Source organism: Chiroxiphia lanceolata, chromosome 2 (assembly GCF_009829145.1).
Source record: "Chiroxiphia lanceolata isolate bChiLan1 chromosome 2, bChiLan1.pri, whole genome shotgun sequence".
In the NCBI taxonomy this organism is placed as follows: Eukaryota; Metazoa; Chordata; class Aves; order Passeriformes; family Pipridae; genus Chiroxiphia; species Chiroxiphia lanceolata.
The window spans coordinates 113316901-113388989 of NC_045638.1; the positions used below are offsets into that span (position 1 = coordinate 113316901).

General features: G+C 39.1%; 1 long non-coding RNA gene across 1 annotated transcript; it reads right to left on the reverse strand.

Annotated features, from left to right (window-relative positions):
- Positions 1-8842: 8842 nt before the first annotated feature.
- Positions 8843-29576, reverse strand: LOC116783471. The gene is made up of 3 exons (XR_004355703.1): positions 29560-29576; positions 9380-9556; positions 8843-9226 (listed from the first exon to the last, which is right to left on the reverse strand). It is a non-coding gene; the product is annotated as an uncharacterized LOC116783471 (long non-coding RNA).
- Between the last annotated feature and the right edge of the window lie 42513 nt (positions 29577-72089).

A 72089-nucleotide genomic window follows, 5' to 3' on the forward strand; every position in this document is an offset into this window, starting at 1 on the left:
ATTTTGCTTCCTTGGCCTAGAAAAATGTCAGATCAGTGTCAAGCAAGGCCAAAGCAGTGAGTAATATGATGGGTATTCAATGTCACATGTCTTGACTTAAAAAAATAAGCTTAAAATTAGAAAATTAGCTTATAAAAATGGATAGTGTGAACTTGTTCTGGGAAATATAAAATTTCTCATTGCAAAGAGTTTTACACTGGTCTAATTTGCAAGCTATGAACTTCCTGTGACAATGGCAAGCAGTAGAGTTCTTTAAAAAGGGCAAGCCCAGAGCCAACACAAGCGTTACTGATGCAGGAAAAGTACTGCACAGGCTTTGGCTGAAATATTTGTTTTAAACACCTCCACTTCCAAAATACAGTGTGCCTCAGAAAGGACAGCACCCGCAAGTTTAGGAAGAATCTACTTTGGGATATAAACAAGCATTTGCCTGGACCACCCATGAAGTTACAACCTTCTTGTCTGCGTGCGTTTCCTAAGCCAGGTTGTTTAATCCCACGTGCATTCCGTGAATTCAGCTTCTCTCACACTGAAACAGTGTAGTGAGACTGCACTGGGAAATAAATAAACAGAAATAGTCTGAACAAAGGAAATAAGATTTTTTCTTTTTTCTTTTTTAACCTGAATTCATTTCAGGAGCCCTATGGAGAGCTGTGCCAGCGCTCTCTAACACAAGGGAAGAACAAGAGGCGCCAGAGCTAAACACATTTTATCCTGCAAGCATGGCATAATTCTAATTTAAGGAACACACACATTCTCACAGACCCTCTAGACTGGTTATTCCTGTGTCTGCTCTTCTCTGTGCACGCAGCTATCTATTACAATTCATATATTTCTGACCTAGCTTTAATCTAGACAGATGGGGAAATATGTAATCTTAGTGCAAGTTATACAGATTGCCTGACTAAAAAGAATAAAGCCCTCACTTCTCAGTTTCATCAAAAATTTATATTTCCTGGGTATCACTGTCCTAAACATGCAACACTTACACCAATCAACAAGAGCAGAGACATACTTTGGAGAGACAAATCAGTTCCTGTCAACAAAACATGATTTTCAGTAAGCATAATCAATAATATGCCAACACCAGTTGTTCCTAGATCTTATAGAAATGATGCCAAACATTATCAGTTGCCAGAGTATCACAGTGTTCATCCATTTTGGTAAAACATATAAATAATCTGACTGAGAAAAGCTGGAGATTTTATTTTGGAAAGTCATGTAAACTTAATGAGGGACATATAAAGTGATCTATGACAACGTTTTGCCCTATGGCAAGATACAAAGATTAGCAAGAAAGAAAAAAAACCTACATGGATTACAAAGTGATCAAGTAACAGAAACTGTGCAGCTGAAAATACGCAAGTTTAAGTTGGATACAGAATATCCAGCCCATAGGGAAGACATATCAGTGGTTAGAGGTCAAGATTTAATGCTGGAAAACAGTTCACAGGCAATTGTTTTAACATAAAATTTGCCTTAAATGGAGAGTAACAATCCTAATGTGGATATAGAGACCTTAAGCATGATTGCTCTTTTACAAGCATGGCCTTTTGCAATGAACATTTGGGTGCAGACCATACACTACAAGAATCTTGATACCACATAACTAGATCTACCACAAAAGGACACAGTACTTTTGCTTTATCATTTTGCAACACAATTATAGCAGCTAAAAATACTATTGAAATATTTTGTATATTTAAATTAGGCCAGAGTTTTGTTTATCCAGTACCACAATTTCTCCTCAGTCACAGAATTTGAGATAGCAATTTTCACTTATATTTTATAGCACTTACTTTTCTGTATTTATAGGGGAACTGAACAATATGAAAGTAAATTAATTAATGTTTGGGAAGCACTAGCGTCCTAGATTAATAAACCCCACTGAACATACTGCAGATACAGATTATTCATCTTCTGAGATGCACAACATGAACACTGGAGAAAGAAAAGACATATAAGCTCCTCAAACACCAAAGATACTCAAATACTAAAAAGCTTCTGATGGAGCACTGTCCACAATGAGGAAGGAATTAGTAGGAAAATATGCAGGAGAGCACCCTCCTTCTGTATATTCACATTATGCACAACAGAGCATATTATTAACCTTTACCTTTTCTTTGTGCAAGCAAAAGCCATGGTGGCAGCACAGCAACTGCAAGCACATATTATTGTTCCCTTAGTATGCTTTAAAGAGAGAAATAAAGACATACCGGAAAAGAATCTTGGAAACTTCTGTGGTGTCATACCTTGTAAATACACAAAGCATTTTTCCTCTTACTGAAAACAGAAAAAAACAAATCATCAAAAGAAGTGAGTTGAAGAGGGAAAAATTTAAAACACAACATAAAATCTTAGTAGGTTAATGCAATTACATTTTGCTCCTGAAATACTTTACAGTGTCCTCTGTCATCCATCCATTTTTGAAAAATCAGCAAAACCCAACCAACAATAAACTGAGTAAACAAACAAACAAAACTCCCTCCAAATAAAGCAAGTGAAACATACCCAACTACATCCATGAAACAAAACTGCTCCTCAAGTAGATCCACCTGGTAATATTTTCAAGACCTTAATCACCTTAGAAACTTGCTTCACTCCCTGTGCTATTTGCATAATCTCAGTTAACAACTATTCCAAGAATGAAAGATAAAAATATACTTTGGAAGTAAATCTCAGTTTATTATCCTTCTTTTACAAAAGTTTGCATGTACGTATATACGTACATATAATTAGATGGAAGGAAGAAATGCAAAAGCGCCAGAACAGATGAAGTTATTTCACAGAGATGATTTTTCTTGTCCAAAGAATATTTTTTGACATATCAGAATTTATTTATTTTACACTATTGCACTGAGATGAGTTAAGTACCTTTTGCAGCTTATGAACTTGAGACTTAACATTGCTACCAGAAAAATCCCGGAAGGAAAAAGCTAAGTACACTTCCTAGCTTCAAATCACCTTTCCTCTGGATTATTTGGGGTGCAGATTTTCAGCCATTTCCCTAAAGCTAAGCTAAATACAGCAAACAAGGCTCAGTGAGGGACAGAAACACATGAGAGATCACTTACAGCCCTCGCAGAAGCAACAATGCCACCAATGCAGGGAAAGCCCATACCGTGGAAAAGATTCTACTTGTACAACATTGAACTCAGCAGCTTTTGGTGAATTTACCTTTATTAAAATTTTTTTCTCAGAGAATTTGTGGTGGTGCCTCTGAAACCAGCTTGCTCAGGACCCTAGGTAACTTCTGCTAAGTCCTCCAAGGGCACAGGCTCAGACACTCAGATGACATGCAGAAAACCTGAGTTTTCTAAAGCAGGGCAGGTGTAGCTCTCCCAGCTGTCCTGCACTTAGGTGGGTATTCATAGTCACCTTATGTGTCATCATTGAAAAGCATTCTGGCTTCTCTGATTTTGACCTGGAAAAATATGCCCGAGAAGGGATCTCACATTTCTCTGGAGACTTCTAGTTTTTGAAAGTCATCTTACTCCTCCCAGAAAAAAACCCTCAAACAAATGTTTTGCTGAAATTGCTTCAGCCACTAAGTTGTTTGCCTGGAGATTGCTCTCAAACTAAGAAACCCTGCCACAATACCCTATAAAAGGCATAAGACTGTCATAGCTCTGAAGTCTGTCAAGCAGTCTGGGACTGCTGAATGGGGACACTTGAGGCCTGAGAAATGGTCTTGGGGCAGAGCACATTTCTCAGCTTGAAGGAGGCCACCATGCAAATCTATCTAGAAGTCACTGTCAGTTACACTGCAGCAGTAAATGCAGCACCTCAAGCTGTAATGGTTAATATGAAATGATTGGATGATTCTTAGCAAAGGTTAGAACACAATCTTCTAATTTCCACAGAGACAAACAGTGTATTAGCAGATCAGGCTTCCTGTAACTGAGAGATGCTACAGAGCTTGCTGCTCTTTGTCTGGTAATTAGTAAATTATAAATTCATAGATGGCATCTGATATTATTATCCAAGACAATTAATGTCTATGTGTTTGTTATTTTATAATATACTAACATAAAACTTCCAATGCCACATAAAGAAATTCATTTCACTTCCACTGGTTATTTTTTACTTCTACTGCAGATATAAAGCAGAGACTGTGAGGAAAGCTCTCATTGATGAATTTCTATCCTTAAGGTTATAAATAAACTTGATTACTACTCTCAGTCCATACTGGTAAATTAAATGTAGTTCTACGTCAGTGGAAACAAAGACTTGTCTTCCAGAAGCTCATTTGTACTTTTTGTAGCTCTGCCCCCACCTTGGCCTATCCCTTGGCCTCAGCTGGTATAAATCAATGCTGCTGCCTTTGACATCAGCTTAGCAGTAATGATTTCTGCCAGCTGAAGATCTCTGGGCCCTCAAGGTATTTTTGTAGCCTTATGTCATGGTTTGAGATAGCCCAAATTCCAATTCCCTAGCTCCATCCCCCCTCCCACATCTCAACTCAATGTGAGATGGGTTTTTTTCCAGACAAAACACAACCAGACTCAGAATGGGGAAAGGGAATATATTACAATGACTATACAAATAAATACTACAATACATTATACACACGACTACAACTATCTCTACCATGACATAAGTATTTACAATGGATCAGATCTCTTCTCCCCTCCAAATAAAAGTCCAGGAGGGAAAGAAGGACAGATCCCTTCCAGTCTCTTAGGGCAGCAGCTTCTTCAGAGTAGCAGTCACTAAGCAGCAGCAGCTTCTAAGGCAGCAGGCTCTCTCTGTCTCTTCTGTTTCTTGCAGCAGCTGATAGCTGGATCTCTGCCAGCACACACGAGGGGGGGGGTATCCCCCTCGGCCACTCGTCTCTCCAAACGAGTGGTCTTCCGTGGGCTTCGTCACCCCAGACAAGGTCGTATCACCACGTCATATCACGAAGCACAGGGGGTCTTCGTGACGGTCTGGTATCTTCAGGAGATTCAAGCTCCTTGCAGGGCCTCTGTGCCCTGTCTCAGGCTGCGAGCTTCTTTGTAGCTTGCAGCAAGGGAGGGCCCTCAAGGCCAACCTCCCACACTCCGTCCTGGCTGAGCTCTCAGGACGTCCGAGCTTCTCAGCATGTTGCACTTCAAGGCTCTTTCAAGTAAGAGTCTATCAACTTCCTCCTTCCAGGAGGTCTCAAAGGAGTTTTGGGGGGTCTGGTATCAGTTCTTACCCCCAGAACTCTGTAGAACTCTGCTGCTGACTTTCTCTTCCTCGGCTCTCCTTCCAGGAGTTCTTTCTCTGGTGCTGCATGTCTCTGTTGCTTCTTCGGTTCAGTTCTGGCTGCTGCTTTCTCCGGCCACTGCCCACGGCCACTGCCCACGATGGAGAAAACATCTCCCAGTATAACTATAGGCACCTAGCCCAGCATTATGCTGTTCCAGGTCCCCACAGGCTCCAGCTGGGGCTGGGGGGCCAAAGCCCCCCTGTGGGGCTCAGAGCCCCTTCCTCGTGGCTCACAACATGGCCACCTTCTTCTAACCTCCAACTACAACTCTTCTCTTCCGGTCTGGTTGTGATATGTTTACATTTTTTGCAGGAGCGCTCATTGGACAGAAATTCAAAACTTCCAGGGGTTTCCACCCCTTGGGGTCTACCACTTTTCTTATCCTCTGGGGGGAAAACGAAGTCCAAACCACTACAACACTCCACCCCTCGCTCCTGCGAAAATGTCAACATATCACAACAACTGAAAAAAAAAAACTCTAATCAATATTCAATCTTCAATAAACTAAAATATAACTAAAATCTCTCTACTAAACATCATTAAAGCATTATCACAAACTTTACTCTTAGTACTTAACTTACTATAGTCTTACTCTCACTACAATGGTACAGTCTGTGTTTTGTCTGGAAAACTCTTTCTGTTGCCACAAGCATCATGGCTCTTATCTCAATTTATCTCGATGGTTCGCAACCATCCTCTGCTACCATTTTATGTCATGGTTTGAGATAGCCCAAATTCCAATTCCCTAGCTCCATCCCCCCTCCCACATCTCAACTCAATGTGAGATGGGTTTTTTTCCAGACAAAACACAACCAGACTCAGAATGGGGAAAGGGAATATATTACAATGACTATACAAATAAATACTACAATACATTATACACACGACTACAACTATCTCTACCATGACATAAGTATTTACAATGGATCAGATCTCTTCTCCCCTCCAAATAAAAGTCCAGGAGGGAAAGAAGGACAGATCCCTTCCAGTCTCTTAGGGCAGCAGCTTCTTCAGAGTAGCAGTCACTAAGCAGCAGCAGCTTCTAAGGCAGCAGGCTCTCTCTGTCTCTTCTGTTTCTTGCAGCAGCTGATAGCTGGATCTCTGCCAGCACACACGAGGGGGGGGGTATCCCCCTCGGCCACTCGTCTCTCCAAACGAGTGGTCTTCCGTGGGCTTCGTCACCCCAGACAAGGTCGTATCACCACGTCATATCACGAAGCACAGGGGGTCTTCGTGACGGTCTGGTATCTTCAGGAGATTCAAGCTCCTTGCAGGGCCTCTGTGCCCTGTCTCAGGCTGCGAGCTTCTTTGTAGCTTGCAGCAAGGGAGGGCCCTCAAGGCCAACCTCCCACACTCCGTCCTGGCTGAGCTCTCAGGACGTCCGAGCTTCTCAGCATGTTGCACTTCAAGGCTCTTTCAAGTAAGAGTCTATCAACTTCCTCCTTCCAGGAGGTCTCAAAGGAGTTTTGGGGGGTCTGGTATCAGTTCTTACCCCCAGAACTCTGTAGAACTCTGCTGCTGACTTTCTCTTCCTCGGCTCTCCTTCCAGGAGTTCTTTCTCTGGTGCTGCATGTCTCTGTTGCTTCTTCGGTTCAGTTCTGGCTGCTGCTTTCTCCGGCCACTGCCCACGGCCACTGCCCACGATGGAGAAAACATCTCCCAGTATAACTATAGGCACCTAGCCCAGCATTATGCTGTTCCAGGTCCCCACAGGCTCCAGCTGGGGCTGGGGGGCCAAAGCCCCCCTGTGGGGCTCAGAGCCCCTTCCTCGTGGCTCACAACATGGCCACCTTCTTCTAACCTCCAACTACAACTCTTCTCTTCCGGTCTGGTTGTGATATGTTTACATTTTTTGCAGGAGCGCTCATTGGACAGAAATTCAAAACTTCCAGGGGTTTCCACCCCTTGGGGTCTACCACTTTTCTTATCCTCTGGGGGGAAAACGAAGTCCAAACCACTACACCTTATCTTTCCAGAAACAGAGCAGTGGTTCCTTAGGTTATCTTTCCCCATCAAATGCTGTAACCCCTAAATTGTATAGGGAGCCTCACCACTACCCTCAAAACAAAGCAGATTCTCTGCTTCTCTAGCCTCTCTTCTCTCCCTGCCAAGCAATGACATTATGAGCTACATAATTTCCATGAGGAAGGTTCAGCACCCACGTGGGAGGAGTCCCTGAAGCTTTGAGCTGGAGCTGGTGCACATTGAAGCAAAGCACTGCAGCTAGATCTGCCCTGGGTCGGCCTCACCTTGGGTCCTCTGCCTTTGGGCATCACAATATAAAAAAAGACTAAGCTATTGGAGGGTGTCCAAAGGAGGGCCATGAGGAGGGTCTGGAGGGGAAGCCTTATGAGGATCATCTGAGGGCACTTGGTGTGTTCAGCTGGAGAAGAGGAGACTGAGGGGAGACATTGCAGTTACAACTTCCTCGGGAGGGGAAGAGGAAGGGCAGGCACTGAGCTCTGCTCTGTGAGGACCAGGGACAGGACCCCAGGGAATGGTCTGAAGTTGTGTCAGGTGAGCTTTAGTTTGGATATTGGGAAAAGATTCTTCCCTCAGAGGGTGGTGAACAGGCTCTTGAACAGGCTCCTGAACAGGGCACTGAACAGGCTCCCCAGGGCAGTGGGCACAACTCCAAGGCTGTCTGAGTTGAAGAACATTTGGACAACACTCTCAGGCGCATGGTGTGGCTCTTGGAGTGTCCTGTGCAGGGCCAGGAGTTGGACTCAATGATCCTGATGGGTCCTTTCCAAATCAGCGTATTCTGTGACTCTGGTCTCTCCAGGAACTTCTCTCAGTAAGGATGTTTCCGTGTGCTGGTGGATAGAGGAGCTGCATGTCAAGCTGGGAGGCAGCAGGGATTTGATTCCATAAGGAGCAATTGCTGTTTCTTCTGCGTGCATTTTCAAATGACACAGCAATTGATCACAGAAAGAACAGCACATAAAATTGGCTTTTAAATGACCCGAGTACAACAGCTTCAGGCTCAATTCCTTTTATAACTCTACCCATGATTAACTACTGTTCATGAATCAAAGGATAGTTAACAGGATATAAATTAATATTTTCTAATTAATATTTTGTTTATATATTTTTATATTAAAAACAACTATTCTAAAATAATTTTCATCACATGGTTTCATATAAGGGAACAGAAGAATCAAAAAACAAAACAAAAGGCAGAGAATATAAGTATCTGTCTTCATTTTATACAGGCTGCAGTTTGACCATCACAGAAGCCCAGATTTCATAACTACTGTTTTGCTACATGATACCTGAGTCACCAGAGCGAAATCAAAACCAATCTCTCTCCATGTCCAGCCATTCATCAAAATGTTTTTATTCTATTTAATACCAACTGAAACAGTCCAATATTGTCTAGCAGAATATATTTCTGGGAAAATGCTAATCTGGTTAAAATCACAGCTTCCTGTTAATTTCCAAGAAGAGATTTTTTTGTTTATAGTAATTTGTTTTTTTTCAACTCTGTGTTTGATGTATGTTTCATAATTAAAAATGAGAAGAAAAAATGTTTGCTTTGAGTACAGTAATTCAAGTTACTCAAGATTTTTTCAAACATATTATTTTATAAAAAGAAGAGGTCTATAAAATGCCATGCAGAAATGGTTTATTTCCTGTGAAGTGAAAATTTCTAATTTTGATCTGTCTTCAATAACCAATGGAGGTCTCTAGAAGCAAGATGAAAGAGAAATAAGGTTGTATTAAAAAAAGAAATTAAATCTTCTGTGTTTAAAAAACCATTGATGCTCTAAACACACTTGAAGTGTCTGGTCCTCACCTGGAGGAAAATTAACTATTTGTATGCTGGACTGTTTGCTTCATCTTTGTACTTGAGACAAGTACATTCCAAAATCCAGAATATCATGTCTTTTTCAATGGTTTCATTGTATCAATTGCTATTCCTCCTTTTGGCCCCCCAGTGTGATCTCCAAAGTGCTTAAAGTACTCAGTTTTTCTTCAAGGTTCTTTTAACTGTAAGACAATAATAACAAGCAAACAGTTTCAAAAAATGGCAGAACAATCTCCCTTCCTACAGGAAACAAAAGAACTTCATTTTGATTGACCAGTTAATAGTCAAGGTCAGGCTGAGGATTGTAAGTCAAATCCAAGATGTTCAAGTCTTACCTACTTAGAGGACATTGGGAAAACAATCCTGACTTCACTAATTGGATCCAGCATTCAGTGATGGATGACTCACCACCAGGTTAAGGAACTTTCACAGTCAGTAGATGACTTCTACACGTCTCAGCAGAGCAAGCAAGGGCATTTAGTTTACAAAGTGCAGCTATTTTTTCTGTGTAGCTGTAAAAAATCCATTCACATCCATTATGGCTTTGCCTTTAAATATTATCATTAGGAGCACAAAACTGGAAGTGGCCCCCTGGGTCACTGCAACTAGATCCTGATTATGCAGAGCTGACTTACTGAATCCTTTTCACAAACTACCACAGTATTAAAGACAATAATGATTTTTGCTCTCACTAGCACTATGCAGAATTTTAACTTAGCCCTCAGTCTCCCATGAATAGAATGAAGACAGATGATTTAAGTTGCTTCTCCTTTTCCTGGTACTTTGACTCATGACTTCCTAATCTGTTAGCAACTTAAAACATATATTCTTCTCTGAGTTGTACATATTCGTGCTGTACATATAAATCATGTATATTATTATTGTACACACTAATAATATACATAATTATTCGTGCATTGTGTATTAATCAATTGTAATTATTTCTAAAATCTTAAATTCACTAATGCTTAGTAACAAATTCCATTAACTAAACTAAAACAGGTTTTCTCTCCATTTATTATCATGGAAAGGGAATGAAAAAATACAGATCCACATTGTTGACAGGGGTTTCTGTCAAATACTCTTTTATGGGCAATAGCCAATTGTAATGTTCAAAATGAATTTAACCTGTTTTCAGTCCACCTGCAACCCTTCTACCTGGCAGTGGTTTTACAAAAAAAGATTATTACACATGGATTAATTGTAGATTTGATTTAGCTCCACAGTGGGAACTCAGGCAGGTGGATTACACTTACAAACCCTGTAATCCTTCACCCTGAAATCACTTCAGGGCTGGAAGGCTTATTCCAGCAGGCAGCTGATCCCTCCTCTGCCTCCTCCTGCAACAAGGATTCATCAAGCAGCTTCACAAGCACAGCAATGAAAGTTCATGCTCAGGCAACATAAGACTTCAAAAATCTTCCCATTTTCTCAAGGTGTGTGGAAATGCTCCTGCCAGAGAGTGTTCAGTCAGCTTCCTAAAACGCACCTAAATGCAGTGGATGAAAACTTGGAAAGCATGTCTGCAAAGCAAATTTTTTTTAAAAGCCTGCTAGTTGTCACATGATGGACACCTAAACCAGATCTTCTCGACCTAGGCATTAAAAAACTGACCTGTTCAAAATGAAGAACCACTTTGGGAAGTACAGCAGCAAACAAATGCCAGTTTATTTTCATTCTTCTTTATTGGAGAATGGGGGGAAAATAAAAAACAAAAAACCCCAACCAACAAACCAACCAAAAAACCCCACAAAACTGGTCAGGGATGACATCTTTTCTGGAAGAATAAAAGAGCAAAACTACGTCCTGCATGGCTTACTGTCTTAAAAGTCAGGAAAAAAAAAAAGAGAGAAAGTAAGGTCACCATATTTTAGTGGGTTTGGATATGACGCTTTGCTCTGAATTCAAGATGGATATCAAGAATTTTAAAGTCAGCTCCTAGGTATCATAATACTAATTAGAATAATAATAATAACAATAATAATAATAATAACAATAATCATCATCATCATCAGAATAATGTGTCTGTTTACTAGGACCAGAAGCTCCAAGAAGACCTTCCATGTAATTTTTGTGCAGTTTAGTTTCTAATCCCAGACAGTCTAACATAGGAACTTGAGAATGAAGTATGAGGCAACATTTATGGTATGAGACCACACACTCTTCAGGCAGATGCACCACATTCATCAGGGGCAGAGCAGAGAACCCAGGACATGGATGGAGGATGTCTGTTAACATAAAACAGAAGAGCTGAGCAAGTAATTCACATGATTTTAAGTGTTCAAATAATTACACTTATTATAGTGTAACTTATAATAGTTAATTATATGTAACTTCCTCTGTGTGGCAGTTTGAGCCACATTAGAAATCCAAAATCCAATTTCCAGGCTTCCCCCCACCCCTTCCCACAATTTATCCCAACACCGGAGAGGAACTTTCAGGCCAGAGGCTTCTATAGGGGGGAGGGGAAATATATACATTTATTTACACAAATAAATACTATACAAACTAAAGGCAACTATATATATATATATATATTACATTTCTATCAGTCCTTTTAAGCCCCTCCCTTTAACTTTAGTCCAGGAAGAGCCTTTCAAGGCTGCTGGGTAACGCAGTCTCTCTCTCGTGGGAGTGTTCTGGGCCCCTGAACACTCCCTAACCAACCTTCAGCTGTTTGCTGCAGTCTTTCTCCTCACAAAGTCCAAGAAAGTAGCTCTGAGTCCTTTCTCCTCGATCTGCTGTGTGATCTCTCTCTCTCAGTCTCATACCTCGGTTCGCTGTTGCTGTAGTGTAGCTTATCACAGTAGGCATTTGGAATCTTCATTCCTCCAAGTTTGTTTTTGGCTGCCCCCGGTTAAGCCTTGGCAGGGCAAGTCCCGAGCCCTTGGCCCGTCTCCAATTTTGCCTGGGATTCTTCTCCTGAGCACCGAGCTGTTTTATTATCAGCCCGTCCACTTGGCTCTGCTTCAAATGCTGAGCCTCTCCTCCACTTTACAGCGGAGGGAAAGAAAAAGGCCCCCCTCCACAGCTTAACTGCAGAAAGGGTGGGGAAAGAGGGCTTGACTGCAAGGCCTGCCTCTCTCCTCTTACCTCAGGTGCTGTGAGTCTCATCCCTCACAAACACTCACTCCAAATGCTGCCTCTAACTCTGGCCTAGGCAGAGTTGGGGGCCACAGGGCTCCCCCTCCCCCTTGGAAGGGGAAAGAAGGAGCCCAACCACCCCCTGGCCTCCTACACCCACACACAGCAGACACCAACAGAACAACTGCCAACAGGTTCCGGTGCTGTGTATATATAATTTTTAGCAGAAGCGAACAAGACGAGTGGTGATTGGCTCTCCAGGGAACACTGCCCTGGCATCCAATCACCTCTGAGCCCCCGACTCCCGGGGGGGCAATCTCAAACCATGACACGCTACCATGACCTTGACAATCTTTTCCTCACTTCCTAACTAAAACATTCCAGCAACTATTCCCCTTCAGCTCCTCCAAACCTCCAGGGATTTCTTCTCCCACATTTGACAAGAACGCTCTCTATAAATGCAGTACATCTGATTGCAACTGGAGTTGCAAATACAGATTTTATAGAAGGAATGATTTCCTAATTTCCCAAGTTAGGCCTGGGTCACAGCTGACCCAGTAGATCCTTCTAGAAGACAGACCTTTGCTAAGCTGTTCAGCAGTTTAACACCTGAAGCACCATGTCTGTGGACAGACAAGACTTTTTCAGAAGTGATGATTTATATAAGTAATATACACATCAACCACTGTGGTTAGTTTCATAAATTAGTCAATAAAAACAGCAATTTAAGGAAAAAGTACATGTTCCTGGTAGATAGATTATGAGGTTAGAATCTTGTTTTTGTTCCATACAAATCCAGAATGTACTAAAATTTTCTTGAGGTAGAATTTTGTCAAAATAACTTTTATCAAATTAAAAATATTGTACTTTTTATCAGTTTCTTGCTGCCTATTTATTGTGTGTAAATCTTTCCTGTAAAAATCAGAGAGAATACTTCACTTCAAAAATTACAAAGCTGACAACGGCTTTGATCAAACAACCTGAGAAATATTTTGAATATGATTAAATAACATACTGTGAGAAAAGTTTATCTATTTGATAGTGTTCTAAATCTGCCTAAAATTTCTCAACATCAGTAATTTCAAAATGTCTGAAGATTATTCTGTTGGAGAAATCTTCTCATGTCAATGGTTCCTGAATTCTGTCCCAGTGATTTCAGCCCTCAAACCGAGATATTTAGCTTACCTTGTTTCCAATTTAAAACCACGTTAATGTACCATATATATAAAGCTTTATGAATCAATCTATAGTGTTGCTTTGAATAAGAAAGGATATGTTTTTTCTGTTTTAATACGCAGTTACACCATTGTTTGGTAAACAAGGTGAAAACAATAATCCAAAAACTGATTAAACATCAACTCCTCACCATGGATATGCTCAGGAAAGGAGTGTATGTACCCTATATACACACAGAAGGTGGAGCAGAAACTCTAAATTACATCTAAATTGTATTTCCCTTTTAATTTTAACTCTTAATATTTACATATTGTATTGAAATAATTTCACTGGTAAAGAAAAAATTGGCCCAAGATTCATGAAATAATATTTAATGGAGTTTCTCCAGAATCCTCCTGTCACAGCTTTAACTGAGGGTGGTTTTACTGTCTGGGTTTTCAATTAAATCCCTCTGCAGAAAGCTGGATGCTGAGATTCTGCCCTAACCCTCATGGTTCCCCAGGACTTGGTTTGATAAAGGAGACCATCAGAGGCATCAGCATCCAATGATCAATGTGTTTCCCATCTCTTAAGTGTTGCCTTCTTGAAAATATTCACATTTTTTCCTTACAATTCTTACTGTTTTATGTGGGTAAATATGTCTCTTTTTAGAAATGCAACTAAGCTTCAGGGAAAGTAGAATGGACCAGCCCTATTCAGTGTTAATACAGAAAAGGTTTTTTACTTCCTGCACCTGAAGTCAGGGAGAGATAAAAAGATTTATTTGCTTAGTATTCAAATGGTAAAAGAACTTGTCTTATCTTGTTCTTGCTTAGCTTAAAGCTGGGTTTCTAACATCGCTAAAGAACAGGAAAGAGGAAAATGAAACTAGGATTACAGCCAGCTCATGGGACTAGGGCAATGCTCTGTTAGGGTGAAAAAAGTCCATTTCCATTCTCCCTTTTGTCCTGGTGAATCAAAGGCCCTCTGATTGCTGCTGTCACGTAATACTGATCAGAAAGGAATTAAGTGGCCAGTGATAATGTTCATTCTATGAAAGAGCTGGCAAATTGCATGATTTAAAAGCCCAGAGGTCAGTGTAAATCTCCATATCAGAGGCAGCAGAATGGAGGGGGGGCAGAAACAGGGCTGGGGGGAATCTATTACAATCAGCTCAATCCCTCACATCCAGATTTCTGTGGAAAAAGACATTAATGATCCCCTTTCACTTTTCAATCATGCTGTGTTCACCATCTACTTTTTCTTACAAAGACTTCACTTTTTTTATCCCAATTCAGTATTTTATTTTTAATCTCATAATGATACAGAGCCCAGCCTGAAGATGAACTGAATCCACTATAATAGCTGCCTCAGCTGTGCTATCTCTCACTAAAAGATGATTCACAAAACCCTCCTGAAGAAAGATGTTTGTCATCCCAAGAGTTCACCAGCAATTCACTCTGCTTCAGATCCAAGTCTTCCTGGGTAGGGTAGAGAAAGGATGGGTGAGGGCTAATCGAGGAGACTGCTAGTCCCGTGTTGCTCTTTTGGAGCTACGAAGAGAGAGTCAGAAGAGTTGCAGTGCAGATCACTTATGACAAGCAAAGGTCACACATACATATCTGACCTCCTCCATCCTTTTTTCCACATGCAAACATATAGTAAAAATTATTTTGTTTCACCTGGAATTTTGTCTTTTCAACCAAAGGGTTTTACACGCTGTCTAGAATTCCCTAGTATTTCACATGCTCATAATGACAGGGAAGAACCAGCAAGGTGTAACTCAGGTTCATGAATTTTCTCCAGTGGAACTAAATACTAATATCAGATGAAAAATAAGCACTTCCCTGCTAAATCCCTTCTCAGTTACTGACTGTGTTTAATGGTCTTTAAAGAAACAGCAAAACAATTCCTCTTCCTGCAGAGCATAGAGGGAACCCCTTAAAAGTCAAAGTTTTGGATATTAGTTTGTGTTTTTGGTAGTTTCCCAAAACAGGGCTGTTTGTCTCAATGAACTTCCTTTTTCCAAAGGAAGATTAATTTTCTTATTCTTCTTTAAACTGAATTCAACGGATCCCCTATGCTCAAATTTGCACAGCAGTGCGCTGTTGATGGTAAAAAGGGTTGAGCTTTCAATATGGACAGCTAAAATTACATCCTGTCTGCCCAGGTTGCCATGGGGAAGATGATGGGAAATTTTCTGCCAAAAAGAAAAAGAAAAATTAAGGAAAAAAGAAAGAAAAAAAAGAAAAACAAGTGTTAATTAAAACTTGCTGAACTTGGCAAATGTGTATATCAATGCCCCTTTCACATGGAGTCACTAATTCTGTCCTAGAATGATTATTGCTCCTGGTTTCCTGTCTGGTCAGCGAAGGCAGAAAGGGCACTGCAAACACTTCCAGTTCCTCCCACAAAGCCCAAGTGTCTTTAGAGTCTTCCTCTCAGTATCTATTTTACACGTGTTGCTGACAAATACAGGCAGTCAAGCTGGATCATATCCCTGCATATGGAGCTTCGTTAAATGCAGATGGTGTAGTTTAAGTTGTTCATAATTAAAACTCATGTCACTGTAACTTGCATGCCTTTCATAATGGGATATAAAGCTCTCCATCTGCTTTGAAACACAGCAATGTAAATAATTCACTGGAGCTTCTATTTTATTTGTTCTACTTTTAGTAATAGTAAGAAATTAGCCTGGCTGCTCTGAAAGGGTGTCTTCATCCCCTCCCTTCCCTGCTCTTCCCCGATGACATGGTCATCATCACTGAGCTACAGCTTTGCACTTGTCCCTTGCCTAGCCCTAGCTACAGCCTCTGATTCACTTCAGCTGCTCAGTGAGGACAGAGCTAATCCTCAGGAGGGAAATCTCATTTATAACAGGGACCACACAGTAATTGCAGCCCACTGGGAACAGCGCTGAACTAATGTAGGTTATTGGCTTTTTTCAAAGCGGCAGCAAGCACTAAAAGAAAAAGGTTCCCCTCCTTAAATTAGAGAAGCATCTGATATCCTCTTTGGAGATGACATCATTCCCTCTATGAGGGTAACTGACTGAATTGTGCTCCTGCATTGTGTTTATACTCACATTGTTCCATTAACTTCAGTGAAGGCAATTATTATATTAATTTAATTGCACATAAGATCCTGTTGTAGAACCAACCACTTGTGAAACGACTAAAATGCTCAGATTTCTTTTACACTGTTCAGGAGTTTCATTTCATTGCCCTGTGACTTCCCAAGCTTCTGCCAAACAGCTGACATTTCTGCTATGGCCACAAGGGGAAAATTGAGAGTTCAGACACTTTGCTGTTTTAATTCCTGTGACTACTGCAACGAGGAGTGGTGTGGGGACAATAGTGGAGCACCTTACCCATCAATATAAACCGTGTCTTTACATTTCCAGGATCTGCTGTTTGTGAAGACAGTTTCTTTCTAGCCTTCAGAGCTTCAGCCAGTCAATCAAGAAGGACAAGGAAAGCTCTGCACAACTCCCAACTCAAGCCTTGCCCTCATTTTTTTTTTTAAACAAAAATGGCCTTTCCAGTATTGACAGGTCCTAGGAGAAACCCATATTGTGGTTTTTTCTTTTTTGTTCATAAAAATATCACTGTAGATCGGTTTATGCATTTTGCATGACCTTGAAATTAGCCTCTACCTCAGAGAAACAGTCACCTTGACAATATTCTTCACAACCCCCTAATATGCCTCCAGAGCCAAGACACTATTTTAAACACTGCATGTCAAAAACAGTCTGCATTTTTGCTTACACAAGGCAAAGATGTTTGATTGGTTTCTTCCTCTCCCAGTATCAGTAGCTGAATGATCAATGGTCCCAATATTCTCACCAGAGACCCAGATCTCACAGAAGAATATGATACAGGACCAAGGCTACAAAATATCTGTAATTAAGGTGGGCTCTGTGGCTGCCTAAGCATCATATATATTTTATCTGAAGAATGTTTTAATTTTAAACATCTATAACTATATAAATTCTTTTCAAACTATCACATCACCACAGAGTTGTATTAGGTGTGATAATGTATTAGATAATTCTACAATTTTGCTTTTCTGGGTGTTCTTCAAGCCATATTCTTCATGTTCACCAGTTGTCATTTCTTTCCTCCACTTTAAAGTCTGTGTATGAGAATATAGTTCTGCATCTGAAAGAAAAATGAAGTGCACAGTCCTGTACAGAACTTCTGCATGGAGTAAAAAAGGTAAAGAGGAAGTACCTAAGAAAAAGTGGGAACACTTAAGAGAAAAAGATCTCAAAAATCTAGTTATTGTAATATTAATTCCATATTGTATGAATATGCAAATTTACAATAGATGTCCTTAAAGAAGACACTGTTACTGGAAAGGCTGATATTTCTGTATAGCTGCAGATAAAAACAGAAAATAGGCTATTGCATAATTTTTCAGAACTAGGGATCTGAAAATTTAATATAATGCTAAACTGATTTTCCCTGGTTTTTTAGTAATTTTACTAGATTTTGGTTTCACAAGAAAAGCCTTTTTCCACCATCACAAATGAAGATTTGGCCTTAAGGTAACATTCTCACCTTATATGAAAATATATTCTGCAACTTTTTCCTCAAAATTTGCTCCTTTTTATGTGATGTAAAGCAAGAACATTCATGATGTAAATAGATATTTTGAGAATTAAGATCTGCTTCTTAGACTGTTTTTGGACTTGTCTTTACAGACAAATATTGCTTGGTCATTAAAAAAAGAAATCATGTTTTCTAAGCTAATTTCATCTCAGAAGAATATAATTATTCAACTGCCAAAGTAACTTAAAACTTAAATTATCATCTTTCAAAATGCCTAAAATTATTTGAAGTAAAGCACATGCACATGTAACATTAGGTCATCTTAAGCACTGGTCCATTTACACTTTAAGGCTACTTCCATTAGTTTTGATTGATGTAGTGTTTCCTTGTGCTTCTGGACTGTAACTATTTTTAAAACTGAACTGCATTAATCTACTATATGAATTTTAATATCCAGTCATGTTAACAAGTGGTTGGATTATTCTAGCACTGAGATAATTGGTGTTGGTCTAGTTGTGAGAAATTGAGTAGGCAGTAGGGAGATACCATTAAAGAACCTAAGGATTTAAAAAAACCCCAGCTAATTCCTCAAAACCTAAAAAAGAACCTAGAAAGCAATAAAAAAATTTTGTAGAAAGTCTGTCAGATGCCTCTCTCTATTTGCAGCAAGTCCTCTCTAAAGAAGAGCTTCTGTGTAATGAAAAGAATTAGTTACATCTGTTAGGAAGCCGGTTAGATACTTTTTCCACATTGAAAATAAGTAAGCAAAAAGCAACAGAGAGCAAATGGCAGTGATGACATCATTTGCTTTCAAAGGTCTTCTTTTTAAATAAACATAGTGAAGGTAAGCAAGTTCCTATCCTTTGTTGGCAATATTTAGTTCAGGGTAGAATAAACTTACAGGGCACAAAAAAATTACAACCCTGTTTAAAATCAGCAACAGGGAACTTGAAGAATCTAAAACTTCTTCCAGGGTAACAGTGAGTCAGATAGTGTCAGATGTGGGGTTTGTAACCTAAAGCAGCACTACAGAAAACTGTAAAATTCAGAGCCTGATCTGGAGTGACCCTTCTAGGGGGACAATTTTCAGTGACAGCTTAATCAAAAAAAATTCTGCCCTTGTTTACCCGAAAGCTGAACTTTTTTCCCCTCTCACTTACACCCCAGCACAGACTGCAAATGGTGGCCATCTGAATATGTGTTTGCTAACTCTTCCATTTCTGATTTTTTTCAACACAACTATGCCTTTGTGAATACAGTGACAAGAGATGAGAAATGAGCCAAAACACAGCATAGATTAAAAAAAAAAAACCAAAAAACAAGGCAAGATTTCACCTTGGGGTTTAGACTTCCTGAGGAACAGACAGCAGGCACATCCCTGGGGACAGGCTGAGGCCAGGCTGGGCTGTGGGGAGCTGGAGACCAGCCCTGAGGCATCACTGGGGCAGGGTCTAACAGCCCCCAGGGGCTGACGTGAGGTCCTGGACACTGGACAGGGTGGAGGATCCCTGGGAAAGGGGGTCAAGACCCACTAGTGCCCTAGTGGCTTTGCTTTCGGTGTAATGATTTAAGACAGGCAATAACTCAGCTGGCAGGAGGCAGTTTTAAACCATGGGTTGTCCTGACAGGATAACCTCAGCTGGAGTAATATTTTTAAAGAGAAAAAAACTCAGGCTGCACTGGAGCACTGGGAAGCCCTTCTGCAGCTGTCAAGGATCCTTTTGGCTTTAACTGGGGCATGGGCAGGACAGAAAAATACATGAAAACCTCTTCTCTCAGACCTTATAGTCACAAACTCCTGCCCTGTCCAGGACAGAAAAATACATGAAAACCTCTCCTCTCAGACCTTATAGTCACAAACTCCTGCCCTGTCACACCTTTACAGACACCCAAGCTTTAAAAGGGTACAGCATGGGGTCTATTTTAGTTTACATGTCGTATGAGAACTGCTTTGGAATATATGATTTCTGTACCATCACATATGGGCAAATATATCAACATAATGTTTGCATTTGTGGGGTTTTTTTTGTAGTCTATCAAACCACTTTTAGATAATGTTAAAAATTATGGCCTGCCTCTATTTTTAAAGCAATACATGCCTTTAAAAGAATATGGTCTGGATGTATAATACCTATTCTGAGCCTCAGGGAAATCTTTTACAACTTGATTTCATGTTGAATAATGCTGCTGTAAGAATTCATTTCTGAAGGGCCTGGGCTGCCTCTTTGAGAGAAATGGCTCATGGCATTAGAGATTCCCTGGGTTTCTGGAGTGAAAACATGCTCCAAAAGAGTTTTTAGGGTTTTTAGGTTTGACCAAGAAAAAGACAAGCCCCAGGGAAGACGATTCTTTAGAAATCCTTGAAATCATCTGGTCAAGACAAGTTGACCCTGTTGTACCTCTTTTCTAATTTGTCTGTTTGTATGATGCAGTTTTACCACTGATTTACTGGTCTCTTTTACCAATCTGCTGGCCCCACCTAGGGAGACACCTATTTCTAAACATAAACTATCTCTATAAGCTGAATTAACTAGATAACATGCTTTGGTCAAATAATATGTGCTAAATGTGCATCCTGATATTTTCATCTTTCTTATTGCACTTCTGCTCTACTCCTCAACTTCTCTTTACAGTTTGATGACACCATTTAGAGACACAGCACAGCTACTGTCATGTGAAATTAAATATACTTGCATTGCCTGAAAACTGGTTTTCAATACCAAAAATCCTATTTCTCTTTTACAAAACCAGTCAGAGCGGGAGGCAAATCAAACCTCTGTGATAAAATTACCATAATAAATCACTGAGAAATGCAATTCAGTACCATTAGTGATTAAGAAAACAGTTACAGTGGCCAAACTGGAATACCCACCCTCCAAAGAATTCGTAATTCACAGGACAAAATGATGCTGCATAGTCTCCCCAGAAAACAATAACACAATAATCCAAGCTTCCCTGAGGCATCTCTTTTGCAAGTTGATGAAACTGAATTCTGCAAGACATCCAATAGTGTCCTAGTTAGAACATCTGGGACCAGTTCATCATTGTATGGGTGTAACCCAAAACTGTGTATTCTATAGCCTTCCATGCCATTTCCCAGAAACTGTTATCAACGAACCATTTACACCATCTGCCCACAGAGCCTGACTCCTCAGGCTATAAACTAGGTGTTAAGAGGCCTGCGAGATAGGAGGATGCTCTTGTCCTCATACCCTTTGTGGAGCTCCCCGCCCTGAGGGAGGTACTGAGCATTCCTGCCTGAACTGGAGAATATATAATCTTGGAGTCTTGGAACTTTTTTACCACTCGTAGGATCCAGAGGAAGACTGCAGATCACTGCTCTCAACCAAACTGCAGACCACCACTCTCGACTGGACTGCAACCACCACTTTTCAACCAGACTGCAACCATCACTCTTGACTGGACTGCAGTCATCACCCTTGACCAGACTGCAACAGCACTCTCACCAACAGGTTTTCTCCTCTCCTTTTACTTTGGACTCCGGGGGCCCAAAGAACACCACTCTGTTCATGCCCCAGGGTGCTGGGTTATGCATTTGGGTTTTGTGGGTTAAAACCAATCGTTTGTCTGTATAATCGTACTTATTGTATTATTTTATTAAATTGTTATTCTGATTTATAATCTCTCTTTTGAGTTGAGTTCATTTCCCCTGCTGGTTTACCTTTAAACCAGCACAAATACACACTTGAGTTAATACTTTCCACAAAGCTGGTCACTATCAGTACCAATGAACTTCACCAACTTGCAGATTTGAGAGTAAAAGAGAAGAGAAATACAATCTAACTACACAGTTTTATTTAAAGTATTATTTGAGCTCAGTCATCAATGTTAAATCTGTCCCTGCAAAATATCCCTTGTGCTTTAACTCCTACTGAAGCCTCCTGAGATGGTAAAAGCAAGGCTACTGTAAAAGTGGAGATGGTATTAGTTATACTAAAGAAGCAAAAAGATCATCTCATTCTTCTTACAGTGATTAGTAAGAGACTTCCAACCTTTCTGCAAAATCTATCACTGGCTAGACTTTTTTTTTCCTGTTTGAAACAAGACTCCACATCACAGACTTTCCTTTGTTTTTACTTTTATTAAATTGAATTACTTGATCAAATGTTAACTGCAATGACTAATCCTCCTATCCTCTACTTATTGTTTATGGGGTCAAGTATGAAGTAACATTACCTCCAATTGATTCAGGGATTATTTGGTGAAATGTTGGTCATCTGTCATGTCTAGGAATAACTAAATTTTATTAATTCAAGAATATTTCTGCTATGCTTCTGAAACACAAACTCACACCTCCTCTGGTGACAATCTCTGCTAGTACTCCTATCTTGATAACATGATTACAGTGACTCTACTTAAGATTTTAGCCAAAACTAAACATGCTTTCTCAAAAGACCTGACTTTCATTACAATAAAATATCTTTCGTATCCTCAAAAAAGCAACTTCAATCTGAAGTTTTCCATTTGACTCTCAGTTCTCCTTTCTTTTCAGATTTCCCAATCAGTAAGTGTAGAATGTTGCTCCCTGCCTGGCTCTTGTGATATTAAACCTGCTTTTTAATTTGCATATTATGGATTAAATTATGAAGGTATGCTTTAATCACATTCTAGATAGGGCAAATACAAGCTGCTATCCAAGACAATGACACTAAATTAATTCTTTTTTGGTGTTTTCAGTAAGTCTTTTTCTAAAAATACAAATTCAAAAGCTAAATAACTTTTTTTACCTTTTTTTACCTTTGCAACCTTAAAATGTACAGTCAAGAAAAAAAAACTATGGTTGAATTATGTTGCTGGCTGTAACTCTCAGATATGGACTCTGGTACAAAAAATTACATTCCCACAGTACTTGCTGTGAAGGACTAGGAATCAGAATGGGGAAAATCTCAGAAGTGGAAAAGGATGTACAGTGATTGAACGGACTTTATAATGCAGGCTTTATAGTTATTATGTACACACACATTGTATGTTCCCCCAGAATCTGTGTCTTTGGGGCACATCCCAGCCTGTTCGCTTCCCTGCTCCTCTGTTTCTCTGCCGATTGGCTGGAGAAGCTGTAGCACAAGACAGCCCCCATTTGCCCTTTCCTCTCCTGGTTCCTCTTGCGCTCCTTCCCCTTTGCCCGTGTCCCTATTCTGATTTGTCCCCCCACCTGTCTGTCCCCTGCTCCACCCTACGTTCTGGCCCTTTCCCTCCGGGGCTGATAAAAACTGTGAGTGCGCTGGAATAAAGATCCTACCTGCATCCCACCCTCGTGTCGTACTTGTGTAATGCCACGGTCCTCCCCCCTTTTCGGACCGCGGCAACTTGCGATTCATTCCAAGAGATTCTCAAAACAGAATTAAGTCCAGATTGGCATAAACACTGTAGAAACCTGCAGCATAAACTATTTCTCTCTGAAAGGTTTTGCCTTGGATATTGGTCATCTAACATCTTTAATCCTTTGTTCTTTTCTTTTATGGGTTTTCTTGACCTGCATTGTTATCTCACACAACAACTGTAAGTTTTTCTGCATTTTTCCTGGCTTTCTGCCTGCCTTGCCTTGTTTATCTGGAAGTTGGGTATGTGAAGTCTGATGCAAAACTTGTTTATCCCTTTCAGAGGTGTGATTTTTTTTTTAAAGTACTTGGAATGCATTGGTTCTGACTGTTATTTTGGCAGGACTGGGGCAAAAAACGAGCAGCACAGTAGACATTTTTCAGACAAGTTTAAAAATGCAAAACCGACAGCCCAAGTCAATCATATATTCAAATGAAAGATTCAGCACACAAATGTTACAACTTTCAGCATTCCAAAAGGCTGAATGCATGCTTGGAACATTCATTAACCCATTGATTTTTAGAACATTGAAACAGGACTTGACTTTCTTTATGACTCAGCTTTTCAACCTTCTAGAGATAGTGAGAACAGGAAGAGCTGAAAACTTCTCTAACGTCAAGATTTTAACATATGAAAGGAGTTGAAATCACAAAGTGTCAACTCCCTCTATTACTTGATACTTCACTGCTCCTGATTTCACCTCTTTGTGATTCCATTTAGCATATACAAGGGATGTTGTTCTGATAAAAGTACCTAGCTAATGAGTTGCTCAGGAAGATGTATTCTAACAGAGTAGGCACCAGTCATTATGACAGGGAGAAAAATTAAGTCCTGTTGTCCTGCAAAGAATCTATAGAGAGGTGGAAAAGAATTGCATTCCGCAGTGCTGAGCTGTAAGCAGTTACTGTGCACATGGGAGAAAACTTCCATCGAGTGTATCCACAAGCTTCTGGAAAATATTCCCCGAGATTGACACAACCCTGGCTGCAAAGAGGGATGTGCACCTGCAGAAACAGGATATTGTGGTTAAACGTAGGACAAGAAAAATGTATGAGGCATGGAAAGCTTAAACCAATCGTTCCTGATACGTGGGGAGGGAAGGAGATGGGTGACAATAAGGAGGTTGTTTGTAGCACTGGATCATTTAGTTGTGCTCAGCTGACAGGTCAGGCAGGAAACCTGTTGACCTACAGCAACAGTTCCACATAAGCTGTAACATAATTAACATAAGACAATGCGGTATTTTTACTCTTTCACCACTCCCTACCCTCATGCTAACATAGTCAGTTTGGCAAGCACACAGTCAACCTAGTCATGGAACTGAAGATTCAGGTTAAATTCTACTTTACCTGAGAGGATGGATAAAGAATCAAGAAAGGACAGTAAGATGGCAAAAAGAAAAATGTGACTCTCTCTTTTGACAATTTAACCACAATTTTGGTTTAGACCAGCTTATAGTGTCTAAGGAGTTAATCCTTGAGCACTGAAGAGAATAATGCCCAGTAATCCTAATTGCTGATAATAAAGAAAGAAAATTTTTTCTGCCCCTGGAGAAGTAAAGGAGTATGGGGGATTGTGGTTGTTCAGTTGGTCAAGGCCCACCAGCGCAGGCATGAAATGAGAAGGCCGAGGACTATATTTGTTTTATTTGCTTTTACTGGAGTATCAGCTGGTCTGTATTTCCCTACCTTTCCTATAAGCTGTGATGCAACTAAAAGAATTAGTGAAATGCTACCTCTTATGTTCTAGAAGAAAATTAATTAGTAATAATATAGGAAAATCCAGCTTGGCTGTTACGTATTTCTCCTTGTGAGCTTCCAGGTATATAAAATCATAACTTTCTTAATTTTTCTGTGGTTGAAATAAAACTGCTCAGCTTATGATTACTAGACGTCTTCACCTTCCCTTTTTTCATAGGTGGTCCCAATGCTTGTCCATTTTTCAGACTTTCCTTTACCTTTCTCAGAAATTCCTACTGATCTTTCTGTGATTGCTTTCAGCCAAAGGATTATTTTAGTCAGGCCTAGGCAAAACCTAGGCAAAACTTGAAAGCATCCAAACTTCCTGAGTACTTTGTAACCATTTATTTTCCCCAGTGGCTTCAATTCCTATGTCCTTGTCACAGTATTAACCATGTTAACCAACTGATCCTGTTCAGTCCTTTCATGAGGACTGGAGTATTTCACATACTTACAAAATGCTGTAGGTTCTTCCTTTACTTGCTAATAGACTCTAATGTATGTGTGTTTCCATACACAGAAAAAATAAGACTCTCTAAAGAGAAATACTCTTTCTAAAGCACTTGCCTTGACAGTGCTGTTAATAAATTTAGGTTAAAAGAAGCTTCAACTTCCCAAAACAAAAATATATGCAAACCATACATGACAGCAGGGCAGCAGTAGCTGCTTCACAATCATAAAGTGAATAGAGGACCTTGCCATGGTCATATTTTCAAGTATCAGCTCCTGGTGAAATTGGTAGAATCCAAGTTAATTTCTAATATAATTTGGTTTTATTTCTTCACTCATTTAATTTCCTTTTAATAATTAATGACAAAATTCTGTCCCAAGCTTTACTTCAGGCACAATATGCATCTCTATCTCTCTCCAGAAGACATCTGCTTGGACCTGACAAGTTTTTTTCCTCTTGCACTTATAAAGAAAGACCAGCCTTTGCTTAGTCTGTTCCCTGGGACAAACAGCTGCAAATGGAGCAGAGAGAGCCAGCAGAGTTCTGGCTTGTGTGTCCTGGATGAGTAATTCAAGCTGAAAGACCTCTGCGTGGAAATTCAAGTACTGCCTGGACTATATCACCATTTTCACCCTGGCTCCTGGAGAAGAACATGTGTCAATACTTGAGAAAACAGCAAGGCTCTGCAGGAAAAGAGGGCTCTCACAATAGAAAGTACACACTCTTCTTGGATAATATGCCAAAGGCAAGTCTCCCACAGCAAACTTTCTGTCAGGCTGTTCTTATGTCAGTGTAACTTGCTTTCTTGAAAGAATCTAATTTCCTTCCCTTTCATAGGCATCTCAGGTGACATCCCTTATCTATAACACATTCTTCTCTAATGTCAAGCAATATTAAGCCTGACTAGATTGTACTGAGGATACTGGTCCTGGATATTATCTTAATTGCAATTCCATATTCATTATCTTACGTGTCAGAGACCAAGTTATTCCACGGGGAAAAAAACCCCAAAACTTGGCATGACTTAATCAAAATGTATCTAATGACTAGCAAGGCCAGAGCTTTTGAAATAGTGTGCTGGGACACAGAATCTGTTCTTAGAGACACTTCAAAAAAGTTCAACTTTCACAGTTCACAAAACATAAAAGCTCTCTGGCTGTTCATGGGAGAGAGTTTACAGTCTCCAGTGGAAGGTTTCCAAGGAGGGTCTGCCAAGGAGGCTATGGAGTCAGCTGTCAACAAAGAATAGTCAGTCAGCTATCACCTTTGCTGGGTTTTAAGAGTCTAGAGACCCAGAGTTTGCTGTCCTCCCATTGAGCTTCAACAGTAAGGAAACTTATAGAAAGAAATGTCATGAAACACTCAGATATCAAACATATTCCCCTATACTCCCCCACTCCTTTTTCTCCAGTCATTCACCCTTAAAGAAGCTCTCCCTTCCTAGGTTTTTGTCCTACCACATTGGATCTGAAAACCAGTAGGTTTGTAAGTACTTCTTCTTAGGCTGAAAGTGAGTCCCCATTCCTGCAGCTGCCACTGTTATAAGCAGTATTTTATTATAAGCAAAATCAATAAGGCAGTATTACAACCTTTCTATCAGTGAAACAAACAGAATTAGGTTAAATTACAATCTCGTTACTCCTACAGAAGCTTCAATAAAAGGGAACATTTCCTGCTAAGAATATAAACCACCTGAAATTAAACATAACAAAAAATCAAACAGCCCAATTAAGAACACTGAATCCAAAGCACAAGTGAAAGATCAATACCCCTTCAAACACACATAGAAGCAGTCATCCCCATTTGCCCACATAAAGAATTCATCAAAGTGCTTTTCAGGTATGATTAACCTATCATGGTTGTTCAGTGTTAAAACCACAATCCTCAGTGCTCGGCCGGTGGGCCTAAATGTAATAACATTTTTCTTTTTGCATTAATATGTCCAAGCTTATTCTTGCTCTACAAGAAAGACTCTTCAGAAGTAATGACTTAAACCCCGCAGTAATACTAGTTTTGTGCTAAGTCACCATTTGGAACACAACATGATGTTGTAAAATAACACAATATTAATAATGGTAATTATGAAAACAGCTATTCAGTTTTCCTCTCAGTTTGCCATGGCTTTCTATTATACTGAGGACATTTATTATACTAAATATTCAGTCACACTTTTTTTCTTATTATTATTAACATTGTTGAGGGACAAACCCAAGAATTAAAAAGTCAGGAGATGTGGATTTTCTGCAGGCAGATGCTAAACCTCTGGAGGTGTCAGGGATTGTATTTAGCTTTGCAAGTCACTCTGGAAAACCTTACTTTAAAGACCTTTAAATCCTACAGGACTCTAGGTCAGGGAAAAAGACTTCAAGACTCTCTACATACTATCTGTAGCAAACATACCTAGAGAAAAATGAATATTCAATAAATTCTAATTCTTCAATAAATAGATACATTTATTCAATAAAAGAATATTCAATGTTCATAACAGTATAAGCCTCTCCACCACATGTATCACAGAAGGTATTACTGTGATATATTCTGTCAAGATCACATCTCCAGATGATTTCAGAAAGCACAGGGACATAAAATTTGAGAGTAAGCCTGAGCTCAACAATTCCCTTTGCTCCTGAGCATCCTAATTCCTTACGAATTTCTTTTAAGCACTTGCAGTTACACATCTTTTATTTTTGTGTTGGCTGTTCCCAGACAGACATGCCTATTCCTTATGAGGGGACACATGATCAAAGTTGGGGTTTTTTTTAAGAGATTGGAGAAATCAGTGGAAAATTGAATTGTCTCAAAGCCAAAATTGTAGAGAAACTGAAGGTGGATTCAGTGTAGTATCGGTCAAAATAAGTGGGTGGGAAACATTTTAAAAATGCTTAAATATTTCCTCTTCAAATAATTTTGAAGAGTCATTTCTCATTTAGAAGGCTACCTTAACAGGGAAAAAAGAACAAAAAAGCAAATTTCTGTTGAGTTAATGGAAAAGTTTTAGGCTAATCCAAAGTAAAATTATGGATTTTGTTTAATAAAACTTTCTCTTTCCCCCATTGCCCTGAATAATTTCTTTTTAGGTTCTACAAGGCATAATAAATTTTTCCTTATTTCTTTGTTTTGACCAGTAACCAAAAAGCCCTCCACAACCTGTTCAGCTATGCTTGTTTTATCACAAATGATGCTCAAGAATTTCTTTTGTGTGATCACTACATCTGTGGATCAGTCAAATACTCTTGTGACTTACCAGCAGCATCCAGAAGGGAAGTGGAGCTAGAAAACATGCACCCTTTCCGTTTACAGACCTGTACTTTCCATGAATTTAATGACTTTTTATTACTCCTAAACTGTTTAATATATTTTTACTGACAATATGTTATATGCTTTTCCCCCCCATTATTAATGCCCTTATTATTAATGGCAAAATAGTTTTAAAACTTGAGTTTTAAAAACTGAGTATCCAAAGAAATACAAATATCTTGCCCAAACTGGAGAGAGACACGGAGGGAGGAAATATGGAAAGCCCACTCTTGCACTAGACCAGAGCATGGCTTTAATTCACAGATGCACAGCCTGTTCAGACCTTTCTCCTGTGGGAAGAAAATTATCCAGCTGAACTAAGGCAAGTTCAAGTCTGGCTCACCGTCTCTCATTGGAGAACTTATTTGTGTTCAAGTCCCAAGCGTCACCTTTCCAAAGACTGTTTTCCTGGGTGCTTGGCTCCTCACTCGCCAAGAGAGCTGAGCAGTCTCTACATGGTGCGTATCAAACACACAGCACCAACAAACACCTTCTGTGAATGTAATTCCCCTTTTTACCGTGCCTGGTAAAACTTAAGGTGTTGTGTTTCTCTTGCAACAGTTTAATAACACTGTGAGCACGTGCAACTTGATGAGCAAAGCCTCTCCCAGCTCTGCTTTTAGTGTTAGTGCTGATGCGGTCAGATTTTTCAGGGGAAACGGGAAACTCTCAACTCCTAAAATCCTTCTGGTACACCAGCTAGTGAAAACAAACACATAAATATATTTAAAGATTCCTAAAACGTGAGATAGATGAACTACTGACTCTGCAGTCCTCCTGTGAAAGATATACATTTTGCTTCGCATGCATATTTTTTCACCACAAAAAGATGTGGGATAAATAAGGCGCTTGTGACTTGCTCATCAAGAATCCTCAAACAGGGCTGAATCTTTTACCTGAGAGAAGACGAAAAGAGGTATAGGTCTTCTTTTCATTTTCCAAGAAGGATCTTCTTCCTCAGATAGTTTCCTGGTGCTGTTTGGCTATTTTAATCATTAGCTGTAAAAATGAAAACAGTAGTTTTCTCATTGCAGCAATTCAAGAGATACCATATGGGAAAAAACCACAAGGAATAGGAAGCAAAAAACCATAAAGAATTGTTGGAAAATTTGTTTCCCCTCTTCAAGGTTTGATCTGGTATAAAAATAGATTAAGGTTTGACTCACTTTTTGGGAGTTGGTTGCTATGTTTTTGCTGGTCTTGCATATGTTGAAACTGAGTTGTATTGAATGTGCTTTGGTTGTTATCAGGAATGATATGGAATTTCAACACATATACATTATCTCCCTCTTAGAAACTGGACAATATTCCCATTCTGTCTGTCCTAAACTCAAATATAATCTCTACATTTGATTTATATTCCCCCAAATTGAACTTTTCTTGCTAAATTCCAAAGACTAATGACAGAAACCACACCTATTTAGATTGTGTATGTAAAGACAAGGTCTTAAATACTAAAAGGGGCAGATCCTTTAGCTGCACTTCCATTCTCCTTCTTCACTTCTTTATTCTTACTTGCTTTTGTAAAAAAATACTACATTCAGAACCCTCTGCCCCTTCTGAACTGTGAACATGGTCTATGTGTAAAAATAAAAAGGTTAAAAACAGAAACAAAGTTAGGCTTTCAGATGTGTAAATTCTGAATAGTCAAAATTAGTATGGCCATTCCCCAAAACATGGAATACTATTGAATAAATTGATATCTGAACCTATAAAGGTACCTTCTTCTTGTCAGTCTTGAATGTTAAAAGTCATGGAAAAGGAAAATAAAGAAACAAGAATAAAGAAATCTAAGTTATTTCTTGTTTCCGGAAACAAAAGAATGAGGAAATCTGTTTAATACCTTAAGGTTTACAGTCAGGTCAGAAAATTTGGAATACAAGAGTTCTCACAGTAGTATAATCCTCTGACTTCACACATATTTCAGTGTCTGTCTTTTCCAGCAAATTCATATCTACACATGCCCTGAGCATCCAAGATAGGTTTGCGTTGTTGTTGGAATCACACTATTCTCAGAATCTGTTTCAACATGTAATTTTCTTCTAAAAAGTTTCCTGCAGATTAATATTGTTTAATTTTCAGTTCACTGACTGATGGATTTTCAACTCTACACATGTGATCTTAGATGTATTTACAATTTACAAACATATTCAAATGGAAATAAAATTTGGGTTTATATTTGTCTTGTCCCTTGCATTTAAGCCTGGCATGAACCCAAGGCTACATTTCCTCATATAGATATTTCCGTTTCATTATGTCTAACACAATCACAATGTCATTTCTGAATCCTGATAGAACACTAGTATTTATTTTATTTATTGTCTTGCAGTATTCACTTGAGTTAAACGACAATGCTCTCATGCATGCATTAAGATTTTGACAAGTGTATCCTATCCTGCTTTATTTTCACATGTAAATTTCCAAAGAATGTGAAAAAGAAACCCCCAAAATATTATGCACAGATTATCTGCATTAAGTCTGATTTTAACTGTTGCATGTTGATCCCAGCACTGCCCTGGTACTTGGCATTTCTTTTTCCTCCAGACATTTGCAGATTTATTTCTAGAAGTCTCTGAAAATTTTTTCTTAGAGAGGAACAATTTGAAATAAATAAATAAATGTATCTTGAAATAAATATGGGGTTTTTTTGCATAAAGAAACTCAATGTAAGGGCGTGTTAAACTTGTTTCAGAACAAACGAGTTAAGAAAATCTCGTAGAGAAAATTGTGGCATTAATACAGGATCCCATGGTCTGAGGCCACCTAGAAAGCACACAGCCCATACCAAATCATTCATTAATGGCTAATGAAAAGCAATACTATCCTGTTAATATGGATTAGAGATGAAGTCTGAACTGTGAATCCCTGCCAATTTAAACTGTTACTGTGACAGCATGAATAAAAGAATCTATGGACATCTTCCTGATAGGGGGTCACTAAATCATCCTAAAATCAATACAAGTGCTTTGGTTTAGTCATCTCTACCGAGAGTTGAAGAAGGCTGGCATTTGTCTGATAAGTCTGTGACAGGATAAGATGCACAGCTCAAATAAAGTGGAACAGAAACTACTCCAGCTGCCCCCACATATATTTTTTAAATCCTGACAAGAGTCAGTCTGGGAATGCAAGGATTATGCCAGGCTGGATGAATGAAAAAGAGCACTGCTTCTGGAGCATATGTTTCCTCTCAGTCTAGAGGTGGTCTCCTAGTGGGCCTGAATTTCTTTGCTCTTTATGTTTGGCACAAGTGTGCAGGATCCGAAGGTATTTTTAACACACAAAAAGAAAGTGCCTGGGCAAAATGTCTCCCACACAAGATGACACTCATACTGGGTTTCTCCTTGTGAATTACCAGATTTGCTTTATATTTATGATACAGATGCTTTCACAATGGTTTTTAATTTTAAATTTCTACAAGCCAGAAAATAATTTCAGACATTTAATAAGAAGCAAAGAACAACAGAAACACAATTATACTCTCAGTGGTAATGATTTTTTTTCCCTGTAAGTCCTACTTATTTAGGAAAATGTAGCTTCTTTTCTATATCTTATATATAGCAGGAAAAATTCTGGACAGAAACACTCCCAGAAACTTAAATACCAAGGGACTAAAAAAAATAAATTAGCAGAGAGCAAGAATTTATAAGTTTTATGAATAGGAATGCAAAAAGAAAACATTATCAGTATGTACATATACTTCTATTCAACTGAAATGTAAAAATTTCCATTTTCATAAATAACATAACAGAGAGCTTCAAAGAAAAGAAGACAAAAACATATTTCCTTTACTATACCATTTCCAGTATCTGACATTATTTGCAATTGCCTTTTTACCCTGTATTAACCTGTGTATTTGGTATCAATTAGCAAAATGTTATTTCTACAGATTCGCTTTAAACTGAACCACTACTGAAAAATAAATAGAGAAATTATGACTTAAGGCATTATGAAAATCAGCTCCACTTCCTTACTCTACAGCAGCTCACCAATGCAGAGAGATCCTGTGCCTCACACAGGTAGTCTGTACTAAGAGTTTAGTAGGCAAGTCAAAAGAAAATCATACCTGAGTATTCCCAGCTAACTCTGATTAGAAGTTCAAAAGGTTTACTTCTCCCCCACCCTCCAAAGCTGCAAGTTTCTGCTCATATGGTCTTGCTCTACATCTTTGCTGAAAGATTTCAAGAAATTCCTGGATTTCCAAATTTAGGGATGTGGTGTAGGGAATTAGAATCAAAGAATTTTAGTGTATGTGTTAAAGACTGGTAATCCTTTGTACACATAAAGGCACAAAAGAGCCATGCAAGCCTCTCTCCTGTTCCAATATCACCCTTAGGGCAAGCACACCAAAGGTTTCCTAAAGGATTCACTGAAGGGAAACCAGAGACTCTCAAAGCTCAACAACGGCTTTGTAATTCAGAGACATTTTCTAAGTTCTAGTAGAAGACAGGCAGAAATATTGCAGTCAACAGGTTTAAACTGATATAAAAATCCATATGGTACTTGGTGAGGTGTAGTATCCCAAAGTTTTTTTCCTGATATACATAATTTTCAGACTTATTTTTAGCTGATGACTCTCAAAGTAGAGTTGGTTGGGAAATGCTTGTGGGGTTATCTCAGAGAATTGGCTGGAAAAATACTGATATGAAGAGACCTCTGTCTTTTAAGGGTTATAATAGAAGTTATTGGTACAAATAAAAATGCAAATATAGAACCAACAAAAGCTTTGAATTTATAGTGTCCATCTGCCACGAAGGGATTTGCCTACTCCACTCATGAATAGCCTTGAGTGGTGGGCTGGCTGCTGGTTCAATCCTGTTACTGGTCAATAACTTCTGAAGGAGAGGTAAAACCGGAAATTCGTTTTCCCAGTGCTGACCAAATCCTTTATAACCATCCTTCACAGTTTTGATTTTATATGGTCTTTAAAAACATGCAACTTGGATTAAAAGTTTGGAGGAGTCTTGCCACAGCCTCTGCAAAAATTACTCTTTTTAATTACTCTCTCTCGCTGCCGTTTCTTTTCTCCACAGCCTGTAATTTTGCATCTAAATTTACTATGTGCATACTTATTTTGCTTTTCTATGCAAGTTTTATTATGCTACGCACAGTAGAAAGCATTAACAATTCAAAACTTTAGTCAAATAAAACAGCAGCACATTTTCATTCCACGCAGCACACTGGGTTTTGGAACAATCCCTCAGTTTTGAAAGCACAGTAAAATAGATCTCTGACAGCAGGGTTGTTACAGAATCTGTTTTTCTGGTAGTGATAGGACTTGTTCTGTATTCCAGCCACACAGCTACAGTCCACTTGAGAATACTGCACATGAACACAGCTATAACAAACACTTCATCTTCAGTGGGTCTCATAGTTCAGCTGTGGTGCTTCTTAATGTTGCTCATATTTAGGTTAATGGGCACAGCAAAAAGGGGTTGTTTGCCCTTATGAGCAGCAATATTTTGAACAGTAATTTGAGTTGAGAGCTTTCCATCATTTGCACTCAAAGTCACAAATCTTGGAGCACTTTCTATGTTTTTATAATTTCTTTTACTGGTAGATTATTGATTCCTAAAGATAACATAGCTTGAAAGAACAGTAAAGGTTAGCTAGTAAAAGGAACACATCATTTAAAATGCTTCTGTGCATAGGGGAGTTCAACAATACCCATTAGGAGTTACAGGAAACAACTACTTCTGGATGATTTTTAAACCAGACTTTTTGCTTGTAAAGCCAATTTTTGAGTACCAGCTACCCTTTCCTGTGCAAACTTGGAAGGCAACTTGGACATGAAGTAACAGTACATGTCTGCTCAAAGTTAAGTAAAATACTGATGTTTTACACCAACATTGGGATCTTCAATATGGACTCTTGTCAATGCTTGAATTGAGTGGAAAAAGAGAGTGGAAAGAATAATTCGCTTTACTGACTCGTTCATTTTAAAATGCAGTGATGGAGTCTAAAGAAAACAAAGTCCCCCATGGGTCAACTATCTTCTATGAAAGAGCAGTACTTCTCTTTCTTGCAGTTCTGGACTGAGCTTTTAAGGAAATAATTTACAGGTAAAACATGAACAAAATAATTCAGTTTTCCAGAAGACTTTTATGTTTAAAAAAGCAATTTATTGCATTCAGAAATCCATATTAAAACTCTGGCTTATTAAAACACTTCTATGAGGTGGGAGTTTTAATATTTTCATTCCTACCAGGAAGATAAATCCATTAAAGTAATTAAAGTGATAAAAGACGGAGACATTGAAAAGATGTTTCCCTTTTTACAATCTTTGGTCAAAACTGAATTCACATCCACAACTAGCAAGAAGTATTCTGTGTATTTGGAAAAGCAAATCACAGATATGCACAGAAGATTTTGAATATCCTTCTTGTTGTGTCTGAACTCACACTGTAATATCAGACTCATTTATTGCACATGCACTCTTTCCCTTTCCTTCTCTTCACCACAAGCCCCTGAAATCATCCAGTGTGGAAGTCAAACATCTTACATCTGTCTAAAACAGGCTTCCCCAGCTATGATGTAGCCATTTTGTAGCAGAAATAATGCTTTCATCCATTCAACTTGCAAATATATCTAAGAAAATTGTACAGTACCTACACTGAGGGTAAAACCCACTCTCTTTACAAATGTTAAAACATTCAGAGCTTTACTACTAATGGCTCACTTCTATTATCCATCAACCTATAGCCACCTTCGCAGTACCATAATGCCAGAGGTAATTAGTGCAGGGTTGTCAATTTGATTTTGGTTAACTTTATGGCCTCTTTATTTTATGATCCCTGGGGGAGCTTGTATCCTGTTCGTTGGCCAAGCAAAAAATGCATTTATTCTGGGCTAAACAATAGCACTGTTTAATTAAGAGGTGTCACACTATTTATTGTGTATCACGTGCTGTGCCTTTGATGAGGGGCCATAAACACAGAAGGTCCGTCAGATTGAATTTCTCTGATGTAATTTCCTACTGGAGAAAATGTGACACAAGGTAGAGATACAATTTCCCATTTCTATTTAGCATTTATATTGACAGAATTAATGATTTTATCATCATCTTTGGCCTGCTCCTAAATGGAAGACATATATTGCCTGCCGAGATAGTAGTTCTTCCTCTAAATTATGCATATGTGTGTGTGTGCGTGCAGGCAGTTATATACACTTACACACAAATATATTTCCTCACTTCTTTTTCCATGGGGAAATTATACCTCTTTATTAAACCCATATTCAGAAAGGAAGGGGAAGTGGTGGGAAAGGCAATTAAGAAGAGTAATAAGAGTGATCTTAGGCAATGTTTTTAAGCAGTGATAAAGATGAAATAGTCCTTTTCACATTTGCCATGACAAAGGATTCAGGAAGGCCCAGGCTGATGAACTCACAGCATGTTTGTGGAACTCATTTCAGTTCTGAAGTTCTCCCCTGAGAATGCTATACAATATATATGCTGCACATTCATCAAAGTTGCCATGTAAGAAATTTCAATTTCCTTCTCTAAAAATAATTGATCAAAGGATCACGAAGTTCAAAAGACTGAGGAAATGAATAAATATTATATAGAAATATAATGTATTGTAATCATACTGTATATGCTATTTTATTAGAAATCTAGAGACCCCTGTTACAATTCTTGAACCTCTTAATGGAACCAGAGTGATCTATTTCTGTAGTTTCAGCATGCTGAAATAGGGATGAACTCCTTCCTTGGTAATCTAACCATTGTTATAATTTTTTTAGAGGTCAGTAGCTTTAATTTACTGCTAAAATAATATGAAGTGATGATATTTTACATCCCTTTTCATGAATATTTTATACTCTGAATAACTTCCATTGGAATCTGTAAGAATCAAAGAGTCTCACTTTCTTTTAGGAAATACCTACAGCTGTCACCTCCTTATAAAAAGAGTGGAAGTAGCAGCTTTGGGGGTTGTTTTTTTGTGTGTGTACCTTTTTTTGTTTGTTTTGTTTCAATGTAAGAAAGACACTTGAAAGGAACCTTTGTCCATACATACTGTTTTTCCACATTGAAAAACTGGAAGTTTTCTAAGGTAGCCCTTCCTAAGGTCCCAGGCAGGCTGAGCTCACATGGGATTTTGGGATTTATGGTTGTCTGGCTACAATATTGAAAAAAGTAAAGTTTCAGAACATATCTTTCCTCTTATTAAGGTTTGCCCTTTGCTGGGGGCTTGAGGTGCCATTTGCCCTTAATTAGGGAACTTAAATACTCTTTCTACTTTACCCTTTTTACTCTAGTCAACTACACTTACATGACTGAAAGAGCTGCCCATTACAGCTGGCTTGGAGCCTCAGGTCCCTTCCCTCCTTATCCTGGGCGAAGCCAAACATCCCAACATGCCTAGGCAGCGAAGAAATGAGGGAGAAATGGATAATTGCAATTCCCAGCCACCTACCTGAGGTCAGGTGAATACAACTATTCATCTCCAGAGCCCTGGGAGTGCACAAGTAAGAGGATTTTACGTTGGTTTTTTGTCCATAGAGAGGTGGCACTACAAGAGTATAAGATGACTGGAGTTAACAGCAATCTGAACAGAAATAAAAGTATTTTATTCAAAAGGTTTGCTTCTAGTTGCTCCACAGGCCAAATGAATCAGAGTTCACCACAGATACTACAGAGGTGAACTTCCAATTTGCTGGATACCAGTGAATTTCTGTGTGAGCATCTCAGGAGGGGAGTGTTTTATGTTATTCTGATATTCCTACATCTTCCAATTAGTCTGTGGTAGGAGAGTGTAATAGGTTGAGATTGGCCCCCCCTGAGAGGCTGGGGGGGCTCAGAGATGATTGGGTGCCAGGACAGTGTTCCCTGGAGAGCCAACCACCAGTCATGTTGTTCGCTTCTGCTCAAAATCATATATCACAGCCCCGGAAGCTGTTGGCAGTTCTGTCTTGGTTGTTTTGCTGTTGGTGTCTGCTGCGTGTAGGTGGACAAGGCCAGAGGCTGGCTGGGCTCCCTCTCTTCCCCTCCGGGGGGAAGAGGGGAGCCCTGCGACCCCCCAACTCAGCCTTTGGCTAGAGTTAGAGTCAGCTTTTGGAGTGTGTGCTGTGAAAGAAGAATTTCACAGCACCTGAGGTAAGAGGGAGGAGGCTGGGCCTTCTTTCCCCCCCCCTGCAGCTGCAGGATGCTTGGGACAGTGCATAACTGAACTGAGCTGCCTGTGGCCAAGGCTACGGGGCTTTTTCCCCCCCACTACATTTAGGCTGGTGGGGGTTGGATTTTAAGGCTCAGCATTTGAGCAGAGCCAAGTGGACGTGCTGATAAATCAGCTCAGTGCTCGGGAGAAGAATCCCAGGCGAAATTGGAGATGAGCCAAGAGCTCGGGAATTGCCTGCTGAAGCTGAGCGGGGGCAGCTGAGAACTGACATGGAAGAATGAAGATTCCAGGACACAGACACTTGATAAGCTACACTGCAGCAGCCTACGAACTCAGGTTGAGACACCGAGAGGGAGAAATCACCAGCAGCAGAAGAGCAAGGACTCAAAGCTATCTTCTTGGACTTCGTGAGGAGAGACTGCAACAAACAACTGCTGGAACTTGGTGAGGGGGGAGTGTTCAGGAGCCCAGAACACTCCCACGGCAGACTGTGTTACATATCAACCTTAAAGGCTGCTCCTGGACTAACTTTAAAGGAGGGGCTTGAAAGGACTGACTGATAGAAATGTAATATATATATATAGTTGCCTTTAGTTTGTATAGTATTTATTTGTGTAAATAAATGTATATACTTCCCCCTTCCCCTACAAAAGCCTCTGGTCTGAAAGTTTCTCTCCGGTGTTAGGATAAATTGTTGAGAAGAGATGGGGGAAGCCTGGAAATTGGATTTTGGATTTCTAATGTGGCTCAAACTGCCACAATTTTTGGTGCCGCGACTCGGATTTGATTGGCTGTGGGTAGAAAACATGAGACTTGTTGACATAACGAAGAGAAGCTTTTAGACATAACAAACTGTACCACTGTTGATAAGGTAGAGTCTTAGCTGTAATGTAAGTGCTTGATACAGAGTTAAGTTCATAGTAATGTTGTGCTAATGTATAGTAGAAGGAGTTGTATTTCATTTTAGGTTATATGTTAGTTGTAGAGTATTGGAATTGTTGTGATATGTGCTTTTTCGCAGAAGCGAGGGGTGGAAGTTGTCATAGGTTGAGATTGGCCTTCTGATTTTCCTGTGTATGAATTCAGTGGAAATAAACATTGAAGTAAAGCTTTTTGAATTCTTTTTTTTTTTTTTAAATTATTCTTTCAAACTCCAAATCTGCTTGGGAAAGCTACTAAAAGTAAATCTCTCTTAATATGGGCCAGAATGCTCATTGAGTTGAATGCCAGAGTTGTAGGATGCAGGTGTGTCCTGAGTAAAAGTGCTTTATTTGATGGTTACCATTTCAACTTAGAGATTTGGTATAAACAAATTAGCCTGGGTTAAGGATATTTTTATGGGAAGAAGTTACAGAAAAACACTTTCTTATACAAAAATACTTTTTACACAGTCTCATAAAAAATATTATATTGCATATCGTTCATCTGGCAACCACAAGGCATCAACAACATGTTAGAGGGCATCAGAGAGGCATCACAAATTTGCAAATTACTCCAACTGACAGGGCAGATACCCTTACAGGTTATAGAAGTAAATTAGTGGTAGTACAGATAATTTTCCAGTTATAAAATTATTTTGTATATTTTCTACCTGTGTGCTACAGTGAGGTAAATAAGAGAAGAAGAGTTACCTTTCCTTAAAGATGGGAATATAGCATTCACTTCAAAATGCAAGTGAGAAACAGCACAATTTCACTAAGTTCTGTAATGGTGGGCTGGGGTCAAGCTTCTCCCATATTTCAGTTTCCGGCAGGTTTTGAAAAATTACTGCAAAATAAAAAGCCATAAAATTAGTATTTGCAGCTTTTTTTTTTTTAAAGCTTTTAGTCTCCTTTAGCAGTGAAACAAACAACACACTTAAAATACAATTGAAGGGTATGAACATCATTAGTGTTATAATGGGAGTTTTATACAGAAATAATACATTTTAGGTGACAAATGAAATAAAAATACACTAAACTGAGACAACTCCAGTTATTTTTAGAATATAAACTATTAAAATTTCACATTGTACAAATGATAGAAGAATCCTATTTCTTCATAAACTGTGGTTAATTTATTACTGTAAGAACAATATTGACAACCTTAGAGGACATGTAGAATTTACGAAAAAGCAATAGCAGCAGCATTACTGAAGACAAAGCTGCACTGTTTTCTACCTACCCAATGAGGACTTTAACAGTAATGTGATTATTTTGGTCATTCACTATTGAAACTAACCATATGAAATAAAATTTTAGAGATGCTATAAGTATACATGTTATGGGAACCTGGATATATTCTTCATCTGGAAGGGCTCAGTTGTACTGTAAACAGGCACATGTAGATACATTCATAACACCTTCCCTTTCTTTTGAGTATCATGTCTAAAATGTCCTGAGGAAATAAAACAAATAAAAATCAATGGAAACTCTGTCTGGGTTACAGGCTGAGGACAGAAAATGCCTGCCTCTGTAGAGACGTTCTGGTTAATTTATAGAGTTCCCAGTACTCTAATTCAAAATGCAGAAAACCCAGGAGAGCTTACAGACCTCTAGCTCTTCTGGCTATGGAAGAGTGTCCCACAAGAGCAGAGCCCACAGGAGTATCCCTGGCATGAGCTCTTACTAGGGGGCTCCAGCTCTGTTGTTGTTCAAGAAAAACAAAAAAAGGTTAACGTAATTTACTTCAATTCAGACAAGAAGTAAAATCAAACTCCCATTTAAAAGGTATTGACTGCTAAAGCTGATTTATGAGCTTTGAGGCTCATAATCAGCAGTGTTATGTATAATAACGGCTCATAATTATCAATGTTATGTATAATGTAACCTGCATATACTTTTCCAGTCACTTCTTCTGTCACAGCTTCCACCTAACAAGGGATAAGATGTTCCTGAATGGAAGCCAGGAAAACTACAGGGAACCCTTTAGGAATCCACGTGCCTGTGGAGAACAATTCCTGATGGCCTCTTGCAAAGAAGAAACTCTTGTGCCGCATGATTACATGGCATCAATAGGAGAATCTCCCAGAGGAAATTGTTTCTGGAAGGTCTTGCTGGGCAAAAAGTGGGATAAATATGGATCATATCAATTTGTATTTAAAAAAGCATAGTGCAAGAAAACACCAACAAACTCAGCTATGATGCTTTGCATGGTCTTGAAGCGGTTAAGAGAGATTTAAAAAATGAAGGCAGGGGGAGATGAAGGAAGGAAGAAGGACAGTGGGACTATTCCTATTCACAAATCAAATCCCCAGAAATCTGGACCTACCAGAGTATAGTTTGGAAAAGGGTACATTTATAGTGTTAAAAGCATGTGACAAATTAATTAAGGAATTTTAACTATTGGCAACTGATTCATAGCCTCTAAATCCCTCTCAACAGCTGAAGGTATTGTATAGGTGTTGTGTGTGATGGCAATTCGATGTTATACACTAAGTGTATTTGACCCCTTGCAATAGAATTTATTGTAACAGAGAAACTAATTCACAAAGGAAAAAGCAACCAGTGCATTTTGCGTCTTTGCCTGCTCTGTAATCAGATTGCAATTTGCTGTAATGTTTTCTTACCAGAAATTGCTCAATTCATTCCTTCAACATTGCAGGCATAGCGTGAATTACTTTCTTCAAATATTCACTCTTGAAGGAGTATTGATTAGTTCACATTAGCTGGATAAGTAAATAACAGTGCTTCTGGTCTCCATCAGGCTGATACTGAAGGACCCTTGGCTCAAACACTTGCTTATGAATCCAGAAATGGGGATCATGAATACTCCAGCATACAAGTTTGGCATTTGCTTTGCACAAACATACATCATGCTCTCAGTCACTTTGATTTTCACAATGGCACGATTTTGTTGGACCTCTGGCAAGAATCAAAGTCAGTGTAGTGAGCTTACAACATTTGACTTTTTACCTCCTGGAATCAAAATGACAAAGTTTTACTTTAAAAAATTTTTTTCCCCCTTTGTTTCAAGATGGAGCTCCAGAGCCACTGAAAACCTCAGTGAGATTTAAATCCTCAGGAAAGAACAAATAGTCCCATGTTTCATTTTAATCTTCACTTTTTAGTTTATTTTATAAATCCAACATGGTAATTGTCCCAGCAGGGGGAATTCTGCAAGCAACCCCAGTGCTTGGGGAGTGTGGTGCACTGAGCAGCAATGCCAGTGGGCTCTCACATTGTCATTTGATAGAAGAGCCTGAAAAATTAAATCCATTTCATAACCCCATATTTTTCTATTATTGCTCACAACTGTAATTTTTACTTCACTGAAATGGCATGCAGAAAAGAAAGAGGAGGGGAAGATACAGATATTAATGAAGTAAGGGAAGATATTACTTAAAAATAATTCTAAAAAACCCTGATTTTCGAAAGTTATAATTCTAGCTCCTCACTTTTGCTTGGATTTAAGTCTTTAGTAGCCATGTTTTCAAGCTCAATTCAAGCACAACCTATGGACTAGTACTTTACCAACCTCCACTCAGCCAAAAAGAAAATGCAACACTCAAAAACAGATTTTCAAGTAATAACATAGCTCCAAAGTTTAGAGGACTGCCAATCATCAAAATTTGATCTCTGCAAATCCAGTCCTGAAAAGTATTTCAGAATGGATTAGACGACAATGATGAATGCCAAGAAGCAGAGCAGAAAATACAGGATGATGGAGCAAATGACATTTTCATGCATGCTTTAGTTAAATCCAGCACTGTTCCTGAAGAAAGTACTGTCTTCCTCACTGCTGGTTTTTGACAATGGGCACAGCCCCTTCTTAGGTGACATGTTTCTGTAGGATCTGGCAGAATTGACTGATCATCTGGCGCAGCTTAAAAATGTCTTTTTTTTTTTTCCAGGTCAATTTTAATCCTAGTTCTGCTTCCCAGTTTGGTCTAGATTGGCCTTTTCCTCTAAGGCTCATGAGAGCTGCAACCTACAGCTGTAAAGATGAGCCTAAGATTTCCTTTGGGACGTGAGAGAACTTCTCTCCTCAATATTGCCTGACCCTGATCTAATGAAGATGAGAGCACTGCCCAGACAGCTGCATCCTTATGAGCGGACATAAAGCATCCAACTGGGAATGCCAAAGTCCTTTGGCATGTGCCAGGCAGGGGCTGGGTGGCAGCAGGAGCCACCACAGTGCTGATCTTGACAAAGGTACCCCACTGTGATGGAGTGGGGCAGGAAACAGGCAATTCTGTCTTCAGGTGGCCAAAAATGTGTGAATTACTGTCCCCCACCCCACAATACAGGAACTTCCCCGTTGCACTGAACACGACCTTACAGAGCCGCCAAAAAAATTCAATTCAATTACTCCCAGTGAGTGCACATAAATTCTTGCACTGTGAGATTAAAGACAGACATCAGCCCACTTCCCACATACTTTCTTCTGGGTGACTGTGGGCAAGTCATTTCACTTCCCCTCTGCTCGTTTTCTTCTTTTGCAGGAAGATGATGGGACTCTGGAGACCTTATTGAAAAGGCCTTGAGATTTGTAGGTGGCAAACATGATGTGAGTTAGTGTTTGGTGCTTCTATGTTCATTCAAATCTGAGAATTTGGTACCTTGACTTTGTACATTGAATAAACAAGCACTAAAGGGAGCAGACTAAATCCTGCTGTTGACCTTATCTGTAAACATGAAAATCTTTTCCCGAAATTCTTACCTGTGGGAATTGCACCCTCGTCTCAGAGCATAAACCCCAGTTGGCTTCCACAGGACTTGGGCACACAGGTAAATGTACTGGTAAACTGAAACTTGTCCCATCAGTAGAAGAGGAAGTGTCAAAATATCCTAAAAAATACTTCAGCACATGATTATTTTGCAGCTAGAAACAAAGTGTAGAATTTTCCTGTAAGAAAGACTTCAGCAGAAATGTTGCTCTTCATTTTACAGGGTAAGGATCTTTTGCACGTACACCAGGGTGCTTCTCAAACCAGAATTGTAGTGTTTTACTATATTTAATAGTAAAATCAGGTATATTCAAAGTGTGAAGCAAATACATAGAGTTATCAGCTAAGGCATTTCTCTGGATTATATGATTCACCGTGATCATAAAAACCCTTCAGAGAAATCCTTTCAACCCAATTACCTAACAAAACCCACCTAGGAGTTCCAGGCAGTGTTACTGCTATCTACCTTTCTAAAACTCTAAGATTATTTTTCATAGTACAGAAAGAGCTTGGAAGAGGGTTTTTTGGGGGGGAGGGGAGGGTGGGGTGTTGGTATTTTTAAGCAGGACATAGTAGCATACAGTTATCAGAGACCCATTCCTCTTTCAAGCACACGTAATATAATGTGGCACAGTGTATTTTCCCAGACTCCTACTCCCTTTTCATGCAAAAAACATGCTGGACCAATCCAGCAGTTAAAACTACTCCTACTAAGGAAACCATATCTACATAATTTATTTAAAAATCTGCTGTGTTCCAGGTTTATCACCTTGACAAGTGGTTAACTATTCCTTGCTATTTTGAGATATAGAGAACCCCAAAATAATTTTAGAGACATCAGTATAGAAAACACTTATCAAAAGAACTCTGGACTAAGGTAGACTTTGGTTTTTTTCCCAGACATAATTCTCTCAGTTACTACCAGTTGCATAAAAGAAAGTGGAATGCCGAAGGGGACTAAAAACCAAACTAATTTCTTGTGCCACTACTTGACGTACTGTTTGACAAATAAAGTGTTGAGGACACAACCTTGAACAACAGAGAGGTGAATGCCAGTTGTTTTCCAACAGTGACAGGTGCAAAAAGTCTTGAGGAAAGTATTCGTTATGGGCAAGGCTCAAATTAGGTACTTAAAAATTGTGGCTTAATTTAGGTCATTTATCAATCTCTTCAAAGGCCCTTTTGTACAATTGAATTCGGAAGTGCTTCTTTTCTAGCAGATCATCACAGCTGCTGTAGCATCACTCCAAGCAGATGTTTCACAGACAGAAAGTGCTCAGCTCATTTTTAGAAGCACAGTAACTGCAAGTCCCTCCCTGGCACTTCTGCTCACGGATGTGGATGTGTCAGTGCAAGTCCCACCATGCTCAGCCACACACAGGGGTTCTGCAGGAACAAAGTGCCAGTGGTGGCAGACCCCAAACTGCTTCCACTTCAACTAAAGCAGAGAAAAACAGCAAAAGCACAGAAAAGCAACAAAAACACACCCTGAATTTTTAACTGTTATTTTCCTTTTGAAACAAGTGGATAATAAATCAGCTTAGATAATTATTGAACAATCTCAGCTCTCTGCTGTAGACTAAAAATAAGAGGCAAATGGGACTCCTTGACTTTGCAATTACTTCCCACATGGTACTTGTGTAAAGTGCAGACTCATCTCGCAAGCCAACAAATAATTCCTCAGAGACAGAAACACTGCTCACCTGCATGTGGCTCCTCTGCCTACAGGGCACAACCTGCATTCCTGAGGGAACGAGGAGAAGTCACTAAAGAAGTTACTTCACTCTTCCAGAGACCAAACAAAACTTCTAAGAATTTTCCTCATCTGCACCATCTCTAGCAGCACTGAACATTCCTTGGCAAAAGAAACTGTCTGAAAAGAATGTGTCTGTAATTCTGTATTGGGGGAGATGGTTGGTTTGCTTGTAAGATGTAGAAAGGTTATGGGAGAAATACTCACTTAAAATGAGCAAATGCAAGGCAGGTCAAATGGCTCTTGTAAAATGAGTCATTAATGGGAATCCTAGACTATGAGGCACCTAAAATTAGTAAAGTATAGAATTAGCTCAGAACTGGCAGATCAGCACCATCTTGCACAACATCTATTTAGTTTCAATACGTACTAATGCAGAGACATTTAACAGATATTACAATTCTCTATTTTAGAAGGAGCTGGAATGACATAATCACATCCTTTGAAGGCAACGAAGTACTTTCTAGTCCATTAGTAACTGAGAATGGTGTCATTAGACAATATCCACTAGGGAATTAGGCATTAAAAAAAGTTTAACTCCAGGAATGATGGAGTTTCCTAAAAGCTTTGAAGAGATCTCTGGCTTGCTATTACTTCTAAAAATTGCAAAGCCAGGTATATTTCAAAGGAAAGGAGAGTAGGTGCTCATAATCTGCTCATAAGAAAGGCTCACAAGATAATGCAGATAATGGTAAGGCAGACAAATCAAATTGAGAAAAGAAATGAAAAATGCAGTCAGGATTTGAAAGCCATGCCTTTAAGGAATATAATCCTACAAAAGGCAAGTGGTGCCCAATAATCCCAATGTCATCATTAATCGGTAACAAGTTTAGACAATAAAAGTAACTGATATGTTAAAATTAGACTTTTGTGAGATTTTTTACCTTGCTCTAGAGATCTCCCAATTAGTGGCACATAATAACAAAGCAAATGTTAAATGCATTCTGATTTGTCTAATTCTCAAGTCCAGAAAAGAAAGTAAGCAACTAATCACTTATGAACAACTTGTTTTATTAGGAATTTTTAGGTATCACTTCTAGACTACTACCTACTCAAGTCTCATCAATGGAGTGGTCTAAATGTGACCATGGCTAAAACTAAATTAAGTAATCAATGTTTTACATCCATTTGTGATTTTTTTTTCCTCGGAGTGCTAACAAGTATCTCTGCTGTGACAGCAGCTTTACCTTATGCTCAGTTGTACATTTATTTTGCCGTTAAAAATAGGACATTTTAAAACTGATTTGTTTAGCAAGGTAAACCAGAGCTCTTCTCACTCTTGAGCCCCAAATGAGGCAACGAGACAGAAGTGTTGTTGTAGTTGATACAAATGATGATGTGGATTCTTGATAAAATCCTGAAAAGCTCAACATATGTTGAAAGCTTAGGCTAAAAATTGAGATCTAAAAAATTAGTTGAGAGCAGTTGTCATACAACAAGATACTTAGAGATGTCAGCTCATCTCTGTAAAAACTTAAAAGGACTTTGTTAAAGAAACTTAACATTGAGGATTATTTAGTCCAATTAGTAAAGGCACAAGAGAGACAATACCTGCCAATTAAACCAATTTCAGTTAAAACAAATAACAAAAACAATTAGAATAGACAACTGAGGGACATGGTGCAGTAGCCTTAAGTTACAAGTTTATACCTTTCCAGAAACTGTGTGTTATGGCAACACAAGTTCCTGGGCTCAACAGTGTGTTTGGTATAACGGCCTGTGGAAAACAGGAGTTCAATCAAATGGATGTAATAGTCCCTTTTGGATTAAAACTCTAGTAATTTAAATCTGGCCCTGAAAAATTTTTAGGAAGAAAAGAACACCCTCTACAACTACTTAAAATAAACCCACCTAATATCCTCACCACTTTGCATACTGTAATCTGTCACTTGAAATTATTAACATCTCTGGAGTCCAGTTTGTTAAATAAGTGGGAAGAAACTCTGGCTTTGTGCCTAGAAAGACTCAGCTCTTCACAACAGCATCTCAAGCAATAATGCTTTTTGTTGCCATAGACTTTAACCACAGCTCGTCCTTTAACCCCACTTTCCAGAGTTAAGTAGGGATGACGTTGATATCCAGCAGAAAATTTGAATTTCCTGTTGGTATGGTCTCTTGCAGTGGCTGTCAGTTGTGGGTGAGGCAAAGAATTTATCTCCATCCTTATGAAGTCCTAAAACAATCATGAAAATAATTTCCTCTGCTTTCTAAACCCTCAAGGAACAGTTTCTTGAAAAGCACTTCCATATGGTGGTAGGTAGAGCAGAGGACTCATTTGGCCAGAGACTCCCTCTCTTATAGACAGCATGAAGGTCCAAGATGATCATTGTTAGGCCTTGATGATTAAGGTATACCAAGGTACTGCTTTTCTTCATTCTGACTAAATACTCTCACTTCAGGAGTTTCCCCAATAATGACCAGAAAAATAGATGTGATTCATTAAGGTTGAAGCTTTTCCATTCTTTTTCGCTGATCACTCATTAAAAAAATGAACAATGGATATTAAATAGAGGAAATGTTCATTCTTCAGACTCATTCTCATTTGTTTGCAGCAGGAGAGGAGGAATGTACCAAAGCACCTCAGTTAACTCAGTGCTATGAGGTGGAAATACAGAGGGTTTGACCTGTCAAATGTAGGTGGGAATTCAGAGGGTTTGACCTGTCCAATGTAGGTGGGAATTACTGGTCACCCTACACAGTTATAATATTTCATCTGCTGCTCATCACACTGAAATATATTTTTAAATTATATACAATCTATGAATTAAATTTGTCTAAATCATAGCACACAGTGAAATTGGATTTTATAAAATTGAAATCACAGCAAAATTTAGACTTTTTTCTTTTTTTTTAGATAAAGGGAGGTGGTCTAGTTTGCAAAAGACTACTTATCTCATCTTGAAAAATAATAGCCTTTGAGCACTTGTATCAGTCTGATAATTCCAAACTGAAAATTCATGAAGAGTCGTTTCATTCAAAGCCTTACATGTGGTGTGAATCCACTCATGAATGATGGAGAAAATGATGAGATTTCCCTTTCTCATTTACCTGATCTCCAAATTCTATTCATTTCCCAGCAGGGGTAAAACCTTAGGCCCTGCATCTGTTATTTGGCATTCTGACATCAATCTTCCTGGGGTCAGCATGCTGCTTACCACTTCACTGGGTGTTTTTTAAGCATCAAAACTGAAGATACCCAGGCAGATGGGGGAAAAAGACAGATTTTCTAACAGGTAAACGGGTGACTTTGTCTCAGCTGGGCTTCAGCACCTCATCAGGAGGAGGCCCAGGGCAGCTCTGGAAGGCTCAGCGTGGGCTTGTGAGATTAACCATGTTTTAGGGGGCTCCAAACAGAGCAAGGGGCCTCAAGGAGGACATTGGGATTTTCTTCAAACAAGAATCATTTCCTCCCACAGCACTGTTTAATAGCCCCTAACTCTGTGCTCTTAGTGGATTGGGAAAGTGGAGAAGGAAATAAAGAAAAAAAATAAAGGGAAAAAATTGCCTTGTGCATCCTACAGGGGCAAGGAAAGGAGAAAAGGATGTGGATCTAGAAGGATCACTGGAGGAGAGTGCCCGAAGACACCTCTCTGTCTCTTACCTTGAGGAAATGGATTGGCACTCACTTTACAATGTTTGGCTGATCTGTCTCAGTGTCATGGAGCAAAACTGGTAATGGGACTAAAATTATCCATCTTTCCTCAGTAACTTGAATCATGAATAATGTTAAAGAATAAAATACAGGGTTATCATGTCATTAGGGCTAAAAAAGTAATTGATATATAACACAAACTAGAGTTCATAGTTTCCCATTTTTAAATAATGCTTTGTAGCTGTTCTAGACTTTTTCTTCTCTCCTCTTGACTAAACAAGCCCATCTCCCTCAGTCTGGAACACCTCAGAAGAGAGGTGTTCCAGACCCCTAATCCAGTGGCCCTCCACTGAACCCTCTTCAGCAGCTCCTTGTCTCTTTATTTTGATATTTTGGTTCAGAATCGACATGGCAGAACTATTAAATAAACCTTCTGCCAAGTTATACACAGACAAAAAAGGCATAGATGGCACATGCTATGACAAGATATCCTCAGAGTGGAGATTCTGAATGATATGTGAAAAAAATTCAAAATATATGGGAACAAGCTCCATCTGAAGCCTTTGGCATTTGTAAGACTGGAGAATGAATTCTTGCTTCAGTCTATCTAAGCTTATTGCAGTTTATTGCAGAATTTGTGACTGCAATTAATTAGAGTTAGCAACTTTGATTTCCTCTGTAAAGCAGAATGCATTTAAATGGAATCACTGGAGAGAGGTAGGGAAAAGATCATAACACGATGATAAATTTTTGCCTGAAAGGTCCTCCCAGTAAGTTGCTTTATCCTGATCAACAAGGGGTGACTCACATAATTTGGCCAGCAGAGTTAAAAATAAAATCACAACCACATCTAGCTGATATTTAAATGTCAGCAGTGCCTGCAATAGAACTGTGATCCCAGACAACTAAATGCAAGCAAGCTCAGGTACATCGGGATTTGATGACCATGCACTGTTTGAAAGGAGCAATGGGAAGAATTAAGCCTGTAGCCTGAGAACACTGCTGGGCTGCATTCTGTCTCAGATTGGTGATTATATCAACAAACCATTATCTACTATTGCAAATTGGTTTGGGATGGAATGGGAACACTATAATACAAAATTTTTATATTCAAGAAAGCAGGCACTGCAGCTGTCTCCAAACACATTTTTTCTTCCCCCAGTAATGCCCATGTTCCTTTCTAATCTATGGATTAGAGTAGACCATCCATTTAATCTATGAGACAGGTATTAAACCTGTGTATTTAATGTGATAAAAGTATGTCAAGAGCTTAATTTTCTCAATCCTGGCAAGTTAGGGGAGTTTCTTTCTGATGATTGCTATCTACTTTGTACAGGCTAAACTAATAATTGATTACTTCTGTAACATTTAAAGCCTGTCAATTTATTTTTGGACAACACTAATCTTCTTGAGTTCACATAACTGAAGTTCAGCAATATCTATTTACTGGTACCAGCTGCTGTCTTTCCCCTTTTGCTCTTTGGCTGTGGAAGGGTAAACTGTGATATGGTGATGAAAACAGGGAAGTGACATCAAGACCACTTACAAACTTTCAGAAAGTAGGGACATAATGGCTGTTTGCATCTGGGGACAACACAGCATTGTATAATTCAACTTTTGAGCAAACTGGCATGAGGCAACTGGGAAATCTAGGACCTGAAAGAAGTGAGAGGGGCAATAGGTTAGGATACAAAAAGAACAGGTACTGGTCTTGTTAAATAATTTAACAGAAGGAAAATTTATCTTGAAGAATCATTATGGCCCAGAAATACAGCTTCACACTTCAGAAATGCAGTGGGACAAAGCTATGTGACCAGGAGAATAATTTCAGGCTAATTCACTTGTTCCAGTCCGTTGTTTCCTGTCATTCCACATACTGAAAATTTACTTAAGGAAAAATAAAAATGGAGATCACCTAGGGACGATGAGATCATTGGAGCAATTGAGGCTGGCAATCAAATAAATTAAATTTAAACATACCAAAAGGAAAAGATGGATGGACTATACATCAAATCTTCTTGAGTGGCCCATAGCAAAGATCAACCCTCTGTGTCAATTAAAGGGAGAAGAATGAAAATATATAAATGCAACACTGAAAGAACCCAGCATAGATATTCTGTACCTTGGTGTGAAGTTGGAAGTAATTGCTGATTTCACCAAAATAACTTCATGCAACCAAGGTGGAATTGATTGAAAATGAACTAAGATTTCTCCTTTTCTTGTAATATATATTACACTGAAAGAAAAAGCGAACTTTAACTTTCAGATAAAGGTTTCAGATAAAACTGGACACAGCTAAAGCTAATGCAGTTTTTTAAAGGTTTCAGTGCAAAGGGGAGGCAGCAGGAAGGGTAAGAAAGTTCATTTTTCAAACTTCTCTTTCCGAGTGTAACTCCATTAGTTCAAACAATATGCTTATTCCACTTATTTTATATTTTAAGATATTTATTTACAGAACTAGTTGAGAGTCAAACTGCTTGGGATACAAGTTTTTCTAAGGTTGAAGTTTCTAAACATGCTGTAAAGTAAATATTTAAGGAACTTATAGAAATATTTCAACCTTACATTGCCACTTCTTCTAGTACTAGATACCTCTAGACAACTTTCAGTAAAGAGGATTTTGGCCAGCATTTTCCAGAACATGCTTTATACATTAAAAAATAAACTGTATTCTTTCAGTCCTTCCATTTATATATAATTATTTTTATTTCAACTTCATGCTTTTTCATTGAGACTCTCTTGTCAATCTCTTTACAAAACAGACAAAAAATGTCCTTGTTCTCTAAAAGAGCCAAAAAAATGGTTAAAACCAAGCCTATTGAAATACGGTGTAAGATACTAATATGATGTTTCTGACTCTGACTCTAAGAGTTCCAGAAGGCAGCAACAGTCCACTGTTAAGTCTGAAGATATGCCAAAAAACCAGTTGTTTTAATCCTCAGTGTCTGAATAGCTCCTCAGATGAGCTTCTTAGTTAATTCTAGTTTGCTCATTTTCCACTTTTGTCTCCTTTGCTTGAGAACCTCTGAAGCTGAATGTACAATTTCACTTTGAAGGTATGTGATTGTTCTTACGCATCCAAATCAATTTTAAATTTAAAGACCTAAAAATATTTCAAATCATTATGTTTACTGCACCCCCTTTCCACTCTTGGGCAGTTTAAGAAGCAATGTCAAGGAATTATGGGGAGGAAAACTGTCAATAATAGCTCTGCATGTATTATAGAATTTACCCTCATTCAATCACTTGAGTATGATTTTGAAGTTACATTAAACATCAGGATGTAGAGGAGAAAAAAGATGGTACCTGACCAAATTCATATTTTAATGTGTAGCTGCCTCAGTTTGTCCAGGTTTCAAAATAAAATATGGATGTGTTTTTAAGTCTTCAGAGCTTCTTAGTGAGAACAGGCACTCTAGTTCTTTCGTTAGAAAACCTGATGGATTATCCTCCACCTTTCAGTTACTTCCATTAAATTTGGTTAGTGAGACTGAGGTGGATTCAGGTGAGATTTTCTGAAGTAAAAAATACACCTTTTTTACAACAACAACAACAATAATAATAACAATAATAATAATTTCCCCTCTATACACAGGTAGCACAGATATATTAATAAACAGATAGTACAACACATTTAGGAGTTAAAAACACAAACCCAGAGAGAACTTTTAAAAAGCTATATGCTTCAACTATCATTCTTAGCATTCTGGACATTTGGAATGATAAATTGGGTCAGACAGACTGTTTACTAAAAATTACTAAATGTTCATTCTTAATACTAAATTTAGTAATCAATGTTTCACATCCCTTTGTGTCTTTTTTTTTCCAGAGTGCTAACAAGTATCTCTGCTGTGACAGCAGCTTTACCTTATGCTCAGTTGCACATTTATTTTGCCATTAAAAATAGGGCATTTTAAAACTGATTTGTCTAGTAAGGTAAACAAGAAACATAAAGCCTGAAAACTGAGTAATACTACGCAGAACTCTGTGAATAAATCTATAAAAATGAAAGAAAAACCACTTAAGACTCACATAGTCTTCTCACTCTCAAGCCTCAAATAAAGAGGCAATAAGACAAGTATTCTTATCTCCAATGTTTTTGTGCTTACTCAAATAATTGGGCGACTTTTTTTTCAGGTTTTCACGATAACCCTGAGGCTTACACACACTGGAATAGCTAATACCATGCTGATTTCCTGTTCTGTTATCCTCCCACATTTTAAAGTCAGCATTTCCTATGGAATAATGCAAGATATTTTGGGATTGGTCTCTGGGGTTTCTCTAATTTTGGTCAAAAGGATACTTTTTTTGATAATAGTTTGTCCATACTGACAAGCTCCATTAAAAACATGAGCTTTAAAATGATCCTGTGAAAAAACTCTCAGTCAACCTTGTTCCTGAATCATGTTTATTTTCCCTTTGGTGCACTCTTGCATCATGAGTTTTGGTGTTTTCCCACTTCTTCATCCTCCAGCAGTGAAAGTTCCCATAATTTTTTGTTGGCCCTCCTGCTGTTAACATGACTGGAGGTGATTGAATCTTACTGCTCATGGGTTTTTTCACTGTCTCCTGGTGATGACTCTCAGCATGGGTTCTGCACCACTTTTTCCCCTCTTTCAAAAGGGCCAAACTTTTCCACTCTGCTGCCTCTCTTGCTGTTGGACGAGTCACTCTGTCCCAAAACACGCAGTATGAAGTCTTTTCTTCTCCTTCCTCTTAGATACATCCAATTCTCAGTTATTATCACCTTACTCTTCTTAATAGAGTTAAATATCCCCTTCTTAATAGAGCTAAACATCCCCTTCCAGTGCAGACAACGAAATCTTTCATTCCTGTTTTCGTTTTCTTAACAAATTGTATTTCTTTGTTCAATGCTCATGTTGTCCCAGTACAAACTAAACTGCTATTTTATCTGCTTTGTTTCTTTCAACAGCTTAAGGCACAAAAAAAGATAGATCATTTACTATGTTTGGACTAGTTACATATATTTAACACTTGTTATCAAAAAAGTTTCTCCAACAACAGAGGGTGGTGCATTCAGCATTTAGTTTCTTTGAATTTGGAGCTTATCTTGGAATCTTTTTGAATCAATAGCCCTACACCTTTGCTTGAAAAAAGAGTGACATGTTGATTTTTCCCAGTTTCTGCACTCTATTTCCTACTTTTTAGGAACTGGGATGCATTATTTTGAGGGCTATCAAGTACGGTAGAATCTGAAAAGCATTTCCTTCACAAAAAAAGAAGTTGTTGAAATATCACAAAGAATGATTGCTTCATCTCTCAAGAAAAAGTTAATGGTGTCTCATGGGTAGTTTTGGCAAAATCATCTACTTGGATTAATATCAACTGCTTACTTCCTCCTTCCCTTCCTCCTTCCCCAACTGACTACTTAGTACTAGATAGAGAAGCATAAGAAAATTAATGTTTTCTTGAGGCTTTGCCTGTTTCTGAAATTATATCTCACCATTGGAGACCAATAAAGCTGTAAAATTTTGTGTAAATTGCTCTTGGGTTTGAAAATGACTGATTTTGCAAGCTAAGGATGTGAATTTATGTAGTAAACAAGCATCATTCATTCTGGTCTAATACAAAATAATATAAGACTTCAGACACAAAATAGAAAAAAAAAGAAGAAACAGGAAAAGAAATCCAGGTGTCCAACAACAGTTACAAAAAAACCCCCAAAGTTGAATAAATGTTGTATTATATAATTTGGTACCAATTTGCTGGGGCCACTTAGGGACCTGTAGGCAGTGATTTGGTTGCAGAGTCAAAGTTATGTGTAGCTACCCACACTCCCTTTGGGTTGTTAAGGGCAAATCTCTTAGGAATTCTGTGTCTGAGGACAAACCAGCTCCAGGTACCCTGACAGACTCCTTAGAACTGTGCCCACACCCAGCTGTCAGTGCAGAAAATCCCAGAACCCTGACTTCAAAAGCACCACTAAAAACATATCCTTAGGCACCACACTCTCATGCATTGCAGCAGTAATTTTGTATTTAATCTTCCATATAGTTTCTGGCTTAGTTTTGAGGAAGAATAAGAATTTGTTCTGCATTCAGGATAAATTCTAGAAAATGCATTAAAATTTTCTCCTGCTTATTGTGCTGCTGATAATTTTGATTATTAAATAGTAAAGTTTTATGTGTAGTTCTTTTTTTTTCATGTAGCAACACCAATCACTGTAATTTGTATGAGTTAGGATCAAATACAGCTTGGGCTATGAATTATACAGAGATCAGAATAATAAACTGAGCCATTCTTTATCTCAGTAAGAATAAAATTTCTTATCTTCTTTCTCAAGTGTTCACTTTTGAAAATGAACAGAGTCAGTAATGAAAACGTCCTTTGCTTGCCAAAGAAATCAATTTTCATGTAGCACATGGGGGTTTGCAGTTTTTAACTTAGTTGCAAGGAAGAAATCACACTTGTCAAGCCATCCAAATTACTGTAGATTGATAGTTCAACTAGTGAATAAACACTTCTGTTGCTAGAAAGTATTATATACCTCTAATACATTTTTTATCTTTCTGTAAGTGACCACTCTTTAAGGGATGTTTTGATTTTCTGTTTTGAGAGATTTTGCTCTTGGGTAAACCCAGATATGAATTCCCAGGGATGACCTAAGTTTTGTGGGAAAACAGAAGAACATACACCTTCATGGGTATCAGCTGTATTGTCAAATTCATCACTGGGCAAACTGACATCCAAATAGTCCTGCTGAGTGCATTAATCACTTTCTTCTCCAAAAATTCTTTGGTCTGCAGTCTCAGCAGCTGCACTGGTTTCTGTGTTTGCCCCCTTACCAGTTGGAACAAAATCTAATACCATTTTAAGTTTAAAATGTGTAGCTTTTTCTCTAGTTCTTCACTAATATCCTCTTGCATCTCTGTCTCAGTTGCCTTCCTCCACTTTCATTCATCCCTTTGGAGTTAACTAATCTCAAGCTTTCTGAGGCACCAGATTAAAAGTCAACAATGTGCTTATCCACGAGACACACAAAAGGTCTGTCATGAGCAAGTAAAGTAAATATACAAACACCACAAATTATCATGTGAATAACCCATCAGATGGGATGCAACTGTAAAGACAGAATAGTTTCACTAAAGGCAGAAAAGATCTTAATATTTAATGAAACACAAAAACTAGAGCTATCTTTTCTTTAGAAAGTTCCATCCATTCCTTTAATTCATTTTGGTGAGCGCAGGGTTCTCTCACATAAGAGCAGGAAAGTTCTTCAACTAGGGGAGAAGAGATGGGAGGCAAAAAAGCCTCAGGGCACATGGCAACCTGTCAACACATGAGAAAAGCAGTGCTACAAATCAGACACATGATCCCAATTCCTCCCAGCACAGATGCTGCATTAGCAAGGCAAGGTTTGAGTAGGTCTTCATGCCAGGAAGGCCACAAAAGTGAGATGGGACTGAGCCCTTATGATAAAGAGCACCCACACTCAGATTTCAGTTTGGCACCTGCTGTTTGCAGTCTCTGCTCCTGAGCTGCTGTCAGAGCTTCCTGTAAACAGGAAAAAAATTCAAAGTTTTCTCATTATTGTTCAGGGTATTTGTCTTTCTTCCATTCTTGCTTTTGGTTTTTTTCTTTTCTTTTTTTTTTTAGAGAGTCTGTTTCACTCTCTGCTTATTCTTCATACTCAGAATACTCTGCTTTGAACTTCTGCTGCCTTCACCCACTCCTGACTGTCCATCAGACACATCAGCTCACCTTTACTGATTTCTCCCTCAGAGAGACCAGTATGACTTTTTTAACTCAGAAAAAGCCCAATTCTCCATTTGTTTTCTTTAAAATATACCTAATTTTGCTTACTTGAATTATTGGAATTAATTTATTAACCAAAATCGTAAAGTGTCCTTTGAAACAATAAATTTGTATTGCTGATCTTGAAGAAATTTTTTTTTTTTTAAAGTATTGACCTTTCATAGTTCCCTTTTATTTCTCCCAGATGAGGCACTGAAAACATTCAGATAAAAAAAATAATTAAAACCACCCCTTTGCCTCTGTAGCTTCCAAGAGCAAAGTCGGATGAAATTAAAAATAACTTTTAATCTTAAATTTAACAAAATTATTTTCCAAACCTCTGTTTCAGGTCTTTTCTTTCACTGTCAGCCTGCAACCCCATGAACAGATGAGTCTTTTGCATTTGCTGAGCATAAAAGTGTTCTAACCAAGTCCTCAATGTACTTTACACATAACCATAGGTTTTGGTTACAGTAAATCAGAAAATAATCCTCATTTTACAGATGAGTAAATAAAAAGAGATAAAGTCACAACATTCTGAAGGTGGTCTCCAATTTTGACTTCTGAGTCCTATCAGCCACAAGTACAAAATCTAATGTCTCCCAAAACATACAAGGAGCTTCTAATATATGTTAGTTATCAAAATATAAATGTTAAAAAATAAAGAATGAGGTAAGCTAATAATAAGGCCTCTGACAAGGCCAACTAGAAAGCCCAGCTGCCAGTTTTGGGAATTTAGGAACATGACTACTCTCTGTCATATCCACGATTTTTAGAAGTGCCTGTGAGCTGAAATGAATCATATCATGCTTTCTTTTATTCGCTTGCTCAGGAAGATTATTCTATGATCATAAATTAGAAAAGGAAACTTGTAGTTCAGTTTTCCTCCTGATTTGACAAAGTGAACATTGGGAAAAGCCACTCCTATTCAGAACCCATTTTGAAAGGGAAATAGTGCCACATGTAAAAATAATAAAAAAAAAAATAAATCAAAAAAAATTAACACCCAAGACAAAGTTGTCATAAAAGTCAGTCAAGGAAATGGTAAATCATTGAAATGATCAAATAAAATGAGATGGAAGTATTTGGCTGAGACTCTCACTGCTTAATGTTTTCCCCTACTCCTGGTCAAAAGACTTCCTGACAGCATTTTCTGGAATTTTATTCAACTTATTTTGAAATGACATAATCAGCAGGATTATCAAGATTATTATCTCAGTTTCATTATTTCACAGCATATATTTCAGCCTTTCTACAGAGCCACATCATGAGCAACCAAATGAGCACAAGTGTGAGAGTAACAACTACAACACTTTGCAATCCATAGGTGGAGGAAAATCCAGAATGTTTTTCCTTTCTTAAGTTAGAGATTCTTCCCTCTTCCGCAAATATACATCAACAATCAGGTGGAAGTATCCGTGGGAATGTTACATCTTAGACTTCCTAGATCTTGGAGAATATTTACAGATATTTGAGGAGAAACTCACAAAGAGTTGCTTTTGCAGCAGCGTCTTCTACATCACCATTGCATAAATTGAAGAGATAATTTGTGAGATGTTGAGTTTCCTTGGGGTCAAAATGCTGCCCAATCACGGACAGCTATACCTTGGTATTGTGAGCAACAACAAGCTCACATGATCCACACTTAACTAAGAAAAAATTCTCTTATAATACCAGCAAAGTACTTTCATATCAGTTGAAAAAGGTCATTGAGATCTAGATGTGGTTTAGTTTGCAAATAAAACCTCATGATTTGTCTCTTTTGTTTGTTTGTTTGTTTCACTGTAAATGTCACCTTTTAAAAATTACAAGTAGTTTATTTTTGCTGCTAAATGAATCCAGTGACACAGTTCCCTTCCATACACCCCAAGGACCTTTGTGAGCATGTGGGAATTGAAGAACATTTAGGCTACTCCAGCTATACTCTTCTGAAGAAAAAGTTTAGCATTCCAAAATGTAAATGATGATTTTTCTTGGTTTTAGAAGTGTCAGATGTGAATTAGTGAGATGCAGGCCCACAGAGGGGTTCTCTGCTGAGCCCTACTGATATCCTGGCCTCGACTGGCCATAATCTCCCATTTTATCTCCATGTGGATCTAATATTGTAGAGTGAGAGAAGAGAGACTGATTATTGTAAAGGACTTGGATATCTGGGCCTCAGCCCAGGCATTTCTGCAAGCACTCAATGAGTTACACTGGGTTCACCAGGTATTAGACGTAACTGGTTAAAGCCAAAAGAAGAATTTTCATTTAAATTTTTCCTTTAGCAGTCAAAATTTGATGTTTTTAAACAAAGATTGGACTTGCTTCTGCTTTATGTCCCTGAAAGAGGGTATGTCAGATAATTGCTTGTGATATATACTCCTCACATACTCCCGGCAAGTCATGAATTTAGGCAAATAAAGCAGGTCATAAATGCTCACTTACAAATAAAATCACATTTTGAATTAGCCTTCTACACAAAATAGATGTGCGATATGTATATTCATATACTGAATCTAAGAGAGGCTTTACACATCTCTGCTGAAGGCAGTAAAAACTGACATAGAAGAAACATAAAGAAAAACACTTTCGAAATAAAAAGTTGCAATTAAAGCACATGCAGGCAGATAAGCCATTTCAAATAAAACTATGTAACCAATCCACAGAATAAAACACACAAAGAACCTTTTTGCAGTTATAAATTTGGCTTACAAATTGATTGTTTTCACTTCTTTAACACAGCTGATTAATTGTTGGAAATACCTAAGAAAGCCTTTTATCCTATGTTTTATTTTTATAACCTATATTTTCACTTACTTCGTAGAGCAGGGAATTTTGGGTGAGGTCCACCATTTCCAGAAGCTGTCACTGAACAGAACCATTGATCATGATTCTTTTATTACTGCTGATGGCACTGATGGGACCCAGCTATACCAGACCCTTAAAGGACTTCTAGCTCTCTGTATTTGCCTTAAACTGAGGCACAAGTACATTGTAAAAGGTAGTTTGTACCCTTTTCTAAAGAAAAAGACAGGCTCCTTCATTCACACCAAGACTGTGGGAATGTATTTCTACTTCGATAGGTTATCTGAGAGGTTTCATGCAATGCCAGTGCAGCTCTAATTGCAGTGTAAAATCTGGAATACTGCTGTTTGGGAGTAAAAGCAAACCTTTCATTTCAAAATGGGATATGAACAGACAACTCTTCAGAAATTAGGCTGTAGCTGTGATCAGCTCTTTCACTTGATGTGCTGCTAGTTTTGGCTATGGCACACACCCCCCTCACCAAGTGGTTGTCAGATCTGTTGGGATTTTTATTTGATGGAATAGCTTCTTTGATAAATGGGTACCACTGTGCTGGGAAGCTGTGCCATTCTGGACACAGCCCTACACGGGTACATTGTGCTCTGTCAAATATGGATCCACAGCTGGAGCTGGGGAGTTGCTTTATGTTCTTTTTATCATTTAAGTTCTTAAGAAAATCAAGAGGCATCCTCAGACTTGTCTCGACAATGACACAGACAAGGTGGGGAGCCCATTCTTAGGGACGCTGGAGAACAGGAGATCCAAGGGCATTCTGTTCTCCTGCGGTCCCAGGAATTCATCACTGGTGGTGTCATATATCTTATAGCTTCAGGGAAGGAAGAGATGCCCTTCCTGAAGGATATTATCAACCCTTGTTCTTAATTTAACACATGCTGACTGAAGGAGAAGATGTCATCATAATATTTGGCTGTAGTTCCCCTGACTGTAAGTCTCTGCATGTTTTCAGTTCTCTGCCATTTACCTACATGGCTCCAAAACCTGGGAAATCATAAAGCCAGTGTCCTTAAAATGTCTCTCTTTTGACTATTACTTAATAGGAATCAATAATTATTATTATCTGGTGGTTTGAGTTTTTTTCTGAGATGAGCAGCAAATTCCAAAGTCGTACACCTTACTGTACAGAACAGAACTTTGGTGGGTTAAAAATTTAATATACTGAGAAATGTTTGCAACTGTCAGGTTGGACAACGTTGGAAAGGACTCTGTGACACCACAAAGAACAGATGAAAGCTTATTTCTCTCTCTCTGATTTTGTTCTGCTGAGGGTGAGTCTCCTTTAGTGAACAAGTATTAAGTTTTCTAAAACGGTATTTGCAACAGGTGCCTTCAGAGCAGGAACTGCTAACAGTAGCTATATATATTAATATTAATGTTATGTAGATATACATCTGAACAGGCTTTGTTCTTATTTCTCAGATTTGAAGCATGACTACGTCATAACCAGGTGAAGAAAGAACAAAAAAATCAAAGAGCATGAACTTTCAGAGATCTGACATACAGCACACTCCAAAACTGCATAAAACTCTCTTCTACCATACCTTGCAGGAGCACACATGAACTAAACAGCAGACTTGAGGACCATTTTCCATTCTGTGCATGCGTATTGCACACACCAGACACTGTGTGAAAGATCCCATCTAGTGTTTCATATTTAAATACACACCTGAAGAACTGTTATTGGTGCAAAAGAAGAAGAAACATCACTACTGGCCTTTAGTAAGAGAGGAATTTGTAACATGGTCACTTGGAAATGGTATCCATACCCCATCTCTTTGCAAGAAACTGAGGATGAGAATGTTAAAAGGAAAAAGAAGCTGCCAATAAAACATAGGCCACAGTGAGGAGCATAGTCAGTGAAACATAGTGCTCACCTCAGGGTCGTCTGCTTTAATTTAGAGAAGCTGCCAGCTGTATGCAGACAGGTAGAAAGTTTTCCTCCATAGAACTTAGAAGAAAAGCCCTGGTTGCTCTCACTGTGGCAATAGAAACTTTTTCTTATTAGTTTCCTAACAAAATCACAACAAAAAGAGTATAGAAGGACAGGAGAACAAGGAGTCCTGAGGCTTACCAAAAGCATTTTTCGTTCGCCGAAGCTGTACACTTGTCTTGGCTCAAGCAGGAGGGCTCTGGGGCATCAGAGCTTTGTCTTTTCCCTTGGAAGGAAAGAAAAAAACTTCTCCCTTTAAAGGAAAGAAAAATCTTTCCCAGACCAAGGACTCTGCTAAAAACTCTGCAGTGGGAATTTCATCTCTTTCCTCACCCTTGGAGGGTGGCTCCCTTGGGAGGGTGGCTAGCCCCCAGGAAGCTCTGTGATGGAAAGCAAAACCCGAGGCACTCAGCAAGGTCAAACTGTGTGCATATGTGGTTTTAAATGGAAACTGGCTACCTTTAAGCTATGAATTAAGACCAGCTTAATGAGTTTGAGTGGCTTCACTCCCAATTAAAATCCTTGAATAGCTGATATGAGCCTGGATGCTGCTCCTGCCAAGATGCCAGACAAAAGGACTCAGGAGTGGCCCTCTTACCTGTTCCACCAGACTCTTCTGCCAGCTGCAGCCTGGTGAAGTACCATTCCTGAACAGCGGGCACTCAGCCCGTGCCGGCGAGAAATCATCCCTGCATCCACTGTCATTAGTGGTGCTTCCAAATGCTGGCATGCAAAAAGCCAAAAAAACACATGGGAAGAGCTTGGGAAGGGAACAGGGAAGAAATCATCACAGACATTTCTGATGCAGATGTGGAAGCAAGTAGGCAGCATTTACTGGGTAAAGGGTTACTGATAAATGACAGTTGATTAGTTTTTGTTTGTTTAACAGACATCTTTGTTGCCAGTAACTGACCCAGAACGCATTTTGGCTTCCATCCTAACAAACTGCAGGTGGACTGGGGGTTGAGGTGATGCCATTACAAATTATCATCTGCTAGATCAAAGTGCGTGGGGAAATACTGCAGGTGTGCTGTGTTAATACCTACATTTATCTCTCAAGTAATTTAATAATCAAATCTAATGTGGCTTCCATATCAGTGTGCTCTCTTGGACCTCAAACACTTGATGAATCTTAATGCATCACATGTTGGCAGAATTCACATGCTAGATATACAGTGCTCATTTTTCCTTTTTAATACTTGTGTCATCTGTGAGTGGGGAATACAGAAGATGATATTGTGTGTGCAAGCACAGGGAACAACATCCAGGCTCAGTGATCTCATGAGATCTGAGGGGTCTTTTGTCCTTCTCTTGCCCCCCAGAGTTGATATATCTAAATAGGGTTTCACATTCATTAGTGGAGGCTTGGCTAGGCTTACACAGTTTAAGGTACGGTTTTGGCAGCTTATTCTTAGAGTTTATAGTCATCTAGGCATTTGCAGCCCTCAATGCATCTGTCCCCCAAACACTCCAAGTGAAACACGAAAGTGTCATTTGTCATCCTTGCTTTTATATGACACAAAATGGAGGCAAAGAAAACCAGCAATATGTCCTCTGCCACACAAGAGAGAATACCCCCCCCCCTCAGCAAAGGAGGGAACTAAACCCATCAGCTCTGAGAGAGTCTTGTGTTTTCAAAGTGCCTTTCTTTCTTCATGGCTTTCATTTCATTAGTTCCAAACGGTCTACTGTGCATGGGTATGACTGAGGTTCTCAACTAAGTTCCATTCATTCACAGCTTAACAAATTACAAGTCAACTGAACCCCCTCTGTCCCCGTGCACACCTTCAGCAAAAATAAGCTAATACAGGCTAAATAATCCTTTCTTTGGGGTTTAAAAGGGAATGCATTGCTTTGCACCAGCACATGGACAGTTGGTGGGGCCACTGAAACACAGCAATTTTTGCAGCTGCCATAATTTGTTTAGGGATCAGGGCCTTGAAAGAGAAAAGCACTAACATTTGGCTGTTTAATGTTCAGCATAATCTGAATTTAGTAATGCAATCATTTGATTTTTGGAAAATTAGCTTTCTTCTTGTGTTCTCATAAGTCTTAAAAATATTTGTGGCCTTTTAGTTTTCTCAACAGGCTATTTAATGTTTACTTTTTCAGGATAAAAAATATAATCTAATAAGAATTAAGTCTGAATAAATTCACAATATTTTCAAAGGCATGAGGGGAGTATAGACTCCGGTCATAGTGGTCAGGTCAGAACTAGATCTTTAAGGTCCCTTCCAACCCTAATTCTGTAATTCTATGTTAGTGCTTCTGTGCCTTAAGCCTTCCTATTGCCTGGCAGCCTAAAACTTCCGTCCAGCCATCCTCCTATATGGATGAGGCTGCAGCAGGCACTGAAGGTCCAGGGCTGTGCTGGAGGAGCAGGTGAGTGGCTCTCTGGAGAGATGTGCTGTGGCTTTCTCCCCAAGCCTCACCTGAAACAACCACAGCTCCCTCCTGGGGGGAGAGGAGGGGGAGTGCACAGCCCCTTCTCACTCCAGCCACCCTCCCTGCCAAGCAGCTGCAGTTACTGAGCTCGAGGGTTGGATTTTGTCCCGTAAACACCACTGGGAGCACTTCAGCTCTGGTGCTTCCCTGCCAGAGCACAACGTGCTCCTCCAGGTACCCCTGCTCTGCTCATCCCTTTTCTCAGCCCTGGGGACCCCAGGGTGGCATCTCCCCTTCCCACTAAGGGCCATATAGGATGTTGGCCATCCCACAGACTCACTGTGGGCACCCATCCCAGTGAGATGCTGTTTCCCCCTGCTGTGTGTGACTGCAGCAGATGTTTCTGATTTTGGGTCCAAAGGAAACTTTATAAGGCTTTTCCTCCCTTTTCAGGGAGGGATGCCAAAACAATCAAAAAATGGGAAATATATGACTTTATTCAGATTTCCAAAACCAGGAGGGAAATGCTGCAGTTGAATTATTTGGAAGTGTGTAATGGGCCAAACTCTGTCATTGGGAAAAAAAAAAGACTAGGAATTGCACTTGTATATTCAAATATCCCTATCTGCATAAAGGGGGGAAAACCTCTCTACTTCAACAGATACATATAATTTTCTAAAACTTCTTCAGACAAGGATAACACAACAATCTGTCTTTTTAAATCTAATTCCAAAATGGAACAAGGAACATTTTGCTACACACGTCTGTACTTATCTTACCACACTGAGATGATGATGTTCTAGTTGCCTTCAAACACAGCTTGACATTCTCAATCAGTCAATTCTTTGTTTAAATTTTGATTTTAAAAAGAACTGTGGCAAGCTTGTCATCAAACCATAATTTCACTTAGTTTCTAAAAATCTACTTCAAAATAAATAAATAAAACAGCCCCAAGAAAAAGGGAAAATATTTTATCCATTTGTATCTGAATTTTCCTACCTTGATGAAGCCCAAAGATGTCTTCCTGGGGAAATAATCTCAGTTTTTGAATATCGGACTTGTAAGGATTACAAACAGCCTGAAGGTTTACCTTTCTGCAGACACTCTGCTTGTAGACCTCTCTGTTGCTTAGCAGAGAGAGATTCACCTGAGTAATCAATTATTTCACTGAGCGCTGAGCTGTTCAAGATAAACTACTACAAGCATTCAGAGAACAATCCTTGAAGGCAAAAGACTGAGCACATCCGCTACACCCTTGATCTACAGGATGGATTTTTTTTTGGCACCATAGATGGATGCATCAATAAACCTGTTCAAACTAACCTTAAATATGACAAGGTGGGTATAAATTATTCCACTTTCTTTTGATGTGAGATTGTTAAACTCCACCATAAAAGACTTCTTTTTCCTTTATGTCTCCTCACTCTTATTGACCTATTTCTTCATTGGCCCAGGGTTGACTACTAAACAGCGATATTTTTTACGTGCTCATATTATTCTTTACATGCTGCTTACATGCTATCAAGATTTTTTATTCTTTAGGAACTGTCTTACTTCTTGCCCCACTAATTCTATTTCTCTCAGTAAATTTCCTTCCTGTTCAGCTCTTGTACTCTCCCTTGCCCCTCTTCATTATCATAATATGTACTATACTAATTATAGCTGTCCCAGGAGCAGCATCCTGTCAAGCAGGAATGGGTCTCTCTGAAAACAACAGAGGACAGAGCCTGTCTTTAGCACAAGTAGCCTGAAAATACAAATGCAAAGCACTGCTCTCTTCTGCCATGTGGTTTTACCTCCAGCAACAGCAGGTTTAGTGCCACTGTAATGCAGCTTATTTAGCTTTGAAGAACAACCAGTGCTGCAAGACCCGATAAATTTGTGTACACTGTTGACTGCACGGAATTGAGCTGAAATTGCACACACATATTTAAAGTAAGCCAGTACAAGCATACTCAACTCACACTTCTGCTGGAGATCCACGGCAAGTTTCAGTTGTGGGAACAGCATTTTCCTGTGAGGGTGAACCTTTTCAAACTCCAGTCTTGTAAATCTCTGAGAACTGGAACACACTCAGCACTCTCTAAAGCCCTGGTGATCTGAGCTTGGAGCGCTTCACATTGCTCTGGCAGCAGGGTAGTTCTTGCAATATGTTACTACGTATGGAAATAGTCAAAACCTCATGGAAATAATAAGGTTCTGAAGACAGGCAAAGCTTTTGTTAAAGTAAGAAATAATGACTTAACATTACATCTTACATTTAAAACTGAATTAAAAAGAAGCAAATACCAGTTTGCTGAACTTACACAACCATTCACTTAGATACAAATTTTGAAAAAATTTACAAGCTGAGCACCAAAAAGTGTGTGATGCCAAGCTGGTGTTGCTTATCAACTAAGGAGGCTGAACTGTCTCCTGACAGACTCACTTGTATTTGCCACCACACCCTGACATGCAACTTGAACCTCTTCTGTTTTTGAAGGAACTTGAAGCAGCACAGGAATCATGCCAGGGCAACAGAGAGGTGCAGCAGGAAGTGCAGGCTACAAGAGGATGGTGGATCATCTGATAGGGTTAGGAGCAATCTGCTTTGCCTTGGAAGAGGCAGTCTGTCTCCTTCTATGTTGAATAAGCTCAGAAGACTTGATTCAGAGGACAAAACTCTTCTTTCTCCACCTGTGACCACCTGTAGTATCATCCTATGTTCATCATCCCATGCCCAGTTTAGCACGCTTATCTCTGTGCCTTTTAACTTCAGCAAGGTGCCCTTACGTTAAAATATGCCTTCACTACACAATCCCGACACGTTTCCAATTCCAATATGTGCCTAGTCCTACTAAATGAAAAGATGCACAGCCAACTAACTGTCCAAAATGGGAAAAAAAAGTACATAACCCACATACAGGTTCTTCAACACATGCTGCGTGGGATGAGAATGAAGCTGAGAGTGCCAAGGCATGATTTCAGTCAGTCATCTGTTTCAAGAATCTGTTTTTTTCTCATGTTGATCTTAAATGTGTACAATCTCTACAATTCAGGAAAGGTTCCTCAACACATCAGTGGCATCAGAAAGTAGCCCTGGGGAAGCCAAATTATTTATTTTACGAATTAGTCTCTACCTTTAATTAATTATGAATTAACTGAGGCTTTGTTTGTGTCAAGTTTGCTCCTCAAGCAAATTTTGGTACTCTAGATGCAAACATATCTGCCTGTTGTTCCTGAATTATTTGTTACATTCTTAACTTTGTATTTGAGGGCTTGGCAGTTCAGAATAAAAGTCTTTACAAATTACATGCTTTGTTTTGATCTGAAACTGAATTTTCATTTACTAACAAAAGTGAAACCGAAGGATATGGCACCCAAAGAAACACTTTTTTTCAGGAGCTTCTTTACATACAGATATTTGCATAGTCTGAGACACCTCCACTAACCACCGCAGCTATACCTCCTATTAACTGGGTTAAAACCACTAATGTTCGAGGGTTATGGATTCTCCAGCTGTGTTAAAATACAAAATATATAAAATATTTGGAAGTAGTCCTATGAGGGCTGAATCCTTTCAGACAGACACTCTATCAGTAACTTGCAAGGCTTGCTGCTCTTTAAGGAAGTATTTTCTAGAAACTATTGTTACACTCTGTCCTGGTTAGAACAGCTGGGACCGATTCATCACTGAATGGGTATAGCCCAAACTGTGTATTCTATAGCCCTCCATGCCATTTCCCAGAAACTGTTGTCAGTAGAGGCCTGCGAGAGGGGGGGGGGGGGGGGGGAATGTTCCTGAGCACCCTCATATCCTTTTATGGAATGAGCACCCTCATACCCTTTTATGGAATTCCCCGCTCTGAGGGGAGGACTGAACATTCCCACCTGAACTGGAGAGTATATAAAACCTGGAGTTTCGGAACCCTTTTACCACTCGTGGATCCAGAGGAGGACTGCAGCTCGTCGCTCTCAACCTGCAGCTCATCACCACCCTCGCCGGACTACAATTACCACTTTTGGTTGGACTGCAGCAGCTCTCCCACCAGCAGGTTTTTCCCTTCTCCCTTTGCTTTGGACTCAAGGGGGGGCCCAGGTAGCACCGCTTTGTTTGTGCCCCGGGGTGCTGGGTTGTACATTTGGGCTTTTGTGGGTTAGTGCCTGTTGCTTGTCTGTGTGGTTGTACTTATTGTATTATTTTATTAAATTGTTATTCTGACTTGTAATCTCTCTTTGAGTTGGCTTGGTTTCCTCTGCTGGTTAACTTTCAAACCAGCACACACTCAGGTGAAAAAGCCATTTTTTTTCCATTATACCCACGATGCAAAGAAAAGTAGAGTACAGATTCAGAAATGTATATATGTCTGAGAGGGAAGAACGAAGGTCTGAGATAACAAAAACCGGTGTATTTCAATGCACAAGAACAGTCTTTATGCTTATGGCAAATAAACAGAATTCTTTTTAATGGATCATCCCAACCTCACCAAAACATCTGGTCATCTTTTCCCTTCTGGACTGTTTTTTTCCCTTTTAATTTGGCTTGCTTAACTTAGGACTGGTGAAGGTTAAGCAAGTGCTGGCAATTGAAAACCAGTGAAAAGGGTTTGATGGTTTGGGGCAAAGCCAGGAGGACATTGTCCAAGCTGCTCCACATTGACCCCCAAGTGCTTTAAGGTCTCCAGCAGAAGAGTGTCCCATGAGACAAGTAATTCAGTCTTTTTCTGGATGGCTCAGTCTCCTTACCAAAGGCTGTGAGTTCATCATGACCTTAAATGAATTAACTGAAACTATATAATTCATAATTATTGAAACATCACCTGCAGCTTTAACTCTCACTTGGGAGACCTGAAGCATAATACTATTTCCAGTTATTCCATTTTCAAAAATCCTTTGTACATAAAGCAGGTAATGCCAAGGTATTACTTGGCCCTAAAATACATTGTTGTTATCAGTTTAGAAGGATAGCACTTCGCCTCTTCATAACAAATCTCATGGCCTTTTAAAGACCCCTTTAAAACTTGTTTCCACACCAAAATGAGTCAGTGACTGATGAAGACTCAGTCATTTGTATGGATTCATGGCTGCCTAATATGTAGTTTTACAATACTGGGTATGATGTCCTGTTTCCTCCTCCCAAAATAAACTTTCATTAAAAACACCAAGCTGGAAGAAGTTCCTCTATAACAAGACTTCTCCCCCTAGCAAGTTTTTCAGAGCAGAATTAATACATATATTTCAAAATATTAAGGCTTTATCTAACAAGTCTTCACCTATTTGACAGAATAAATCTTTTTTAATTCTACATAATTAAAAAACTTTCATGAATACTATGTTCATAATTTTGTTGAGTTTTTACTTTCAGTCTTATTTTTTCTTTCTTTCACTTTATCGAGCTCCTATCTGGAGCTGTGCTGCAAATGCTCTGTGATGCCTCTATGATACTGGGAGTAACTGGTGAAAGTTAACAAAAACCTCTCAGGCAGTTGTCTGTTAGTCTACTGTGAGTGGAAATGGACCACAGTGGACAATGGGTAAAAGTTGAAACAAGAGCAGTTCATGCTGGATATATGGAAAATCCTTTTCCCCATAAGGATAGGGAGGCAGAGGAGCAGCTGCTGCACAGTGCAGTCTCCAAGCTTTGATGTATTTCAAGCCCTGACTGGATTAAGCCCTGAGCAACCTGGTCTGAACCTATGGCTGACCCTGCTCTGAGCAGGAAGTTGGATTAGAGGCTTCTCGAGCTCCCTTACAAATTGAATTGCCCTGTGATCCCATGAAAATTCATGTTTTCCAAGCTGCACAGAGCTTTTAATTTATAAATATTACAGTAGACTCTTGCTGGTTCTCCTATGACCCTCAAAGTCCTGCTGTCACCACTTAGCATGCAAAAGAGATCATCAGCTGTCTTGTGATATTTTCACACACACCTTGCAGAGATAAAGTATCAAGGTACAAATTCTGTGTTAATATACCTGCAGGGATAATCAAAGGCAGGGAAAAGTGAGGCACTTAAAAAGAGATAAGAAAAAGGTAAGTCTTTACGTAATAAAGTTCAGTCAAGCTTAATAAATACAGAGTACAGCAGCCACAGTACCATGAATAGCTATGATAAAAAAAAAAAAAAATATTGCAGAAAGGGGGTGTACAAGACATGCTTTCCTATATCTTCAGCTTCTGGAGGGAGGCGGACACCAGTTCATCCCTTCAATGGCCAGGAGCTGTTGCTGGATTCCATGACCAGCAACCCCACTCTGTCCTCCCAACACTTATCCTGGCTGGGAAGGGCACAAGTTGTGCCAGGTCACTCCAGTTTCTGGCTTGTGCTGTCTCATGGGGGCAGCCCCATTCTTGCTGTGCCCTGGCACAAAGTTTGGAATACATATTCCTAAACAGTCCAAAGGGAGAATAATAAGAAGAATAACATGCCATCTTTAGAAGAACTACCACACATGAACTCCTCAGAACTCCAACAATTGAGTTGTGTGAACCTGAAACATCTGCCACACTTATGGACACTTAATTCAGTAAAAATGGAATTTAAAAAAATAGACCTGCACTGTTTTCCAACCTCACCAAGACAATGTGTCCTCCTGCAAACTTCAAAAAGGTAGGTCAACATTGCTAGAGGAGGACAATTTCCAAGGTTCTTCTATTTCCTTGGAAGACACTGTTCATGCATGCCTATATAGCAATTGTTTAGCAACTCCAGCAATTGGTAGGAAGGTAATGCTTTTGCATACTTAATTTTAGAGCATTTTAACTGATATCACTGCAGAAGTGTGGCAAAACTACCAGACCAGCTAGCTCACTGATACTACTGAGAAGATAAATATTCCCCAGATCTCAGCTGGAGGAGCAAAGCAGTAAAGCTCAGCTCTCAGCAAGCTACCAATCAAGCCCTGATTTTGTGTTTTAAAGTTTACGGGGTTTTGGTCTTTCTTAGCTGAGTGCAAGCACTTCATTATCAATCTGTACACCAGGCCATTCACAGAGACCTGTAAACTGGCAGGAAGATAAGGGTCTCTGACAAGTAGTAATTCTTTTCCACCTGTATTTTGGTTCTATCTCCAGCATCACCCTTCTAAGGCACCAGTAAGAAAAGCTCCCAGGCAAATAAACTCATGGTCCCCCTCTATAAGTCACAGTGAATACACTATAAAAATACCTCTGAGAATTTATAGCCCAAAGAATGCCCACTGACTGCACAGAGAGCATCTTATGAGAATATAGCCCTGGGAGCAGTATTGGGAAATTCCATCCTTGTTATGGAGGATTTTCAGTTCCAGAGGTTCTTAAATCAAGAGAAACTTGTAGGCAATTCCACAAAGCAGAGACATAAGAGGAGTAAAGTTACATTTTGCTGAATACGGCATCAGCAGCATTCCGTCTACTGAATAAAGTCTTCAAATTTACAAAATCCTTGTTTAAGCAATCCTAATCATCACAAGACCTCAGAACAGCAAAAACACAGCACTGCCACGGTGTAAACGTAGAGGCGAAAGCAGCAGAAATCATTGGTGATACAGCCCTGACAGATTAACAATGCAGTGCTCCCAACATCAATATAAACCCACCTGTAGTCAATGCATTCTTGGCAGTTGGATGCCTATAAATTGCACCTCCATGCTCAGCTACCTCTTAGATTTGAATTCTTTCTTGGAGACCAGACAGCAGCCATGAGTCAGCTCCAAAGGAAAAGGTCTTTTGGGATGATCATCAACACAAGACTTCGCAACATAACTTCCTAAATCCTGGAACAAGGAGAGGTTGAGGAGATGTTCTCCTCAGACAACATTAAAGGGCAGAGGCTGCCTCTGGAACTTTGATTCATGATTTGCCTGAAATCCTTGGATGCTGAAATGCTTCTTCACCCTGCAAACTCATCAAGAGACTTCTCATGTAGTGTTTCTGCCTGCATTTTCCATTCAAGAAGGAATAGCTTGGGGAATTTTTGAAAGGTTTCAAGGGGATTTTTGTTTGCTACAACAGACTTGACATATTTTAGTTAAGCCTCTGCTACACTCAGCAACTTTCTCACTTTGCTGAAGGACTCAGATACATTGTATTCTGCTTTTGATTGGAGTATCTCTACAGGTTTTTAGGAATGGGAATTTCTAATAGTGCCCCTCTGCCCATTTGCATTTCCCTATTACCAATTAGGAAATCACTGGAGGCATGAATATTATGTGCTGTAGAACACAGTAAGTTTAATAGGTGTACAGGTTCACTGCTTCTAAATGCTGCACAGCTCTCAATGTAACAGGCTATTAGTTGGAGGAGTAAAGCTGCGTTTGCAGAAGAGCCCTAGTAATGTCTTAAATAAAATTTACTAAAGTACATTTGCAGAGGTGTCACTGAGAATTCTCATAAAAATGGCTCTTAAGCTGCATTTAACAGGCTTCACTTGATTAACTGAGAAATGTATTGGCTACTATTGGTGATCTGTAGACACCTAAATGTT